The sequence below is a fragment of the Cryptomeria japonica genome, chromosome 9 (genome assembly GCF_030272615.1).
Source record: "Cryptomeria japonica chromosome 9, Sugi_1.0, whole genome shotgun sequence".
In the NCBI taxonomy this organism is placed as follows: domain Eukaryota; kingdom Viridiplantae; phylum Streptophyta; class Pinopsida; order Cupressales; family Cupressaceae; genus Cryptomeria; species Cryptomeria japonica.
In genome coordinates, this window is record NC_081413.1 from 598,931,934 (window position 1) to 599,004,022 (window position 72,089).

At 36.5% G+C, this 72,089-nt stretch overlaps 1 protein-coding gene across 5 annotated transcripts; it reads left to right on the forward strand.

The window, feature by feature from the left end:
* The first annotated feature begins 4,913 nt into the window (after positions 1-4,913).
* LOC131074501 (uncharacterized) lies at positions 4,914-50,746 on the forward strand. Of its 5 annotated transcripts, none has more exons than XM_058011132.2 (5): positions 4,914-5,160; positions 5,318-5,829; positions 6,848-8,045; positions 8,160-8,259; positions 50,643-50,746. In XM_058011132.2, exons 2-5 carry the CDS (start codon positions 5,354-5,356, stop codon positions 50,651-50,653), a joined length of 1,785 nt encoding a protein of 594 aa, XP_057867115.2. In that variant the 5' UTR covers positions 4,914-5,160; positions 5,318-5,353; the 3' UTR covers positions 50,654-50,746. The 5 variants fall into 5 exon arrangements, with proteins under 5 accessions (XP_057867115.2, XP_057867116.2, XP_057867113.2 ...); XM_058011133.2 differs by lacking the exon at positions 50,643-50,746 and adding an exon at positions 8,377-8,987; XM_058011130.2 differs by lacking the exon at positions 50,643-50,746 and adding an exon at positions 8,567-8,987.
* Positions 50,747-72,089: the final 21,343 nt, after the last annotated feature.

The window sequence follows — 72,089 nt, forward strand, 5'->3', positions numbered from 1 at the left end:
CTTGTTTTGGACCAACCTTCTGAACCAACACCCTGTCCTACTAGGATTAGGCCTAGTTAGGTCACTTTTACAAAGCAACCCTATCACAAACTACTCTCCTCAACCCCAAACCCAAAAAAATTCTTGAGTTATGATGAAAATCAACAGATTTTAAAGGTTTCAAGTGGTGCCATTCTCATTCACACATTCAAACACCAAACCCTCACTTTTAGGCCCTAAAACCTAGGACTTCCTAGATCTCACACCTCCAAACACTCCCTCAAACAACAAGGGGTCCTAAAACCATGTATTAAACATATCTACACACTTTCCATCATAAAAAGTGGCACTCCTTAAGGTATATCTCTTAGACCTTCACCATGGCACCATTCTTGCACCCTTTTTTCAAGCAAAACTCCACCCTAAGGTATCAACCACCCCCTTACTGATCTCTCCTGCACTCAAACCTATTAGTAGAAATTAATATACATCATTAATGGCCCATTACATAAGAAAAAATGACCACATAAAGTGGAATAGGTCACATTTTCTTTGTGACTCTCAAAACTTCCTTAAAACAATCACCTACAACAGATTTTAGGACAGTTAATAGAAGTGTATCAAATTTGAATGTAAAAACTTCAAAATGACTTTAAATTATTCTCAGAACATCCACAAAACACCTTCTAATAGGTGTAGATCAATATGAAGAAATAAAACCACAATAAGATTCAGATTTCACTCATGAAATGCAAGGAAACCGTTGAATTTTTATTGCAGTGGTTTGTTTTCACATAGATCAACCTTAAAATCAACATCAACAACCTCTCCACACATGAGAATGAGGTTTTTAAACACATTTTGACCCCAAAACCGAAAACAACTCCCATAACTACCTAAGAACCAACTAGCCATTGGAATCCACCATTTGAATGTGTGAAATTGACAATTATTGACATTTTGTCCTTATATCATCAAGAAACTCAATCTAATGATTTTAACACTCTTAAAACATCACATGGACCCCATTTTGACACTTACCATTCCTTCTTAACATTTATTACATAAATTTGCTTATTTGACAACATTGACACAATTTTGACACAACTAGACATCTTGACTCAAACTTGACCCAACCATGACAAATATTGGCTTTACATACCTTATTACATTGTTTTAGGTCTCAATTGACCATCATTACATCCATCCATGCCTTATAGACATGTTAGACCTTATAGGTCCGTTAAGTACTCGTGCACCATATATTATGGCATGTTTCCTCATATATATTTCACATGTTGTATTTGTATATCATCCATGCCATGTTTTCCCACTTGAAGATATTCTCTTCGTACATCTCTAAGATATTTCATTATCTTATCCTATGATGTTTATTTTCTTATATAATTATTCATATTGTATGTCTAATATCATGTTCACAAATTATGCTATCATACTTATAACTACATGTTTACATTTGACATGATTGCCCCATGTTTACATCTTATGATACACACACATGATTTTCTTATAGTTACGTCCTTACATCTTTCTTTTCATACTCATATCCTATTTTATCATGCTTACATGTTACATGCTTATCATTCTTACATATTATGGTGTCTTTTATATAATCTTATTTAGCACCCTAACTATTAGCCTCAAATTTGGGGGAAACATTGGGAAGCACCTTGTTTTCCCTTCTTACATGTGCTTTTAAGCTTATATTGCATCATATTATATTGTGACCATTGCATGAATGATACTTATGATCCTTTTTCCATGGTATTTTTTGTTTTACATGATCATAGATTTTTTGTGTATTGTCCATTTCCTTACATCCCATGTATACAACTATTTGGAGGAGACAAATTATATTACTAATGTTTCTTTGATGATCATCATTATAGTGACTATTTGTTAGCTTATAATGGATCCTAGAAACACGCCGCTATCACTTTTTTAAAAATCTCATTTGTAATCACACCACTCTTTGTTTTGAGCTCCTTCATACCTATAAATTTTTTTTTTTTGCTTTTCCTTTTTGTTTGTTAATTTTCTTAAATAGTTATTCACTTCTAATTTATTTTTTCAAATGCTACTCATAGAATTTTATTCTTGTAGGTATCAAAATGGAGAGTTCATTATAAGGAGCATGTATCAAAATCTTGATGCATATCTTTATCCTTTTAATGAGTGCTTGTTATTTACTTTCATTTTTATACAACCCATGTAAGATAGTCTAATTGCTTTTCTCTATTTCAACACTTTCAAATTACATTAAGGTACAACAATCTATCACACTAGCATATTCATATTTCTTATAACATGATTCCTTTTTAATAGAATGGAAACTTAGATCACAATTGAAAAATACATGCCAAGAAATCAAGTACTTTTAGACTTTAACATTTAATTTCAATTTTAAATCTTGATATTCAGAATTTCAATTGCTATTTTGAAAGCTTACACAATTATTACAAAATTATATTATTATAATGGTAGTGTTTCAAAACACTTTTACTATTAAAATAGTCAATTCATTGGGCTTGAGTAGGAGGGACATGACAATGTTATTTGATTGTTCTTTAACATGCACGATTCATAGTACTTCACATGCAAGTCAAAATGCAAGTAAAATCTAAGGGTAAAAAGCACGTACTTTGCACTTTTCTCCTTTATTTTGAAATTATTTTGACTCCGTTTATCTCATATTCAAGGACTACTACATACAAATTGGTATGTTTATGCATAAAAGTTGGCAATTAATTGGAGCCTTGACTGGACTTAACTCCATTCAACCCAAAGAACATAGATCCAATCTAAATGTCTTGTATTCCCTAACATATGTAAATTTCATAAGTACAAATTTGAACCTATAATAAATCTCTAATTGCATACTTGAACCTTAGACATTTAAAATTTAAATTTATTTATGAGCCCAAGACAACTAGCTTCCTACTAGTTTTTACTTTGCCAAATTGAGCATGAAAACTACGATTTGCTTGCTAGGGTGTTGTATAAAAGGACAAATGCTAATTCATTTTAATGATTACCTAAAATTTATTTACACATTCATTGCATCAATAGAACATCATCATCAAATCATCAACTTACATCAATATTTATGTAATTAGAATAGATTAGGTGTATTGCATAATTGCTTGACAAGTTTTTGCCCCTTGTCCAATACCATTAAATATTAGCATACCTATATTCATTAAATATTAACATACCTATATTTTATAAATAAAATTTATGTAGAGGATGCTGAAAGATATCAAATTTTAAAAATCTTTACTTTAGCATATATTAATTAATTTGATATGGTTAATATTTATTAGAATTTAGTCTTACCTTTTAGCATAGGTTAATTAATTTTATATGGTTAATATTTATTAGAATTTAGTCTTATTTTAGAATATGAAATGATTTGCATGCAAAAACAAAACAAAAATCTAGATTTTAAAACATAATTTTTTAAATTAGAAGTTTTTTAAAATGTAACTTTAATTTTTTTATTTTTTTTTGCATTTAATAAATAATAATAAGTTGTTTTTTAATTTAGATTTGTTTCTTTTAAATCTAGAATTTTTTTCTATATTTTTAAAAAATAATAATAATAGAAAGTTTCTTTTAATTCAAATTTTAGTCTTTAATTTTTTATTTTTAAAATTCTAATTATTAAAATTACATGGAAAAAAAAAAGGGTGGTTGCCACTGTAGTGTTACACCTCTGTATTTGTAGATACCACAATTATTAGGTAGCAAAGGCAAGAAGGTTGTTGTAAGTTACAAGTGCATGGGTTATTTTTATAGATTTGGATCAGAGCCAAACTTCCATGTGAACAAGAATACAACACATGTCAATTTATAATTTTTCAAAATAATATAACTCTAGGTCTAATTGTAGATCATTGATGTAGCGTGTGGACCTATACTGGGTCCCGGTTGATCTAGGTTATGGACCGACTTTAATGTAACGTGTGGATTGGACCTCTTGATGTGTTTCCGAGATGTCTTATGTGTTGGATATTGTTTGTTTGGTCTAAGACCGACATGTTTGTAATTATGTAATTGGTTTATTATCTGGTGGCCAACCTAATTGTTTATCGTCGAGGGTTTGTATATATAGATGTAAGATCTCATTGTAGATTATCATGGTTATGTTAGAGGTCATGGTCAATGAATGTAATGTGCGAATAATGTAATATCATTCAGGCAGAGGATTTGGTCGATCATTGAAGATCGAAATGGGTTTATGTAAGAGGATTCAGTCCTCCAATATTGAGCTTAATCAGAACTGTACTCAGGCATAGGAGATGCTAAATTTTGCAGTTCAACACTTCTCCGGATTGTAGTCTGGATTTCTATGTAGTCAGTGAGGCTCCTTTTGTGATGAGCAGTGCGCTCTAGGCTGTTGGCCTTCTTGCAAGTGCAAGTCCCTCAATTGTAATTCACATACTTACTGCAGAAGTATTATCTGACTGTGGGTAAGTTTCCCACCGTGGTTTTTCCCTTTACTGGGTTTTCCACGTATAAATCTTAGTGTCATGTGGATGGTTTTTATTCTGTGATTATTGTTTGTGCTTAATTGATTTAACTAATATTCCGATATTCTAATTAGATTTTTAAGCACAATCTTCAACAAAAAAGAATTTCATCATCACTCAAACTAAATCCTTCTTCCTTCCATTAACATTTAGAAAACATTATTTCTATTATTACCATCTCAACTCATATACCCAAATTATATTCATTTGTTTTAATGATTTTATTCTTGAATAAATATAATTAAAATTATTAGACCTATGGTACAATTTCCAATTTGTAGTGCAAGTCATCCCATGTACCACCCATTGAAACAATATTGTTGCTTCAATTTAAAAGAACTTAAAGTCTGTTAGTAAATCAAGTCACATTTTGTATATTAATCAGCATCATTTGTGCGATATTGAATATAAACCTTTGAGTTTCAGAGATTCTGTTTGAAAATTTGCCTGGATTCGAGTTTGGATCCTCCATTAATGATGAAGTGGATGTGCATGGTCTCCTCTTATTCGCCGCAGGCTTATTAATGCCCTTAGAATATTAGGGCCCTTACCCTTAAAATAGTAGGGATAGGGGGAACCCCTACTTAGAAGATTGAATGGTGCAAGGAGAGTTTTGATTGCATTCAAGGTGAATTCATGAATCATATTGTTCTGAATTTCAATATCAAAAGCCCATTGGAAACATTCCTTTGGGCCCTGTAAGTTTTTTTTTGTTTGCTTCCCTGTCTTGATTGCACTGTCAAATTCTATTATCTTCACTGAAAGTTTTTAGCTGAATAATCCAGGCCTGGAATGTAAATCAACCAATAAGGCATATACAAATGGAAGAACACGAGTATAACAGAGCAATGAACTGCAACTTTCTGAAAAGCATTGGGACATTGAATATAACAAAGTTCAGCGCAAATGTACCGGCCAAGCTTTCAGCAAGAGATTCATATACAAATTCTTCTGATTCCGCGGATGATTTCAGTAATGTGTTTGGAGGGCCTCCCAAATATATTGCACTGAAGCGATTCAAAGATCCTCGAAAAGCTTATTCACTGTTGCAGCCTTCGGTTGGGGTTTCAGGCCTAGTCCAGTCTGAGGTTTCTGTGTTCGGAGAAACCAGGAGAAGATATGTTAATGATGAATTCTACAATGATATATTTAGTGGAGATAAAGTTTATAGTGGTGGAGAAATTTCTGGTAAGAGTTCGAGATCAACATCCAGGAACCCCAGTCCTGCTCAGACTCCTCTTCCCGGGATTGAGTACAAGACCTTGGCTAATAGATGTCGGTCGGCACCAAAGCTCAGGTATTTCGATTGTCCAATCAATTTTCTGCATTTGATTTTCATTTCAAAGAATTTTCTTTATTGATTGAATTCGAGTTCATTTCGGGTCCTAAATTCTTCATACCCCATAGTCGAACAGATAAACGAAAATGCAGTCAATCCAGAACTTTCTCAAAATTTGGTAATTATGGTATAACATTATGGAGCACAGGATTTTGGAAAAGAACTCTTAAAATTTTGTTTTGCATTATGTGATAAAGGCCCGAACCAGAATTTTTTTTCTCTCAGTTTTTGCATATCGGCATATTTACTAGGAATTCTCAACAGATTTGCTTTGTTTCTGCATTTTTCAAACTCAATTATAATCAATCCAGAATTTTTTTTGGAAATATGTTAATAATGGTAAAACAATATAAAACACAGGTTTTCGGGGAAAAATCTCCGAAATTTCTGTTTTGGGTTGTATAATAAAGCCCCAAATGAGATAATTATATTTCTGTGTTTTTCCATGTCTGCATATATTCTTGGATTTCTCAGCAAAAAATTGATCTGTTTCTGCATTTGATAAACTCAAATGCAATCAATCCAGAAGCTTTTTTTTGGAAATAATTGAATCATGGTAAAACAATATGAGACACAGGTTTTTGGGAAAAAACTCCTAATATTTTGTTTTGCATTGTCTAAGCCCCGAATCGGAAAATTATTTTTCTCTGTTTTTGCATTTCTGTCTCAACATAAAATTGTTCTATTTCTACGTTTGATACAGTCAAATACAACCAATCCAGAAGCATGTTTGGATTTAAGTTAATTATAATAAAACAATATGAAATAGAGGATTTTGCGAAAAAACTCGTAAAATTTTGTTTTGGATTGTGTACTAAAGCCCCGAATCCGAAAATTATCTTTCTTTGTTTTTGCATGTCTGCGTGTTTTTTTTTGATTTCTCAACAACAAAATGTTCTGTTTCTGCATATCTATCTAAGTTTTTTAAGGATTTCTTGAACTGAAAATAGGCAAATGAATGCTTTTTTTTGTCCAGGCAGCCTGTAAACACACCAAAACAATCAGAGCATCCATCTTTTGGCATATCTTCACATCGTGGACCTTCCAAGTTTTACAATGATAGTTCCATTGTGTCTATTGTCCAGTCTTCTCCACCTGATCCTTCCTCAGATCTTCTGGAAATTCCTTCTGCACATTGGGGCAAACCCTCCAAAATATTATCTGAGGGAAAACAGGGGCTTAAAAAGAAGCAAGAAATTAGCGTGCTTCCTCCACGAAGCTCTAACTCTTTTCTGGAAGCGAGCGAGTCTATACCAGGAAGCTCAGCTAGGTTAAGTAATGTTAAGCTCTACTCTACTGCTCAAACTACACCATGCAGCAATACATCTGATGATGAATTTGGGGGAAATATTCAAGGATTGGATAAGCATAGAAGTGGGGGATTTTCTAAGCTGGCTGAAGAAAAACATGGCTCAGATTGTGCTGAAGGATCTAATTCACGAGAAAAGGATGACAATGGTTTTGAAAAATCCCCATTACCGGATCTTCAGCTACAACATAAGTTAAGAAGCTGTAGAGATTGGTTTTCTGAGTCCAAAGGGTTGGATTCAAATAAAAAGACTGGATCCCTTTCAGTAGACTCATTGGAGTTTTTCTCAACCAGAGAAATTCATTCAAAAATTGGGATCTCCAACACACAAGAAGTAAGCCAAGAGATTGGAACAAAACAGCTCAGCACAAATGACACTGACAGCGGTGAAGAATCAGATGAACTTGGATCATATGTCATTGAGATTGACAGCAAAAGAGGGGAGACCATTGTTTTTCTTCCTGAAAGACACACAGGAATAGATACTAGCAATGCTCATAATCTGTTGATTTCATCAATGAAAGAAACAATGGAAAGTGCAAAACAGGAATCTCTTCCAAACAGGCCAAGGAAACATTGGGATCGCAATATCAAAGGCAGTAAATTGAGACTACACAGTTTATTACAGGAGACATGTAATTTTGATCTTTCAAGAGAAGCAAGGATGCAAACATTTCAAACTAACAAAGGAAAGGGAAGGGGCAGGGAGTACAGCAAAATGCCACCTAAACCAAATATACCTGAAACATCTCCATGGCCAACTCCAACTCCAGCAGTGAAAGAACAAAATGCAAAAGAAGATTTGATAACAGAAATCAAGATGGCAGCTCCATGGGATCCATATTCTATTGATCCTTCAACTATGGTAAGTTTTGTAATGAATTATCCCATTAATTGCCTCCCCCCAAAATACATATATGATCTGGCTAATTTTTAATCAAGATGACTAATTTGTTGGACTATTCCACCAAATGTGAAGGTGAAGGAGGTTACTAATGGGATAAAGAAATGGCACCATGAACAACCAGTGGTTTTCCAAGAAATGCCACTAGCATCAGAAAGACAGAACTATAATGCAGGTGCATATTTGGCATCATCTTCTTCCTTTTCTTGTGAGCACCAGTTTGAAGTTTGAACTTGGACTACTTATTAAATTTAGTGACTTTGTAATGTTCTGTTAAAAATTCTTTTTGTAGCACCATAGAATCTGCTTTCCACTCACATTGCAGGAGAAAGAATTCTTTCAATCAGCTATCCATTCACATTGCAGGACAAAACACTTTTTCATGCTCCAAACCAGAGCATCAACTAATTTTTCCCTCCCTATAATAAAAAAGAAGATATAGAGTATTTTGAGTTGATTATCTCAAAGCGGATCCTTTTCAGATGTAATAGCTGAAGAGGAAACTGCAGAAATCTAGAGAAAAAGATTTGAGAATGAACATCATCTTCGGACTAAAGAGAGTGTGGTATGTTATGCAGCTACTAAAAGCTTTTGCCAATCGAATCAGACATATCCCACTGCTTATGGTTCAGAGAAGATATATATTCTTGACAATGTCATTGCAGTTTAGGAAGGTATGGAATGCGCATGTAAATCAAATCAACAAACTCTCTTCATCAAAAATTGACTTCAGAAAGCCTTATGATCAAATTGAATGGTCCTTCCTTCATACTTACCATGCTTAGGGCTCTTTCCATTGGTCCCATTTTTTATCTAGTTGGTCCAAATGCCTTTATGTATATGACCGGGCTTGCCCTACCATTAATGGTGTTCAATAGAAGCACTTTGGCCTCTTTCAATCTATATGGAATGGTTGCCTCTTGTGTCCTTGTTCTATGCGTTCGATATTGAAATGTTTAGTTATCTTCTTGTCAACACTATCTTGCAAATACTGGTCAATGTACTATCTTTGCTATGGATGGGCAATGGGCTGTTAGTGTAAAAGGTTGACACCCTTGTTTTTATTGTTTTTAATATAAAAAACAAATGTATAGAAAACTAATAATAAAATATAAAAGATTAAATATATAGTAAAAATAAATAATTGAAATATAAATTATAGAATAAATTAAGATGAATGTGCTACACAAAGATTTATATGGAAAAAAAATTTACAATAAAAAACCTCACGAACTATGGCTAGGGTTTTAGGATCATTTTTCACTATTCTATTTTGCAGATTGGCGACGTTTATAAGCAAGCTGGAATGGTAGGAAGCTTTTCCTTGCCAAGACTGGTCGAGGCATGAGATAAGTGGTGTGTACAAGGAGGGCTCGGGAAAAGCCCTACCCTCAAACCCTATCATTGTGTTGGTAAACAGATTTGTCTATCACACTTTATTTAATTTGGATACCCTTAAGACCAAGAAATGAAAGACAAATTTCACCAAACAGTTGGAAAATCATTATATTGATTAACCTTTGAATTAAGGTATAACTCCCTCTAGCAAATATTCAATCAACTTCAAATTATACACAACCAATATTATACTTTTCACCAGAAAGCATAGAAAAGGATATTGCATTCACAAATCAACACCAAATGAACGCAAGCATTGATTTATATATAACTCTTTGTATAAAGCTGACAAACTTCACATGTACACTTAAACAAAATGAAAAGCTTGTAAGGTGAATCCCGCTGGTAATTTTCTGTGCACATAGAAAGCTATAATAGATCTTTACTTGAAACAAATTCTCACATAAATCAAATTTCAGACATCAAACACACAGATTTGAAGTCAAAGATAACTGTTATTCGATTTTCATTCATAGATGATTATCAACCTTCCATACACAGAGTCTTTCAGCAAAATCCAAGAGATAGTTTTTCAAAAACTTAGTGAACCATTATAAAGTCATTACAAAACATATAAATAGGTCCCAAACCAATAGTTTGAACCAAAGATAAAATTAACTCGAAAGAGTTAATGAGAAACTACCCTAGCTGCATAACTGAAACTAAAAACAAACGACTAGACTTGCTGGCAGACAACTGCCAACAGTGCTAGTCATGCCGTCGATTCTGTCTCAGTTGGATTGCCCGGGTTATTAGTTTGGATAGACACTGTAGACGTATAAAAATGACCATATTCCTAAATGAATATTTTATGTTCATTTCTATGTTTAATTAAATCCAATTTAATTAAATTATCTTCATTCCTCTATTTAATTAAGTAAATTACTCAATTAAATTCACTATACCATTTAATAGGATAATTCATTTTATTCAATTAAAGCCCCTATCCACTTTTTAATTAAATTCAAATTTAATTAAAATAGTTATCCTAAATTAAATAAATCTAATTTATTTAATTACAACCAAATTAAAATAAAGCAATTTATTTTAATAAAACCTATTTTCCCTCACCCACTTGCAAAATCCTACACCTCCCACTTGCATCCTAAATCCTATTCCTAATTCTTCTAGAATTCTTCTAAAACCTAATCAATTAACCCAAAACCCATCCATTATCCCTTTCCCCTAAATTTGAGGAGGTCACTTCTCAAATTTGGAGTAAAGTCTTCAAATGCATTAATGCCCCCAAATTTGGAAGGACTCTTACAAAGTTGTCCACAAAGTCTTCATAACCATTAATGGTTAACTCAAACCCTCTTACATGGTTAAAGAATTCCATAAACTCAACCTCCATCTAACCCAAGGGTCTCATCAAGCATTTATTGCTTTGACCATGGTTATCCTTAAACCTTTGCACAAGAGTTTATCCTTTGGGTAAAAGCTTTATCCAATGGATAACCTTAGCCTAACCTTAACCCTTAACCCTTAGGATAACCATGAGGTCTTCTCAAGCATTTAATGCTTCCTACACCTCCTCTCAACCAACCTTATGTTGACAATTGTCACCATTTCATTGGTGCCAATTGCAAACATGGATTCCCAGCTTTCAAACTTGACCCTTGATTGCCTCTTTCAATCCTGGCCATCCATTGCCCTATTTTTGCTATAAATAGAGCCCTCATCCCTCCATTTTTCATAATCCAAATCTTTAGCATCACACTTTACTAAAATCCATTCAAGCTTTCACATTTCATATATGCTCATCATTTAGCCTCTCTCTTCAATAGGAATTAATCTAAATATGCATGTTTAGAGTATTTTCCTTATCATTTAGCTTAATCATAGACTAATATATCATGCTAGGATAGTCTTGTTTACTAACCTTGTTATCTTATAGCTAGTTTATTGCATTTGTAGCATCATGCATAACTTAGGATGCATTGCATCTTAAAATCAATAAAAGCATCCCTCGTTCTTGCATTTGTCATCCCTAAACCATTTTGCTTAGTGATCTGAGAGCAAAAACACTGGTTTAAGGGACCGTGCAAGATAGAGAACCATGGAACCAACCTTGGGAAGCTGAGTCATACTTCATGACTCCATAGCTTGCACCAAGAAGTCCTGTGGGTGTGTGAGCAAGGCTCCCTAGAGCTCCGTTTTTCACATATTGAGTTCTATCAACCGCTTTTCCCGCATACATTTCTGGCGCCCACCATGGGGCATTACCCCATATATCTAATCGGTTTTGAAATATATCCACTTTTGCAGGTCCGCGGAAAACGAGAATCAACATGTGGGAATCATTCCCTAGCGCATCTGGTTAACAGCCTAGTGCATCTAGTTCACTGTTCAGCATGTGGGGTCCATCACCTAGCACGTAAAGTCCGTTTATTTGCGCATAAGAATATTAAATTTTTCCTATAGGTCTCGGGGCGGGAGAAAAACAAAGCAGCGCTTTCGGCACGCAGAGTAGCGCATCCCGAAGATAGAGTAGCGCGTCACCACTTTCTTTTAGCGCATCACGGCTATTGTGTAGTGCGTGCAGTTTGTTCTGTAGCAAAGTTTCAAAATCTGTAATCGGGAATTAAAAAAAAATAGACTTGTTGAAGTCCACCAACCATCTAACATTTTCAACTTGTCTTCTTGCAGGATTCTAACAAATCTGTTGCAGATAGGAGCTTAAATTTTAAAAATTTAAGATAGTTAGGATTTTCACTAACTTAGTTAAGTTAGTTTAAATTTTTAAACTTCTTCTATTCTTAAAAAAATCGAACTCACTTATTTCCTTTGGGCTATAAAAAGAATCACTAAACCGAACATTTCTTGCTTTCATAGGAGAAAACCTACTTTTGGGCTCTAAAAAGAACAAGATAAACATTCCTTTTTTGCAAAAATAGCTATAAAAAGAACCTCACCATCCTTTGGTGTATAAAAGGATTCATTTTTCAATTTTTGTGCAAAGGAAAGAACCTCACCTAAAAAAAAAAAGAATTTTTTTTTGCAATCAAAGAGGGAAGTTATTCCCCTTTTGTTTACCGATTTTTCTTTTGTTGACCAAATCAAACTTTTTGCTTTGTTGACTCGGTTATTTCCTTAGATTAAAAAAATCACTGATTTGGGGAAGTAAAATTAACACCATGCTTTTTTTGGAGCAACATCTCCCAATAGAGGTTAGCAAATCATTTATCTTGAAAGGTTAAAAAGAAAAATTGTTTGCCTTGTCTCGAAAGTGGAAGGAATATGCTCTCCCCTTAACTAGGTGATAAAAAATCCAAACCACTCTTAAAAGCTTTCTTTACTTCAAGCAGTAAATCCTTTAGCAAGCCTGCCTTCCTGAGGAGTTGGAATCAACTCTTAAAGCCATTTATGGCCAGTGTGAAAGGAATGACTTAAGTGGGAAATGGCTTTGACGCCAAGTGTTCCAACCCACTATAATCAAAAGTGGAAAGTGACAAAAGTCCTTTTCAACGGTTGCGCACAGTGATTAGTCTTCCCCCAATATCCTTGAGATACGTAAAGCCTTTGTTCTAAAGGTTGGGAAGCCTCCTGAGGGAGTTTATCACTGATGACCGAACAAGAAGCTTGATTACAAGCCATAGAAATAGAAACTTTGAACCGAGTCAGTAACCAGACATTTATAACATCATAGTGCAAAGGTGGGGAAGAATCCGCCCCCAAGATTACTCACCATGTATCTCCCAAGATAACTACTCAATTGTGAAGCAATTCACTTTGAGTTAATTTCTGGCAAAAGGCAAAAAAATGGGTGCCATCTAGGGGGTGACACGGTTGTTTGAGTTGACGGAGTATCGAGACTAGTGGGCTATGATGTTATTTATGACCTTTGAATAAAAAGTCTTTCTGAAGTGTATTTTTCGTATCCAAACCTGTTAAAACATTGAGGATTTGAACACATCCTCACAAAACATACACTTTTTGTTAGATTAGGCAAAAATGGTTGTCTTCTTTGTGCTGTGCTTGCATTTACTACTTCAGAAAATCATCCATCAAGGCTGAAAAACTCACAATCAAATCCAAAAATTGCAAAAAAAAACCAACCGCAGATTAGTGTGTGGGAATAGCTCCTTAGCACGTAGGGTATTTCTGTTAGCGCATCCAAGCATCAAGTTAGCGCATCTGTTCAAAACAGTAGCATTTTATCCAAATTACAAAACAATGTTAAACAATTAGCGCATCGGGAAAATAGTCTAGCGCGTTGAAGCATCAGCTTAGCGCGTGAAAACCAAACTTTAGCCCGTAGGGTTTAACAGTTAGCGCGTCACAGACCCATACTAGTGCATAGCCTTTCAAAACATACAGAAAACAAAATTTTAAACAGTCAAAACTTTAGCACGTGGCTCGGGGCAGCCTAGCGTGTGTGGTCTATTTGGTAGCGCATCTTGTCTCTATTTTAGCGCATGACCAAAAGCAAAAAGACAGGGGGCAAAATAGTGAAGAATTTTGAAAATTTTGAAAACATCTTCAGAAGCCTTTTTCCATCAGCATCACTTTTCATCAAAGCAGAGTAGCGAAAACAAAACTTTAAAAGCTATTTCTTGAGCAAAGTTTGTGTCAAAACAAACGTTGTAAAAATCCGAAACTGATCGCATGGTAAAACATATCTATCCTATGATAATTCGGAAACCTCATCACAAGTATCAAAAGAATCCTTTACCATCTCACGGATTTCATCTCAAAAACACTTGTTTAAAAATTTCAGGTTGTCAAATCAAGTTTCCATATCGGGAGACTTTTATCCATATCATTTGACACGCTTTGTCGTGAAGGGGCATCTAAACCTTCACTTTGATAGAGTAAAACTTGAAATTTCAAAACAAGATCAACTGAATCCAAACAAATCAAAGGAAACCATTGATCACTTATGCATGACTAATCCCCATTTTCTGAGAAGAAAGATTTTTTATCGTAACATCACGTTGAAGAAACAACAACCTAGTTTTTCCAAATTCATCAAGAGAAACAAGTTTTTATACATCAATCGTCAACTCTTCAAATCTCATCGAGTATTCCTTCTTCACGTCAAACGTTATATCCAAAACAAATCCAATGAATTTGACAAAGAGCCTTTAAAGACTAGGGCATATTGTCAAAAATCCGCTTTTAATCAAATCATAAACTATGGAGGAAGGATCAATCTGGCATTCTTACCCGACGAGTGTATCACTTATAACACATCTCGACCTGAACCACCAACCACCGAGCAACATATCGAAGAGGATTTTGTCCCCTTCGTCACTGAAAGTTTCTACTAAAATGCCTGTTACTCACTCTCAACAAAACCAACAAAGCAAGACACACGCAGAGTCTAGTATGAATCGAAGGTTGTCAAATCCTTTTGAAGGTCCACACCTAGAGGATATTGAAATTTCTGAAGAACTTCTTCAAGAATGTCAGGAAAACGCTTCATTCCAAAAGCTTGTAGAAAGGCTCATGGAAAATGACAAAGAAAAATATTTGCTCATGCTCACAAGTAAAGGAGTAAAACTCCCTGAAAACCTTGACGCAGATGTGTTTAGAACACAACCTCAACATTACGAATATCAAGAACGACAACGGGAAAGGGAAGCACGCGATCCTGAACAAGATATTTCTGATCAAAATATACCAGAACAACATACGCCAAGACAAAACATCCCGGATCAAAACATACCAGAACAACATACACCAAGACAATATCTTCTCGAGCAAAACATACCGTTCCATACACCATTTCAACCCAGGATCAACACAAGGGAAGAACCTTTCCCTCGGCAAAACAATGTGCCTTTGGTTGCCCTTACTCAACAAATGCAAATGTTACAAAGACAAATGCAAGACATGCAATAAGGGACAATAGTACGCTACTCTTTAAACGAAATCTGTCCTTATCCTTTTGATAGAAGATTGCACATGATCCCTTTTCCTCCAAACTCGAACGTGCCTAAATTTGACAAGTACGATGGAAAAAGTGATCCCCGTGATCATGTCAAAGAATTCTGTACCACGAGTCTTGAATTTGCTCATGATGACACCTATCTGATGAGGTTATTCCCAATAAGCTTGGGAGGGCAAACAATGGAATGGTTATCCAAAATTACGCCACTTGTCAGATCGTTTGATGAATTGGTTAACAAGTTCATAACACAATACTCCTATAACATTCAACACGTTATAACCATGCTAGACGTCTGCAACACCAAACCAAAGAACAACGAAACATTCATGATATTCCTTCAACGCTGGCGATGTATGGTATCACGATATCCTTGAGATATTCTTGAAAAGGAGAAAATGGAAATCTTCATCGACAACTTGAATGGTGAAATGAGTTACAGGCTCAAACTCCAATGCATACCATCTTTCGCTAAATTGATTGAAAACGATATTCAAGTAGAGGAAGTGTGTGTCAAAAAGGGAACGCTCAAATTCTTCAAAGAAGGAACAAACTCATCAAACTACAATAACCAGAACAACAGCAACTTGGACAAGTCTCGATTCTGGACTCGAAACAAAAACGAAGGCAACAATGAATCGCATGATCCAAAACCTAAGCAACCAGTGTTCGCATTATCCGAAAATCCTCAGGCTACGAAAAATCCTAAAGGTGCTAATCTATATGCTAACACATATGCACCAAACACCAATCAAGGACAACTCAACACAAACAACACCAACGATACTCAAAACAAAACCACAATCCAAGACCTAACAACAATTCACATGACAACACGAACAATTTCCAAAAGCGTGTCTTCACACCACTGGGGCAATCACTAGAATCAACATTCAGAGAACTTCTAGCAAACAAGATTCTCTCTTTGCCTGCAATCAGCAACTATGAACCCCAAATTAAACCACCTTGGTGGAATGATTCACACTATTGTGATTTTCATCGTAACAAGGGTCATCAGATGAACGATTGCATGAGATTGAAAAACATTGTTCAAGACATGATTGATCGAGGTGACTTAACGATAGATGGTCTCAAAACAAATGGTGACCACGGAGCCTTTAAAAATCCTCTTCCAAATTACAACAAAGATGGAGCTTCAACCTCAAACGATACATGTGGAGCTCGTATCAACCATATCTACAATAACACCATCAATCACATATCAGCTGAAGATCATCAGGTAAACATCATCACCATCCGAAATCAGCATGATCATGAATCTGTCAATGTAACAACTCGAACTCAGAAATATGTCTTAAAAGGACATACTATGCCTACAACTACTACACCAAAGATCCAATATGATTTGGTCAGCCAACTACGCAAAACTCCAGCTTAGATATCTATACTAGAATTGCTGAAACTATCACCCAAACACAAAAACATATTGGGACAAGCGCTATTGGAAACCAATGTACCTCAAGATCTGGATGCAGACAGATTTCAAGCCATGGTCGCCCATATTACAGGACCTCATAATCTCACCTTCTCAGAGCATGATAATACTTCCTTGAGCCATCCGCATAACACCCCTCTCCATATTGAAGTCATCGTTTGTAAACACTGAGTAAAAAGAGTCTTAATAGATGGAGGAGTTGGACTTAATATATGTACTTTAAAGCTTATCCGTGCATTAGGCTTCTCAGAAGAGTCTATTGATCCCCGTAAAAAGATTACCATAAAGGCATATGATGATGAGGAAAGGTCATCTACAGGACCTGTGATGTTGCCCATTCAAGTTGGACCAGTGCACAAAGATACTATGTGTTAGGTATTAGATATAGATCTTGCCTACAATATTTTGTTAGGTCGACCCTAGATACATGAAATGCAAGCAGTACCTTCTACGTATCACCAGTGTGTCAAATTTCCTTATAACGGACAAGAGATCTCCATATCTACTGATCACAATCCATTTCAACATTGTAATGCAATGGGGGCAGCCCATGACAGTTTGGTTCCCCATAATAGGGAAAAGCAAAGATCCTCAACATCAGATCTACAGACGGCAAAGCCTGAATCATTATCTAGAAATTTCAAGCAGCAAATGCAAATCAAAGACCAAGGTATGGGAGAGTACTCTTTGGAACCCCTGTGTTTGGCCAAATTACCGACATCACCCAGATCTCATGGATTGCCTACTACATCAACGCATCTGGTAACTCAGCCCATCACCAAATTTGATGGTACCTTCATCCAACTGGGCACTCTAGCACATGAATCAGAAGATAAGGACATTCTTAGCTGGTTATACAAAGATGAGGAAGAAGATAACAGAGCAGCTGCTCTGAACATAGTTCTACCAACACACCTATATGGAAAGGGATACTTAATCATGCAGCAAATGGGATATGACGGTAAAGGACCTATTGGAAAACGCAAAGAAGGAGTCACGAAACCCATAGATCTTCCTTCACAGCCTAGTAGAGACAACCGGATTGGGTTGTAAACTCACTTTCCTATTAAGAAAGACGCCATGCATAACTGCAAAACCTCAATGGAAAGCAAAGAAGAAGTACAAAGAAGAATCTTGGCAAGAAGCACTATTTGAATCAGCAGAAACAATCCGCAAGGCACGTGAACGTCAAGAACATAAGTTACATCAAGAAAAGCTTCTAAGCCACAAGAAGGCCATATCTGCAGTAATAGCTCATATTCAAACACCAATATCTCAAGAACTGATAATATCATCTCCTGATACCATTGTTCCTCCCCGAGGAGGCACAGTCCATGAACAAATACAGAAAGTAGAAGTAGGATCTGACACCGAATCAACAAAAACTATCAAACTGGTATCCATCATCAAAGGTCTGTTTTCACCATACAACATACCTGTTCACAACACTGATAGAATCTAGGATGATGCCTCAGAAACTGATTCCAATGAATATGAATGGGGTAGCTACTCAAATGCTACTACAGATATCCCTAATAATACTAGCACCATACCCCTTTCTCAGGAAGAACATAACACAGAAGATAGACCTCTTGAATTTGGACCACAGCATATCTATGACGCCAAGGAAAGTGAATAGAAGCATTATGAACAAGTCTATACGAAAGATAATACCATCGAAGACCTTGAGAAAACCTTGACTTCTTTAAAACTGAGACCAATCACGATGAAACCTCTGTCTTGACACTTACAGTAGCTGAACTTGATCCACCAAACGATTCCTTACCGCTTGTCTTTCCTGACCTCATTGACTGGGACGAACCCAAAATACATGATATACCAATTTTCCCAGACGATGAATCTATTATCCATTACCTATGTACCGTTAATCCAGAAATAGGCTCTACCAGCGAACAAAGTAACGATATTTGCAAATCAGGGAGTGTCAAGTCTCTCAGTCGCAAAAATGAACCAAGTAAAGGATCTGATGCTGAAAATCAGTCAATGGCAGCTCTAGATCACAAAAAAGTAAAAATAAAGGATGCATCTGAGGGTGGAAACCTTTTCAAGGCACCTAAAGATGGGAGACTTGACACTCTTCCAGAGCACTTTCATGAGCGCTCACCCATATTGATTGAGCCCACTCAATCAATCAACATTGGTACCACAGAAGCAGTAAAATATATACACCTTGCAGAATCTCTGATAGAAGAGGAAAGATCGACATTTATCATTTTCTTTAAAGAAAAACAAATTAACTTTGCTTGGTCATATGCCGATATGCTCGGAGTAGATCCACACTTAATCATGCATCACTTGTCCATCTCTCCAGGAGTTAAGCCAATCAAACAAAAGCTACGAAAGATGAATCCGCAGGTGGCACTCATGGTCAAAGCTGAACTCAAGAAGTTATTAGATGTCGGATTCATCCGACCCATTGACTATCCAGAATGGATTTCCAATATAGTACCAGTATCAAAACCAGACGGCAGTATCAAAATCTGCACTGATTTCAGAGATGTCAACAAAGCTTGTCCAAAAGACGACTTTCCTCTGCCCAATATTGACATAATTGTAGACCTCACAGCGGGCCATGCAATGCTCTCACTGATGGACAGTTTCTCAGGCTATAATTAGATCAAAATAGCCTCGGAAGATCAAGATAAAACAATGTTCACCTGTCCTTGGGGAACGTACTGTTGGAATGTTATGCCTTTTGGCTTAAAGAATGCAGGGGCTACTTATCAAAGAGCAATGACAACAATCTTTCATGACATGATGCACACATTCATGGAAGACTATGTGGATGAATTACTAACTAAATCCTTCACTAGAGCAGAACATCTCGGCATCCTAACAAAGATCTTTGATCGATTGGAGAAATTCCAAGTCAGACTCAACCCTAAGAAGTGTGTCTTCAGGGTTACATCAAGAAAGTTACTAGGCTACATTGTCTCGGCTAAAGGTATTGAAGTGGATCTAGCAAAGGTACAAGCCATTATGGAAATGCCACCACCAAAGAATATCAGTCAACTCAGATCTCTACAAGGATGACTTCAATCAATCAGGCGATTCATCGCTCAATTAGCTGATAAAAGTCTACCATTCAATCATTTGCTCCATAAGAATGTACCTTTTAGATGGGAGACCAAGTGTGCAGAATCTTTTTATCAAATCAAACAGTATCTAATAAATCCACCAGTTCTAGTACCACCAATCGCAGGAAAGCCCGTTATTCTATATATCTCAACAACCGATATATCACTCGGGGCACTATTGGCACAAGAAGATCAACAAGGGAAGGAACGAGCCATATACTACATCAACAGGACATTGAATGGCTATGAACTCAACTACACATTCATTGAGAAGGCTTGTCTAACAGTGGTCTTCGCACCTCAGAAGTTCTGACATTATATGCTCGCACACACAATTAAGGTAGTAGCAAAAATTGATCCTCTCAAATACCTACTCAGCAAAGTAGCTCTTACTGGACAATTGGCTAAATGGGTCATAATTCTTATTGAATTCGACATCCAATACACAGAAAGAAGAGCCATCAAAGGACAAGCAATTGTAGATCAACTAGCTAAAGCACCGCTACCTAGAAAACAAACTATGGAGATTGAATTTCTGGACAGGCACGTTCTTGCTATTTCTACCACGCAATGGACTCTATACTTTGATGGATCCTACACTCAACACGGTTCAGGTGCTGGCATTCTTTTCATCACTCCTGAAGGACACACTATACCAAGGTCATATAGACTCATGTTCCCATGCACGAATAATGTGGTTGAATATGAGGCATTGGTTATAGGCATCAAAATGGCCGTAGAATGGAAAATCACAGAGTTAATGGTCTATGGAGATTCACAACTAGTCATCAATCAGATCAACAATGACTATCAAACAAAGGATGACAAACTACTACCCTACAAACGAATGGTGGATGACTTCAAACAGTATTTTGTACACATCACCTTCGAGCAGATACTAAGGTTGAACAACAAAGCAGCCGATGCGATGGCTACTATCACTTCATTACTACAAATTCCAGAGCAACAGAGTCGTTACGAGTTTCTGGTAGAGCAACTGTTCTCCCTAGCCTATGACCACTCTGAATCCCATGTCATCTATGCCTTAACTAGTTTGGATTCTCCTTTGTATGGACCGATATATGATTATCTAAAGAACAACATCTTACCCATTGACCAATCCCGTAACCAGAAACGTAATTTTATCCGACAAGTCGCCCGGTATACCCTTATTGCTGATACTTTGTATCATTGAGGTCTAGATGGTACTCTTCTTCGTTGCCTTGATCGTAATGATTCTGATTCTACTTTACATGAGCTTCATGAAGGTATTTGTGGAACACATTCAAGTGGGACTACTCTTGCTAAAAAGCTTCTAAGGATGGGATACTACTGGCCTACAATGGAAAAATATTCTTACCACTTCGCCAAGAAGTGTCCTAAATGCCAGATTCATGGCAATCTGATACATGCGCCAGCATAGGAACTGCAGCCATTTACAACATCCTGGCCCTTTTGTCATTGGGGGCTAGACTTAGTGGGCAAAATTCATCCTTCATCTTCAAACGGACACAAGTTCATTATAACTACAACAAAATACTTTACCAAGTGGATAGAAGCAGTCCCAATGACCACAATAACTGGAAAACTAATTACGTCTTTTATCCTAAACTATCTGATCTGCAGATATGGTATTCCAAGTTCCATCATCACCGATAATGGATGCCCATTCAAAAACCAAGATGTCTGAGAACTATGTGAACAATTCAAAATACAACATCGGTTCTCTACACCATACTACCCCCAGGGGAATGGTCAAGCAGAAGCATCCAACAAAACAATATTGAAGATTCTCAAGAAAACAGTAAATGATGTAGGCAAAGATTGGCATATCCAACTCAATCCAGCACTTTGGGCATACAGAACCAGCATCCGTACACCTACAGGAGCAACACCTTTCTCACTGGTCTATGGATCCGAAGCTATTTTACCACTGTAGGTAGAAATTCCATCTCTCAAAGTCTCTCTAAAAGGCTTAATCCCAGATGAAGAGTATCGGGTCAACCGACTGCAAGAACTAGAACTATTAGATGAAAAACGTCAGTATGCTTACACTCATCTCAAAGCATATCAGCAATGCATGTGTAGGAGCTACAATCACAAGGTCATCTCTCGCAACTTCAAAATTGGTGACTTAGTCCTCAAAGAAAATCCAAGAAATCAACAAGATCAAGAAAAGAAAGGGAAGTTTGAACCTAACTGGTTGGGTCCCTATGTCATCATATCAGTCTATGGATCAGGTACCTATCAGCTCACAACCTTAGAAGGAGATGTGCTCGAAGAACCAACTAACAACATTCATCTGAAGAAATACTACACTTGAGTAGTCTAATGCACGGAAAAAGCAAAAACAAACAAAAACATCAAAAAATCCAGAAAAAACAAATAAAAAGGTACAATAAAAGCAACTAGTGAAAACCTGGTAATAGACGCTATTGTGAGAGGATAGCTCCTCTATCTATATCCACATCCTTATCTTCGCAGTAAAGTACTATCGGCCATCGTCCGACACTTAGCTAATATCCATTCAGGACATACTTAGAGTAGTCACTATCCTGGTCTATCCGTATATATCCTCTTACCACATTCTACCATGGCTTGGAAATTGTTTTACATATTCACATCAAGAGGCACACTCAGCTAGAGGCAATAAATTGTGAAAACTTGCAACACATTCAAGACATCAAAACTATTTGCAAAACTCAGAAACACCGCATCTAACGACCAAAGCTAAACTTCATCGCAAAAACAAAACAAAGCATCACAAAAATACCAAAGATGGATGATTTTCTGAAGTACTAAATGTTGCATTATAGCATAAAATCTTGACTATTTTTGTATTTTAAACTTTTTAAATTGTTGGATTCTCTGCATTTTCTCACTAAAGGCTTCAAAGCTAGAGATCATGGGGCAACTCCAATATTTTCTTAGTCTTCTATTTGGGAGTCGATCATTTGTACTGTGTAAAAACTTGTCTCGAGACGTGATACATCGAATATCACTGAAGACATGATTCCACTTTACGCATACAAATGGTTTAATCTTGTTTGTTTATACGCAATACGCACTTTGGTCATCCTAGTTCAATTATACCTTGACGCTTGTGCTATCTTGCAAAATCAAACAACATGTAAATTTTTCTCAGGTCATTATGGTTCAATTATACCATTATGCTTGTATAAATTTTCAACATATCCCAAACAAATCAATGCTCAATGATGATACTTATCTCAAAAGCAAATAACATATGGTTATATCAAGATGGCAAATGCAGAATGAGGATGCTCCAAAAACATAGTTGCATATCATTTTAACATAGTTGCATTATCATTTTTCAAGATACATCTCACATCATTATCATTATCATTATCATTATCATTATCATTATCATTATCATTATCATACATCTCATTTTCAAGATACATCTCACAGCATATCAAAGTATACATATACATCATGCATCATATCATCTATCTAAGCATTGCATCATCATAAAGTAAAGAAAGAGCACATAGAGCATGCATCCATATAACACATCACATGATCAAAGAAAATGGTGCCATATATATATATATATATATATATATATATATATATCTCAAAAATAATCAAAATGTACAAAATATGTCATGTCTGTGCCCAGTACAAGCAAAATAATGATCTAAAAATACAATAGAGACATCATCTCTCAGGTATGACTATCTCCTGAGGGAGATGGTCTCGTAGCTGATGTCCCAGCTCCTAGATCTCCAGGAGGATCCTGTCTTGGTGGCCCCGTCACGCCTCTGCTCTCTAACTGTGTCCTAGTCTCTCGAGATCTACTTGGTCTTGCCTGCATAAAGCTCTGCGCTCGTTGGGCATGACATCCTCATAATGGTGTCTATAATAATCTGCCTCCCTCACTCTCGAGGACAGCTCCCTCATGATATCCCTCATCGGGCCCCCTACTGCCGCTCTCTAAATGCTCGATACCAGCTCCTCCGCTCGACCACATCGATGTATCTTTGTATCTCGCTCTAGCGTTAGCTGGCCAATCTAATGCTGCTGCGCCAATACCTGTGCTTGTAGCTGCTGGACTGTCAACTGCAGGGTCCTGATCTGTGCATCCTCCACATGCGTTGGGACTTGGACCCGTAGGGGCACCTATGAAGGGGTACCCCCTATCGCTCTGCTTGTCCTAGGTGCTGCGGGAGGTAACTCATCAGTCCTCCTCCTCTGTACCGGCTGCCTCCACTCCTCTGTCCCTCCCACCGCTGCTATCACCTCTCCCACTCTCCTCTCCTCCCCTGCTCCTATGGCCAGCCCTCCTCTCCCCCTGTTCGTCACAGCTCGCCGAACTGCTCTCTCCACTTGACCTCTCTCATCCCTACCCCTATCTCCTCTCCTCCCCAGATATCCTCTCCCCCGTCGTCCACCTCTGCCTCCATCATCCCCATCATCGCCATCTCCCCCAATCTCCTCCTCATCATCGTCAAAAGTTGGCTGCATCTCCTCAGGATCTGATATCCTGGCAATAGCACGCGCTACGAACAAACCCGCAAACTCATGGGTCATCCCTGCGTCCAGTACCTCGAGAGCATAGTCCCATATCTGAGCTGCTAGGCTCATAAACTCCTCTACAGCGGCCCCGCTGTCAATAGTGGGACCCCAATCAGATACATCTTGTCTGCGCCATGCATACAAACAGGTCCCCTACGATATACCCTGCTGCCGACCATACTGCCTCATCACCCTGCCCACCTGGAATCTCTCTATCACAAAGGGCGTCTGCCTTATCAGGAACCGACTCATAAATACGAATGGCATCTCCAGCCCATCCTCTGCCCAGACCTCACAGCCTGTATACAGTCGCCAAACGACCGTATCTATGTCATCCAAGACCCTCCTCCAATGCTCTAGTTTGCTCAGCTTATGCTGGACAATTAGACCCCTGTAACCATAAGCATATGCCTGCCCAGCAGGCCTATCTCTATCTACCAATGGTCTCACTGCTGGAATATGCTCCCAGCACCATACCTGTAAGAGTGTCACACCAGCCGACAAACTGTCGTAACCCAGATACACCACCTCATGTAGGTCCCTGTACAGGTGGGCTAACATGGTTGATCCCCAAGCGAACCTGCAACTATGGGTCACCATCTCCTCCAGAACTAATCCCCAACCCACAAAGAATCCCTTTGACCTGCGATTAGGACAAAGGAATCCACCGATGAACCCTGCTAGTACTGACGGGAGGGGGGCATAATCTAAATCTAGGAACTCCTACCATGGGATCTCATACCCACATACCGTCTCATCATGGAAAATGCACCGCAATGCCTCAGTACCACCCTCCTCTATCTGCTCATAAGGCAATAAATCACCTACTACTGGAATCCGTAAGATCCTATAACAGTCCTTTGGAGTGACTGTCATCTTGCCTGTAGCAAAGTGAAAGGTGTTCGTGTCACTATGCCACCTCTCAGCAAGCGCTGTCAGTAGACCCCGGTTCACAGTGAACCGCAACATGTCTAGCAAGAATGATAGGCCACATCTGTCGATCACATCTAGGTCAGCCTGTGCCAACCGTGGTATCAGTGCCCAAGGTCTGGGAAACCGCTCCCGCGATTGCAACACTCCCAATCGCTCCTATCAAAATGCAAAACGGGTTCAATATCAGTTTCCGCATCAAACCAAAGATATCAGAATTAAAAATCACATCAAAAAAATGAAACAATTTGCTCATCTACATCAAGTTCAACATTATATCATTCCATATCAACTTGTAAAACAACTCAAGTTATCAAAAACTATATCAAAACTTGTAAAACAACTCAAGTCTCCACATCCCATAAACTTGTAAAACAAATCAAGTTTCCCACCCATATCAGCTTGTAAAACAACTCAAGTTTCCAACCCATATCAGCTTGAAAAAAAAATCAAGTTTCCAACCCATATCAACTTGTAACACAAATCAGGCTCCACACAATGAACTTGAAACACAGTGCAAAAACAAATCATGCTTCAATCAAAACAACACATTCATATCTATATCAATAACTTGAAACAAATCACAACTTAAATCAAGTTATATCAACGCTCATATTGGACACATTTTCAAGAAAAACATGATAAAAAAACCAAGCAAATAACAAAAATCCATCCCCCAGGCGAAATGACCTCATTCTATGTAATTTTTCACCTTAAAAAAAAATAAAAAAATTACTAACTCTTGCAAATCCCCCTCCATGTGCTACAAAAACTTGGCTATGCGCTAAAATACACCTATACGCTACGCTGTTTTCTCCACGTGCTATTGTGTCTCCCCTATGCGCTAGACTTGATTTATGCGCTATTATTTTTCCTCTATGCGCCACCCAACCTACCCTAGGCGCTAAAACTGACCTATGCGCTAACCTATCCCATGCTAGCGCTACCCTTTTGACCCTATGCTCTAGGTCTAACCTACGCGCTAAATCCCCCTGCCCATGCAGCCTCCTGCGTATCCTATGCGCTACCTTTTTAGCCTGATGCGCTAACCTATATTCACGATGCGCTTACTTGAGATCATGTGCTACCCTACAACTTTCATGCGCTACCCTATTAAATTTCAGATGCTACCCTAAATTTATACCCTATGTGCTACCTAATTTATCGCATGCGCTAAACTACGCTCTCTATGCGCTAAACCGTTAAACCGAATTTTAAAAATGAAAAACGGACCAAAAACAATCAAATGAAAAATAAAAAATGGGTCAAAAGCATTGACTTACTGGTGGTTCGTATGCGGCAGGTCTCCGATACCTCCAAACGTGTTCAAAATGATGCCTGGAATAAGGAATGGGCATTTTGACTTCTCTCCAAAATCTCTCTCTCAAAAGTCAACAATGCACAAATGAATCAAATCAAAGCACTTTTTCCCTTTTATAGGAGAAAAATGAAATTAGGGTTAGGGAAATGGGCATGTAATTTGCTCGTGGTCTCCCTCATACCCTAAAGCGCATCAATTATCGGGAGATGAATCAAATTAAATGTTTCACCTAACCAAAATCATACATACCAAACGCAAATAATCAAATCAAATAATTTTTTAAAAATATTGATTCATCTCTCGAGGGGGCATCACCATCAATTATCGAATTTGGGGCATCACGCATCAAATTTGGGGCACGACTTAAAAATCATAAAAATCATAAAAACAACATCGATCATAAAATCACGACACACCATTTTCTTTGAAATAACATGTGCACACACATCACTTCAAAGAGGGGCAAAATGTAGACGTATAAAAATGACCATATTCCTAAATGAATATTTTATGTTCATTTCTATGTTTAATTAAATCCAATTTAATTAAATTATCCGCATTCCTCTATTTAATTAAGTAAATTACTCAATTAAATTCACTATACCATTTAATAGGATAATTCATTTTATTCAATTAAAGCCCCTATCCACTTTTTAATTAAATTCAAATTTAATTAAAATAGTTATCCTAAATTAAATAAATCTAATTTATTTAATTACAACCAAATTAAAATAAAACAATTTATTTTAATAAAACCTATTTTCCCTCACCCACTTGCAAAATCCTACACCTCCCACTTGCATACTAAATCCTATTCCTAATTCTTCTAAAACCTAATCAATTAACCCAAAACCCATCCATTATCCCTTTCCCCTAAATTTGAGGAGGTCACTTCTCAAATTTGGAGTAAAGTCTTCAAATGCATTAAAGCTTTTATCCATTCAACAAGCTAATTTGTTGAATGCCCCCAAATTTGGAAGGACTCTTACAAAGTTGTCCACAAAGTCTTCATAACCATTAATGGTTAACTCAAACCTTCTTACATGGTTAAAGAATTTCCATAAACTCAACCTCCATCTAACCCAAGGGTCTTATCAAGCATTTATTGCTTTGACCATGGTTATCCTTAAACCTTTGCACAAGAGTTTATCCTTTGGGTAAAAGCTTTATCCAATGGATAACCTTAGCCTAACCTTAACCCTTAACCCTTAGGGTAACCATGAGGTCTTCTCAAGCATTTAATGCTTCTTACACCTCCTCTCAACCAACCTTATGTTGACAATTGTCACCGTTTCATTGGTGCCAATTGCAAACATGGATTCCTAGCTTTCAAACTTGACCCTTGATTGCCTCTTTCAATCCTGGCCATCCATTGCCCTATTTTTGCTATAAATAGAGCCCTCATCCCTCCATTTTTCATAATCCAAGTCTTTAGCATCACACTTATACTAAAATCCATTCAAGCTTTCACATTTCATATATGCTCATCATTTAGCCTCTCTTTTCAATAGGAATTAATCCAAATATGCATGTTTAGAGTATTTTCCTTATCATTTAGCTTAATCATAGACTAATATATCATGTTAGGATAGTCTTGTTTACTAACCTTGTTATCTTATAGCTAGTTTATTGCATTTGTAGCATCATGCGTAACTTAGGATGCATTTCATCTTAAAATCAACAAAAGCATCCCTTGTTCTTGCATTTGTCATCTTTAAACTATTTTGCTCAGTGATCTGAGAGCAAAAACATTGGTTTGAGGGACCGTGCAAGATAGAGAACCATGGAACCAACCTTGGGAAGCTGAGCCATACTTCATGACTCCATAGCTTGCACCAAGAAGTCCTGTGGGTGTGTGAGCAAGACTCCCTAGAGCTCCATTTTTCACATATTGAGTTCTATCGACCCGCTTTTCTCGCATACAGACAGCATAACCGCTTTCACCGCACTCCACTCTCGATGCACCTTCGAGAACTCTTGAATTATTGTTACGTGTGGTAGGCTGATGTGTATTACTCTTTGCTTCCAAAGTTCTTTCTTCCTCTTTACCATCTGTACTTTGTCCCTGTGTGAATCCAAGTGATCTAGACAAACCGTGAGCATCGATTCCACTTTGGAAATCCTCGTAAAATCTTCCACAGCCAAGGATTTCTCCACTTTAATTTGTTTAATGTGGCTGCTGAATTGATTGATCATCTTTGTAGTATCTTCCAAAGTCTGGGCATCTTCCTTAAGCAATTGAACATCTACGCAATGCAAATCCTTTTGCATGGTTGTTCTTAATGCTATTAGTTCACCTCGCAGATTGGCGGATTCGCTATGACCTTGTTCAATGATTTGGTTACGCCACTCTATGCTTTCCCTGCATATAAACATTATGTCCTCACTCAGCCCTGACACTTGTCTTTCGGCAAGAAAATTCATCAAGCCATAGCGCTGGATATCACGTATTTGCTTTGAGATCATCGCCCATTTAGTCTTTTCTTTTTCCAATGAGATTAAATTGGCATCTAGTTCCTTGGTAACTTCATTAGCATCTTTGAAAATTTGAACTAAATCTGATATGTAATTAGTTCCTTGATGCACGATCAAGGTGCGCCATTCAGAGAAAATCTCTGCGATCATCTTGTTTCATTGAACCTCATCAAAGAACCTCTGATTCCCTGGGGATTTTGAACTAAAGGGGACCAAGCTCTGAGACAACGACAATGGACTGTTCTGTAGAGCATGAATATATTGGGCCATTTGCATTAAATTCTGCTTCAACTCAGCCTTGTCCTTCTCATCCTTTCAAGTGCGGAAAATAATCCATTTGGTCAAAGTCTCCAAATATTTCACATCAATTGCTCTAGTTCTAACCCCCAAATAATACCGCTCAATAGTATAATTTGCCTCTGAAGCATTGGCATCATCCATATTAGATGTAGGTTTGGCAATGTCTGCAATCCAGTGCTTTGTGTCTTCATCAAAACCAATCATTGTCTCCATTTTTAACCGCTTTGGCTTCGTGGATCTTCCCAAGCATTTACTTACAACATCTTCCATCGACACCGAAATAGGAACCACATTTCTTTTCCTGGTAATTGAGTCATTTAACCATTTAGAAGCCAGAGTCAGTTACTTAGATTACATAGCTCCTGAAGGTGGTTGTGTCGCATTGTCTGCATTGGATCGGATATCAAGCACATGTGAATCTTGAGTAGTAGTATCTGAGTCAGCTAAGACCTTATCAACATCTGAAATAGGGGTTGCCATATCGCACTGTACTTCCTCGACATCCAAATCAAGAATGAGATGAGCGGTAGGTGGCTGAAAGTTCTTCTTGTACCTTGACCTGGTAACCCGACCACCAATGGAAGGTGCAACTTCAATGTCAAGTTTCTCTTCTTTAATCTTAGCCTGCCTTTTTTCTGCAACAGAAACAAGGATGTTAGTTAAAATAGTAGCTTTATTTGCAATCTTCCTTTTTCCATTTTTGTTTCTTGAACTGATTGCCCTCGTCGGATGGAATTGACAACTTCTAAGCCAATTTTCTGTTCTGCGAACTACACTGAAAGTGCGTGCCTGTATGCTATCTTCCATCTTTTTACTCCAATCAACTTCTGGGAGAGGTTGATTATGTACCCGTTTCATAAAATCTTGATCCAGTACATCTTCATTATCAGTAGTGACACTTGAGGTATCCATTAGCAATTTCATGTCATGAATCTGTTTCAGAGTTAACCTAGACCAACTCCTCTTTCTCACTTCAAACTCATCTGGGCAATCTTCCCAATAATCCTCCAACTGGGGCACATGTTGATTAGGCACTATCTTTTTCACATATTGGGCGATAAAACCTTTACTATCAAAGTTATTCGTTTTCACAAAGGTTTTCAAATGAAATCTCTTAAACTCTAACTCAAGATTTAGTGCATCAGAAACAGACCTACAACTGTAATGGCCTAAATCGATAGGAAAGATTCCACTTGTGCCAGAGTCTTCACCATAATCCTTTGCAACATAGGCTAGCTACCTGGAAACTTCAATCAAAATACAAGAGTCTGAAGCATATCTAGGTAACCTAAAGGGTTCACCTTTAAAACCTCCAACCCTTATGTACGTGAAGTGATTAAACTGTGTAAAGAAACTACCATAGATTTTTACTAGTTCAACCGCTTCTGCAGACATTCTCCTATGCAAGTTATCTTGTAATTCAAAGGTCAGCAAAAATGTCATTCCAACTAAGGTAATTATCAACATGTCCTTTTAAAGTCAAATGGGGGTGATACTCATAAATTTTAATACCTTGAACCCATTTAGCATGGAATAATCCAGGCCATTCCCTTATACAAGCTAGCATATATAATAGGTATGAAGACATGTAGTAATTCAACATTCCAAGATAATTGCTCAAACCCTCATGCAATCTTTCTACAATAACGGTTCCCCAGTCAATGAATTGATTTTTGTCTAGAGTTACTTGAATGAAGAAATACATCCAGTCTTCCCAATGGAAGGAGTGTGAATTCCCCTTGACTCTGCTCAACAATATTACCAAATCTCTGATTCCAGGAATCAAATGCTCTCGGGTTAAGGGTCTTGGCAACCTTGAGCCCCCTTTTTGAAACCTCAAAAGCCAATTTCGAGCAATAATAGTTCTGTAATACCGCTTTTTCTCAAAATAAATTCCATAAGATTTTCAAATAGTCCAATCTTCATAGGGTTCCTAATGTGGGATACCCATGGCAGCCATTACCGTCTGTCTATCAATGGACAACAAAACCTCACCATTATTTTTCCTTATGCATCTGCTAGCTTTATCATAGTGGTTCATACATTTTAAAACCAATTCAGGACAAGGGGCACCTGTGAGAAATGCATCTGCTTCCAATAAACCGCTTTGGGCAATATCTCTCATCATAGAATCTGCGGCTAGGTTTCGTATTCTTTCTAGGAAATCATCTAAATCTAATTGAACTAAAGCTGTATCACCCAGCTCTGGTAAGGAACTTACAAGGGAAGAAGGGTTCATTAATTTAGGCAGAGTAGGCCTCATGCTTAACTCGCGATTTTCTCAAATCAACCCAGACAAAGAAGAAAAGGTAAAACGGAAACAAACAACTAAACAAAATACCCAGATCTTTTCTAAAAATTACAGCAATTGAGAAAGTTGTTAAACATACCTCTAATAAGTTTGCTCAACTAGGTAGGGTTATTTGGTGTAAGAACAACTCTAATAAGTTTGCCAGTTTAAAGGGTCCATCCAAGAGCTTGTCTCAACATGGACTTAAACAGTTTGTTAACATAAAGTATTAAACTCATAGGACTAGGGTTTGATTTTTCTCAACCATTAGTATAACTAAATAAGCCTAATGTCTATTGCCAACAAGAAGGCCATTTAATTAGGGATTGCCCAATAAGAAAGAACAAAATTATTCAAACTCAAGCTTTAACACAACCCAACCAGTCGCAAGTTATGAACCAATCATTAGTTCCTTCTGGTCCTAAAGATTCAACCTAGGCTACAAGATAGTCCTTTGTTCCTATGGATACTAAAATTTAATCATGAGTCTAATCACATTGCTTCTACTTATAAGGATGTTGTTATGGAGGACGGATGGAAGATAATTAGAAAGAGAAAGAAGCCTTCTGGAAAAAAAGAGGGTTCTCATTCTTCTATTGGAGCTCATTGATCTTCTTCTACTCATAATTCCAAATCAATTGCTTATCTTTCTCCTTCTCCATCCCATTCTTTGAGACAACATTCTCGGTCTCCTATGCCCAGGGATGTGGACACTTCTATCCAAACCCATTCTGTTAGGCAGAGATCACGGTCTCCATTTCCTACTAATTCTAATTTGGGTCCCATAGATCCTTCAATTGCTTTAGCCAACTGTTTTGATGCTTTGCCACAAGAAGATGCCCCTTCCATCTGTCTTTGCCATGAACTTTAAAATTATGTCATGGAATGTTAGAGGGATATCTGTCCCTCACCGCAAGTATGGAGTTAGAGAGACATTAGTTACTTGGAAACCTGATATTGTCTTTCTACAAGAGGTCTAGCTAAGCATTTTTTCGTCTTTCTTCTTCTCTATCCAATGTATGGAGAGAAGCTTCTTTCTTTCATACATCTCATATAGAAGGTAGAGGGGAGGTTGTCCTTGGTTTGATTCCTTGGGTGAAGAGATTTGTCGTTAATCAAGGCAAGGATCCTTCACATAGTTGTGTTTGGGTCCTCACTTTTGTTAATGGACAACCAACTGACTTTTGCTCTGTTTATGTTCCTAATCTTTCAAAAGATAGAAGAGAGTTATGGGAGTGGATGCCCAAACATCTGCCTAATGCTGATTGGGTAATCAGTGGAGACTTCAACATGGTAGAATATCATAATGATCGCAGTTGGCTTAGCCCCACAAAATTAAATAAAGAAGAGTTCGATAAATGACTACTTTGTCATAATTCCATTAAGGTGATAGATCCTATTCATAATAAGGACCTTACCCATGATAATAATTGGTTTACTTGGTGAAACTATAGGTTTGGGGAGGAGAGAAAGCTCAATAAATTGGACAAATTCTACATCTCCACTAATCTTCATGTTGTTCAGGACCCAATTGGTATTTGTGTTAGAGTAGATTGCACTTCTACTCTCTTAGATCACTATCCTATTATTTGTTCGGTCTCAGGGATTGATAAGAATAATGAGGACTCATGGTTACTATACAAGCTGAATACTTCTCACCTTAAAAATCGATCCTACATGGCTTCTCTAGTGGGGATTTGGAATTCTTTCCCTAAGCCTAATGAAGGAGATTCTTAAAGGGATTGATGAAACAATGCCATTTCAAGATGTTGTTGAATTCCTTCGTGCCTTTGGGAGGAGAATGTCTTGGCAACGAAAATGTAAGGAAAAATCCCTTAAGGGTAAACTTGAACATGATAGAAAATTATTGAATAATAGGCCTAATGATATTTATTTACAAACTTTAATAGGTTCATTAGATGCCCAAATTCATAAATTGGATAACTATAGGGTCCAAGGAGCTAAAATTAGGGCTTGATTAGATTGGGCGAAAGAAGGCAATAAGGGATCTAAGTACTTCTTTAACTTTCTTGATTACAAGCATAGAAAGGATTTCATTGGAGCTATCCAAGAGGAAATGAGTGATCTTCATACAAATCCCGAAGAGATAAAAGACTTATTTTAGACATATTATGAAACATTATTTAGAGAGGATGTCCATTGGCTTGATGTCCAACCAAATTTTGGAAGACATTGTTAAAGGACATATTTCTAGGAAACTGGATAAGGATTACAGTCTGTTATTAGACCACAATCTCTCTATTAAAGAGCTAGAACATGTTGTTTTTCCAATGGCAGCAAACAAAAATCCCGAAGTTGATGGTCTTTCAGTGGAAATTTATCAAACCATGTGGTATTATATCAAGGAGGATTTTTATTTTCTCTATTTAGACGCATCAGAGGCTGGGTCTTTAGGGTCTGCTATTAATAAAGATATTATTAAACTCATCCCTAAAGGGAAGAATGAAGACACCATTTCTGGGTGGCATCCCTTTACCTTGCTTAATACTTTTTACAAATTTTTTGCTAAAGCTTTAGCTGCAAGGATCAAGTTGTTGGCATGAGACACTGCATTGATGATCGGTTGTTGTCATTGATAGCAACTGACATCTGGTGAGTTAGATATCCAATCTGTAGTTTGTGATTCCTTCATTCCGGAAGATTGATTGAGTTTTAGTGAGGTCTGGTAAGAAGAATGGTGTAACCGACAGAGTGTGCAATTTGGTGGTCAACATATTATTTTGGTTAAGTATTTTTCTTTGCGGATATGAGAGATGTGTTGTGGATATGTAATTCACCTTATTCCATGATTGTGACCTCCGGTGTTAAGTCTGGTGTTGGTTAGAAGATCTGGTAGACCATTTTTCGGTATAATAGTATTTTGGTGTAGTAATGTGTAAAGATCTGTTGTGCGGATCGTGTAGAGTAATTTTGATGATTGTTTGTGTGTTTGAGGTTGATGAGATGACTTATGGGAAGTGTGTGGACATCTTGTTTTGGTCCGAATAGTTGTTTCTAGATCGGATTGAGCCGACTTAGATTACATGTTTCATGTTGTGTGTTATGTGGTTTTTGGAAGCCAACATGGAAATTGATCTATTTTGATGATGTGGATATATTAGTCCGATCGATATGATCATTTGGTATGTTGTTCGTGTTAGAGGAAGCATGCATGAGTGATTGGGCACAGTTTCACTTTCACAGTAGAGAGATCTGTGCTTCGGTATGTAACAAAACAATAGAATAGAGCAGAGAGACAAAACAGAGGCAAAAGACCATTTGTGCTTAACCAGAACTGCTTTCTAGCATTTGTAGATGCTACTATTTAGTTCATACATTCTTTTTCTTATTTGTAATCACTTGTAAGGCAATGAGCCTTCCTCCAGGTTGTTGCCCTCTTGTACTTGAGCAGTGAGCTCTAGGCAGTGTGTCTGAATGCATGTGCATTCCCCTCTTGTGATATTATTATACTCTTGATCACAGTATTATAATATTGTGGGTCTCAATCGCACCGTGGTTTTTCCCTTAACCGGGTTTCCACGTAAAAATCTTGGTGTTATGGTGTTGATGATCTTGGCTTTGAGTTTCTGTATTTACTTTACTTCATTTGCATAATGTGGTTGCATGATTAGGTTAATAAAGTCAATTTTGTTGAACACTGATTCACCCCCCCACCCCCCCTCGCAGTGTTCCCTTGATTCCAACAATTGCTATCAGAGCTAAGTTCCTTGGAAGGAGCCTAACAACTTGAGGGAGATCCAGAAGGTGTCTTAATTGATTCAAGTAGTTTGAGACAATAGTTGCTTGTTGCACTTGATGATCTTGATTAGTCCAAAGACAAAGTCCGGGAATTGAAGACATATCTCAAAGATGTTGAAAATTTCATTGAGTCATTGAAAGATCAAGTGAACACATCCAGAGAGAAGAGAAAGGAACTAATGGACAAAATTAAGGAGAAAGAAGAGCAAAGCATTGATGATCAAGTTCTGAAAGTCAAGACAGATGAATGTGAAAAACTTGCCAGAGATAATGCAGTCTCGAAGAATGAGATGGAAGCCATTGTGATGAAATTGACAAAGAAAATTGAAAACTGAAAAAGAATGAGGAAATCTTTACTCAGTCACTAAAGGATAGATCTTATGAGTGTTGCAGACTAAATCATGAAAATGACATCCTGAAGCTTGAATTGATGCAATCTAAAAATAATGAGGAGGAGCTTGAAAGATATCACAATTCTGAGAGATGAACTTACCACTGCTAATGAGTATAAAGCTAAATTCAATGCTAGCTCAACCAGGCTAGATGAAATGCTACAAAGTTAGAAAAATAAAGGGGATATGGGAGGACTTGGATTTGAGAAAGGGGAAAGCTCCGGATCTGGTCAAAGCAATCAGTAGAAGAATAAGAGGCCTTCAATAAGACAACCTAATGCTTATAAATTCAATGGTAAATTCTTTGTTTGCAATAAACTTGGTCATATGTCAAGTCAATGTAGAAATAGAACAAATCAGAATAATTCATCATTCATTGGTCAATGTTTCAATTGCAATAAATATGGTCATAAGTCGGTTGAATGCAGAAGTATGTTAAATAGGAGAAATGTAAGATGTTATGCTTGTGGAAGATTTGGACATATTGCTAACCAATGCAGATCAAAGGGAAATCAAAATAATTTTAGACCTTATCAGAGAAACAATGTTACTTGCTACATTTGCAACAAAGTTGGTCACATTGCAAAATACTGTAGAAGCAAGAATGTGAAGAATGCTCTGACAGACCAGAACAAATCTAATGATAAGGGGAAAGTGAAGGTTGAAATTAGAGAGCAATACAAGAAGAAATGGGTCAAGAAGAGTGACTCTGAGGCAGAAGATGGGTCCACACCTGATTTTGGTGTTGAAACCTCATTCGGTAACTAAGCTAAGGTGTCCACCCTTGAGGGAAGCCTTCATAAAAATATTTCAAACCCCCTGTTTGAGATCTGTGCCTGATTCCGGTAGGTTACAGAGGTATGTATGATGATTGCAGGTGTCTATGATAGATTTTCAGAAGAATCTGTAGGTTCGCAAAAGATCTTTGTTAAATGAAGGGTATTTAGAAGTATTAGGGTTAAGAGCATTTATTGCAGTAAAAATTTAGGTTTGCTAAGGATAAAAGGTGAGTTAATCATTCATTTCCCATCTTGCATTCGAGCAGAAGAGCGTAGTAAAGGAGAACTTGCATAAATTCTGAAGCGATATCCAGATTTGGTGTGTGATCTTGAGTCTAGTTGAAAGGTATTTAACTCTGAAACCCCTTTTCCGTTTCAAGTTTGAAGTTTGAATTCATGGCTGCGTCTAGCACTCTAACTCTCTTGGTTGTGGAAATCATTGAGCGTGAGTGTCAGAATTTAAAGAGTCTGATGAATACTAAGAGGGGGGGGGGGGGGTGAATTAGTATACCAAAAAATACTGAACTCAAACTCTTAAACAATTTAGTAGTCAACCGGTGTAACATTTTTACTAACAAACCGGTTAAAACAAATGCAAACCAAACATCAAAAAGCATTCACCCACAAGAGCAATAACACCATAACACAAGATATTTGACATGGAAACCCAAATGGGAAAAACCATAGTGAGCTGAAACTCACAAGTAACTATCTGCAGAATAGAAACCAGACCGGTTAAGGTCAGACCAATTAAGGTCATACAATGTTCTTCACCAGAACAGATCCTGTTCGGAATCTCGATCTCTGTTAGGAGATAAGTCCGGTTAATGACTACCTTGTGAGAGGATTTTAGATCCATAGTTGTGAACCACCTTGTTAGAGGATTTACAAAGGCTTTGCCAGGCCTACCCGGTTAAGGGTTTTAGACTTGTCGAAGATGTGAGTAATCAACAAGTGAGTGATCTAAATACTAGCACAATATGCTTGGTTAGATCCTTGATAGCTCATTGTTAATGCATTTCAGCATTACTTCAGTCTTCAATATCACCACACTCTGCTTCTTCATGCAGACCTTATCTTCTCTTCTATGACTGCACATACATACCTCATCAACCACCTAAAACCCTAACAACAACTAAAACCCTAGACATAACATCCTTATAAAGGAATCTGATTTCATGTCGATCCAATAGGATTACATTGCAAGTTCTTAGGTTCAGTGCATCTAGACACATTTGGCAACACGACATAGAATCACCGCCAAAGTGTTAGTGGATGATAACTCATCACAAAAATACCAGTTGGTAACTCATCACAGAGTAATATTGGTTCATACATTTACCGATTACCGGTTTGTCAAAATGAAGACTGGGAAATATGTTATCTACTGCTTTGTTCCTTTGTACCGCTTGAGATCCTTGAAAAAAACTTTCTGCAAAACACCGATAGTCTAAAAGACTATAATACATAATAGCATTCAATACCGGTTGTAACAATTACCAGTTGAGCTTAACTTATACATAAATAAAGTGATCTCAAAGCAAGTGTGTGTCCATCAATGACAATCACAACATCATCATCAAAAATGCCAACAATCTCCCCCTTCGGCATTGATGGCAACACTTAGGAAAATTTTGACATCTAAGTGTTTTACAACAAAAAATATGCCATAACTAAAATTACTCCCCCTAAGCATATACACTATCCCTTTTGTAGAAAACACAACATATACTACTCCCTTAAAGAGATAACATGTAAGTATACATAACATTCATCAAACTTTTAAATACCAAATACTACTCCCCCTTTGCCAACAATGACAAAGTACTGCAGAATATCCCATGTTTCTCATTATCATTAATATAATAAATGTTTATGACAATAATGAGTGAAACTTATCAAAAACTGATTTAAAATATTGCATAAAGGTCTTCATGGATAAAGACCATGACTCAAGTAATGAGGTAGCCACCTCTCTTTCTGTTTGCATCTGGGATACCTATTATTCCATGACATCAATTGTGCTCATCTCTTGAGTGACTGTTAATGCTTCCATATTGAGAAAGCACTTCTGAAGTATTTGCAGTCTGGGTAGTAGAACCAGTTGAAGTTCCTGCAAATCTCTGGTCTGGTTGGTAATCTCCAACTCTATTCTGGTAGACTGGAGCTGAAACCGGTGAACGGTTTGCCCATATGTGGTGAAAGAATCATAGGGCGTCTTAAAGGTGCTTATATATGCCTGCAAATCAGATTGCAATTTTTCCTTCTGTGCAAGCACATCATCACAAAATAGATGGGGTTGGCTTATCTTACTGAGCAACAATTTTCCCTCATCCATAGCATCTCTTATGTCCTTCTGTTCTTTCTGAAGTTCAGACCAGAGCTCGTTCAGTTTCTTCACTAAGGCAATGTTTAGTGCCTTTTGATGCTTCTTATGTGCATGGGCTTCAACAACCTCTTCCAGGCATTGTACTTGGTCCTCCACAATTGTACATAGAAGTTTTAGTTTGGCCAAAGAGGAATCGGTACTGGGGAGGTTAGTACCGGGAATCAAACTGGTAAGAGTGTCCACCGCAGTTTGAATAACATCTTGCTCCTTTTTCCTCCTTAATGCTTCCAGTTGCTCTTGTGCAAGCTTAATGCTTTGGAGCAGCTTCGATTCATTTGCAGATTGGAGGTCAATAGGATTGGCTATGTCAACTGGTTTGACTTGACTACCGGTTGCCTTTGGGGTCTCCACTTGTGTGCTCTTTGCCGCTTCCTTCTCCTCTTCCGCTTTCTTCTTAGCTTCTTCTTTCTTCCTTTGCTCCTCTTCTTGCTTCTCCATTTCTTTCCTTTTCTCCTCTTCTCTCTTCTTCTCCTCTGTTTCTTGTTTCCTCTTCTCTTCTTCCTCTTGCTTTCTCTTTACCTCTTCTTCTTGTTTTCTCTTCTCCTCTTTCGCTTGCTTTTTTTTCTCCGCTTCTTTTCTCTTCTCCTCTTTCTCTGCTTGCTCTTTGTCAGCCTTTTCCTTTTCCCATTTCTCCTTCTCTGTGTCCGGAGTGACATCCTCTACATCTAATACATCTACATCTATAGGGTCAACCTGGTTTGTAACTCTTGCTCCTTCACCATCAAATACCTCATCTGGTTTTCCAGTTTCCGGTTCTTGTTCAACCTTCTTGTTGTCTTCAGACAATTGGTGAGTATGGACATCAGTTTGCATATGTAGATGCGTGTCTTTTTCTACTTCATCAATTCTTCCTTCTAATATCCAGAGTCTTCTCCTTCTTATGAAGAAGAGCCCTTTGTTTTTGTCCATGATTTCATATAGCTCAGAATTGGACACATCAGGAAAGTATTGGGCAAACACTTTCTCCCTTATTTCCTATTCCTTTTCTATGGCAATGTGCCATTTGTTATCTAAAGAATTGCATAAAGAATCCGGTGTCACAGATCTAATTTCTGATGGCGACCGGTCATTAATACATAGATATTGAATAACTTTCTGTTCGACTTCCTCCTTTTCATTATCATTAAATCATCAAAATAATCTATTAAATCACTTATCACTTTTTTCCTAACATTCTTTATAGTCCTTTGACAATGTGTCAATGGTTTGTAAGAGGAAATGTCTATATTTATCGGTGCTGACGATGTCGGTTCATTGCTGGTTGTCTTTGCCTTCTTCCTTGTTTGCCTAGTCTTCTTAGGCCGCACTTTAGGTTCTGTCTCCTCAGAATCCGGTGGACTAGATTTTGTTTTCCACTTCCGCTCAAATACTTTAGCGGCTGCAGCTTTCGGTTTCTTCTTGGCAGGTGACCGCTTGGTCACTTTGGGACTTGCTGAGGTAATCGGTGCCGATACCGATGGCACTGCCTTTCCCTTTTTCACTGAAGGATCTTCAACCAGTGTTACCCTTTCCAAGTAGGTGTCGGTTCGCTTCTTCTTCGCATCAAGAGGCGAGGCAATTAGGGTAGAAGCATACCCATCTAACATGTCATACATTACTGCTTTGTGTTCTTCACTTGACTGATTGATACTATCTTTGGATTCTACTTCAAAGTTTTGAAATCTCTCTAAATCGCAAAACGAATCGCCTATAGTCGCTTTGCACTTGAAAATTTCTTCGCTCACAAATTGATAAGTGAAAATGACGTTAAGAATCCCTTATAAACAAATTCTTCACCTACCATAATAAATGCACCACCATTAGGGCATAAACCCTAATTTTGCCTTTTACTATTTCCGGTCTTTTGCCGATTGACAGGTAACACATATCGGTTAAGATCTTTTACTGATATAGACCAGGGGTTCAAAATATTTCACTGATTCACTCCCCCTAAGCTTTTATGTAGCTTAGTTTGTTGGTTCAGAGATTTCCACACTAGGTGCAGAAACCGGTTCATCTTGTGACACTTCTTTTGGTTTCTTTTTCCATGTTTTGTTCATATCCGCTTGGATAGTTTCAACATCAATCTTTCCTTCCGGAGTGACCGGTATATCATCCAATATATTCTTTCTCATCCTGTAGATTCTGGCTGTGTGACCCGGTTTGTTTGCAATGATAGCAAACCATTCCATGTGCTCTCCATGGTCCATTATTCATGTTTCCATTCTTCCTTCTGCATGTTGCAGCAGCGTGACCACTACCATGACAGATCAAATAGGTTGCTCTCCAGCCATTTGCCGCTTGATAGCCTCCACTACCTGACTGATGATTATAGGCACTATATCAATTTGGATTCCGGTTCATAGATGATTCAGGAAAAACTCCTTGACTCCTTTGAGGATACCTTCCAGTGTTGTGCATGACAGACCTGCATTCAAATGCTCTATGCCCAAACTTGTTGCATGCATAACAGTTTCCATTGAATCTATTGGATCTAGGCTTATTGTTTAGAAAGTAAGGAAAATTATTGTAAGCCTTATTTCTACATACATTAGCAGTATGTCCTTCCTTGAGACAATTAAAGCAAACAGGTTTAAATTTTTCCTTACCTTTATCCTTGGATGTCGGTTGCTTCTTAGATGCTTCAGCTTTTGTACCAGAGGTCTCACCTTCCTCATGTCTAGATAAACCAAGTCCATTGGTATTCTTTACCGGTTTAGTTGATTCTAGCTTTTGCTCTAGCTTAACAGTACTCTTGTTGAATTTGGCAAGTATTTCCTTTGACTCAGTGAGTCCCTTGGAAATAGCAGCATTGGATTCCATCAAGGTTGCATTCTCAGAAATAGCCATGTTCAGTTCACCTTGCATGTCTTCTTTTTCCACTTTACTCTCATGGAGTTGAGCGGTTAGGACACTAATTTCTTGCTTTAGCTTGGAGATCTCATGATCTCTGTCTTTTACCAGATCTTCAGCTTTCCTTCTGTTCTCAAGCTCCTGACTCATTCTTATAGTCAATCCTTCCAATTCCCTTCTCAGGTTGGCTTTAGATTCATTCAGTTTTTCAACTTCTTCAACTAGGGCTTCCATATATGCTTCATCAGAAGAACTATTTTCAGTAAGTTCCATCAGTTTTTCAGCATGCTCTCTTCTCTTGGCCAAAGAGGCTTTATACTTGACCTTTAGCTCATCATAGGCTTTCTCAGTCTGAGTGAGTCATTGAGTAAGTTCCCTCACAGTGTATTCCCCCATATCTCCTTCCAAGTGGTTAGACTTATAGAAAGGTTGGCTCTGATACCAATTGGTGAATACTAAGAGGGGGGGTGAATTAGTATACCAAAAAATACTGAACTTAAACTCTTAAACAATTTAGTAGTCAACTGGTGTAACAAATTTACTAACAAACCGGTTAAAACAAATGCAAACCAAACAACAAATAAAGCATTCACCCACAAGAGCAATAACACCATAACACAAGATATTTGACGTGGAAACCCAAATGAGAAAAACCACGGTGAGCTGAAACTCACAAGTAATTATCTGTAGAATAGAAACCAGACCGGTTAAGGTCATACAATGTTCTTCATCAGAACAGATCCTGTTAGGAATCTCGATCTCTGTTAGGTGATAAGTCCGGTTAAAGACTATCTTGTGAGAGGATTTTAGATCCACAATTGTGAACCACCTTGTTAGAGGATTTACAAAGGCTTTGCCAGGCCTACCCGGTTAAGGGTTTCAAACTTGTCGAAGATGTGAGTAATCAACAAGTGAGTGATTTAAATACTAGCATAGTATGCTTGGTTAGATCCTTGATAGCTCATTGTTAATGCATTTCAACATTACTTCAGTCTTCAATATCACCACACTTTGCTTCTTCACACAAACCTTATCTTCTCTTCTATGATTGCACATACATACACCTCATCAACCACCTAAAACCCTAGACATGATGTCCTTATAAAGGAATCTGATTTCATGTCGGTCCAATAGGATTACATTGCAAGTTCCTAGGTTTAGTGCATCTAGACACATTTGGTAACACGACACAGAATCACCACCAAAGTGTCGGTGGATGATAACTCATCACAAAAATACTGGTTGGTAACTCATCACAAAGTAATACCGGTTCATGCATTTACTGATTACCGGTTTGTCAAAATGAAGACTGGGAAATATGTTATCTACTACTTTGTTCCTTCGTACCACTTGAGATCCTCAAACCGCTTGAGGTCTTCATACTGCTTGAGATCGGTAAACACTTTCTGCAAAACATCGATAGTATAAAAGACCATAATACATAATAACATTCAATACCAGTTGGAACAATTATAGGTTGAGCTTAACTTATACATAAAGAAAGTGATCTCAAAGCAAGTGTGTGTTGATCAATGACAATCACAACATCATCATCAAAAATGCCAACAGAGTCATCCATGCATTTCGATGGAAGATGATCCTAAGAGCGCATTTTCATCTGTACCCTACAAAGTGTTGCATATTGAGGACATTAGGGTATATACACATTGTCTCATTGAGGAATTAGGTAGTCAGTTGGCAAACAAAAGCTCAATACTGAAACTTGAATTTCAAGATTTGGAGAGCAAGGGTTTTGCATAGTTCATCGGATTTCTGATGTTCTATGAACATGAATGGATTTGGTACATCTTGAGTAGAGTTCATGATGAATTTATCTAGTTGGATAAACCCTACAACATCACTATGTTAGTCATTCAAGTTGTAATTGGATTATGTGCAACCAAAGAACTACCATCCCTAAAAGCTATGAAGAATGAAATTGTGACAAATGCAACTGGATCTAAATTTGACAAACGGGCGATGACAATCAATGACATTCTGGAACACAATATCAGGTTTGCATCAATGGTCATTGAGTACAAAATTTATTTTTCTAGTATAGAAAATTATGTTTCTGGTACTGCTATTTATAAGTTGCATAAGAGATGAGAGAAAACAAGAAATATGATCTTTGTGAATTGCTCTAGAGTGAGCTTATACAAAATATTAAGAAAATCAAAGAAAATAAGAAGAATCCTTTCAAATTCAGAACACTGCTTCTATGCCTATTTTCTACTTTATGAAGGAGGTTCTAGGTGTTGGTCCAGTAGAATGGGCATTTGTCAGACCTGTAGGAGTTCAAATCTGGGAACATATGTACAATTCCGGTGATTCTAAGGTCTGAAGCAAAAATTTATGAGGTTATTTCCAAAACTTTCAGAAGGAAATACATGATAGGGAAAGGATACCTGAGTCTGTTGTAGAAAAATATCAAGATACCATCTCCTTCATGGTAGATACTGATCAATGTTTGTTGGAAGTTGTAGAGCCTCAAATCGTATGGATCATGCCTATGGGCTATGAGGTTGAAGAATAAATTTTGGAACTGTATGCACAACATATGCTGAGCAAACTGGTGGATCCTAATGAGGAAAGATTTAGAACATACGAGGAGAAAAGTTTAAAACTTCATCAACAGTTTAAGAAACCGATAATTTAGAAGAAGGTTCAAAAAGAGGTAGAGGCTTTTGCAAATAGTATGGGAATAAATAAGGAAGTTGTCCAGAAAGCTAGAGAAGAAAATATTCTCTTTGAGGAATAGTCTATGAAGAAGGAAAAAAACCATAAGTATCTAGGCCTAAGCCAAGGCAAGCAAGAAGCACTATTCCCTCCTTTAGTCCCACAAAATCAGCTAGCCAATGTAAATCTTCAATTAAGTCATCCGGTCATGAGAAGAAGAGGAAGACAGTCAAATTTGTGACTTTGGATGAAGAAGAAACTGAAATTGATGAAACCATGAAGGAAGTGAAGGCTCAAACTTCTAAAGTTACCAAGACCTCAAAGAAGAAGCCTACCAGTAAAACATGATCTGGTAAGAAATCTAAAACATCTGAGTTTGATGAAGCTTTGAAGCAAGAAAAATTTACTATGACATTAGAGCAGATTGTTAATGAAGTTGTTAAGAACGGCAATTTGAAACCACTATTTGAGTGGTATAACAATTTTGATGACTTCAGTAAGAGGACTTTAGAAGAAGCTACTGTAGAATATCTTAATGTGTATAGTAAAGCATTGATTGAACTAATGTCTGACATACCCAAAAACTTGTATGCCATTTTGGATGCCAGAAGACAAAATGCTAGCAAGGAAGATGAGAAACTGAAGGAATATGTGCTGGTTAACTTATGCTCAGTCATCACTATTGAGGAGATAGATAGACCGCTGGAACTAACAAATAACTAATTCAGAAGGAAACACATGGCAAACAAAATCATGTTAAGGAAGATTAATGAAGTTGCCAAGGAGACTAAAAATATTTTGAAAAAAGTTTTGTTAGACAATCGGTATGAGGTAAATAAGGCTAGGGCAGGAAGAACGTCATCTGGAAGAACAAAACATGACATCTCTCATCAACCCGGAAGTCGAGATGATAGTAGATGACACTTCTAAGCATGCAAAAGTTAGTTTGCAAGAAGAAGTTGAAGTAGAGGATACATGGAAAGCTGAGAAAGGAGAGGACAAAGTTTAGAAACCTTCGACTGTTGAGTTGACCCTCTGGTCACAGAGAAGAATGCAGAAAAAGAAAAAGTGGATGTCAAGGTTGAAATCAAGACTGAAGTAATTGACATTGCAGAGGTAGTAAAGGGAAAGATAGTCACTGATAACCCAAAATTCATTCAAGGTCCTATCAACCTAGACTCTCTGTCCCCAATTCAAAAACTACAACTTGCATCTTTTGCACAAGCCAAAGCCAGCGAAGATATTTTGAAGTACCATGCTGAGGATAATATGTTGCTAAACTTGGCAACTGGTGTTCTTGAGAAGTTGGTGCCCTCGTTTCAAAATAATAATTCAGATACTTCATCTGGGCGATTAAAGAATTTGATTGATTTTGTTGATAAACATTTTGAGTCTTTTGAAAGGTCAGTTGAACAAAAAGTCCGAAATGAATTTAATGCAAAAAGGCTTCAAAATCTGAAAAGAATGATTATGAAAGATAAAGCCACTTTAGAAGAATGTGTGAAGAGCATGCAAGATGCACTATTCACAGGTGTAAATTTGTACAAGTCATGTCTATCTTTGAATAAGTTCACTACAGATATTGAGCAGAAGTCTAAGGTGCATGAGAATGAGCTTGAATGAATATCTTGGTTAGTTGACTCCCTGACAACACCATTGAGTAGTAATGAGAATCAGGTAACATCTCTACTTGAGAAAATCAAGAGCCTGAACCATGACCAGGAAAAAATAATTGGGAGAGTTAGTGAAGTTAGGAGTCTTATTACTCCTAAGCTAGATATAATGCAGAGTGCATTCAAAGATGCCCAAGATGCTCTGGCAAGTGGTGATCCAAGTGATGTAAAGACAAGAGAGGCACATGCTTACTTGCTTAGTGGGTTCATAAGTGTATTGGAGAATCTGTAGAAAGGTTGGGATAATCACTTGAACTCATTGAAGAACTCTTATGTTGATATCTTGAATTTTTTATGAATATATAAGGATTGTGTGTGCACATGTGTAAATAACATTTTTTATTTCTGAGACTCTACCTTTGTCATTGATGTCAAAGGGGGAGAATGGATGAGTAAAAATGTTGATCTTAGGGGGAGATTCTTGATTCTTTGATTTTTTTGACTCTGGAAGTTTGATTTTGGTTTTGACACCGACACTTAGTCTTTTTTCACTAAGTGTTACCATTAATGCCGAAGGGGGAGATTGTTCGCATGAGATGTTGCATTGATGATCAGTTGTTGTCATTGATGGAAACTGGCATTTGGTGAGTCAAATATCCAATCCAGAGTTCGTGATTCCTTCATTCCAAAAGTTTGATTGAGTTTTAGTGAGCTCTAGTAAGAAGAACAGTGTAACTGGTAGAGTGTGTAGTTTGGATTTTAGCGGATTATTTTGGCTATGTATTTTTCTTTGCAGATCTGAGAGATGTGTTGTAGATATGTAATTCACCTTATTCCATGATTGTGACCTCCGGTGTTAAGTTTGGTCTTGGTTAGAAGATCTGGTAGACCGATTTACGGTATAACAGTGTTTTGCTATTGTAATGTGTAAAGATTTGTTGTGCGGATCGTGCAGAGTAATATTGATGATTGTTTGCATGTTCAAGGTTGATGGGTTGACTTATGAGAAGCGTGTGGACATCTTGTTTTGGTTTAGATAGTTGTTTTTGGATCGGATTGAACCAACTTGGATTACACGTTTCATGTTGCGTGTAATGCGGTGGAAGCCGACATGGAAATTGATCTATTTTGATGATGCTGATGTATTAGTCTGATTGATATGATCATTTGGTATGTTGTTCATGTTAGAGGAAGCATGTATGAGTGATTGGGAACAATTTCACTTGCGCAGTTGAGAGATCTATGCTTTGGTATGTGACAGAGCAACAAAACAAAGCAAAGAGACATAATAGTGGCAGAAGACCTTTTGTGCTTAATTGAAACTAATTTTTGGCATTTGTAGATGCTACTATTTAGTTCAGACATTCTTGTTCTCATTTGTAATCACTTATAAGGCAGTGAGCCTTCCTCTGGGTTGTAGCCCTCTTGTAATTGAGCAGTGAGCTCTATGCAGTGTGCCTGAATGCATGTGCATTCCCCTCTTGTAATAGTATGATATTCCTGATTAGAGTATTATAATATTGTGGGTCTCAATCCCACCGTGTTTTTTTCCTTAACCGGGTTTCCATGTAAAAATCTTGGTGTTATTGTGTTGATGATCTTGTCTTTGAGTTTCTGTATTTACTTTACTTCACTTGCATAATGTGGTTGCATGATCAGGTTAACAAAGTCAATTTTGTTGAACACTGATTCACCCCTCCCTCTCAGTGTTCCCTTGATTCCAACACAAGCTAGTTGCAAAAAATATTGTTAGACATGAGCAATCTGGTTTTCTTGGTGGGAGATTTATCCTTGATAATCTTATCCTTGCTTGGGAATCTATGGAATGGGCCCAACAATCAGGCCAAAATGTTACACTTGTGAAGTTGGATTTTGATAAATTCTATGATAGAATGTGTTGGAGCTTTATTTTTAAAATGTTGCAATGACTGGGATTTGGTCCTAAGTTCTAAGATGTCGATGCTCAACTAATTATAAATAAAGAGATGCTCAAGCCCTTTCATCTATAATGCTAAATTAGGCAAGGTTACCCCTTGTCTCCTTTTCTTTATGTTCTAGTTGCTGATGCTTTGGGCTATTTGTTACAAAATTATAATCAATTGAATAAGATCAAGGGTATTTCCACCCCCAACAACCCAATTGTGACAAATTCTCATTTTGTTGATGATAGTATGTTGTTCCTCCAAAATTTTGAAGAGGAGATTAATAGCACCATGGATTCTCTCAACCTTTATTATTCCATTTCGAGGTCCAAGCTTTCTCATCATAAAACTGAATTTCTCATGCTACAAATTGACCCCGTTCCTCCTTGGATTCCTAAGGAATGGAAGCAAATCAAACATGGTCAGGTTACATGCTACTTGGGCATACTCTTTGGTTTGGGAATATCCCTTTCTGATGTATGAAAATGGTTTCTTAAGGAATTCAAAATGAAATTATGCATTTGGGAAAACAAATTTTTATCTCTAGTTGGTAAGATCCAAGTGGTGAATTGTATTTTTCTAGCTTCACATGTTTACTACTCTTGTTGTTGGCTGCCCTAAAAAAAGAGTTATAATGATCTCATCAAACTTGTTTGACATTTTCTATGGTCAAATTGGAGTGGTGCTGCTGGGTTCAAATATTCTTACTAGCTCCATTGTACCCAACCTAAATCTAAAGGTGGATTAGGCCTTTGGATCCTCTAACTCAAGGGGTGCATCGGGCAACCAAATGGATAACTAGAGTGATCAAGAGAGATGAGCCTTGGAAAGATTTTGTTTGGTTCATCATCATCCAGGCCCCAACAAAAGAATAAGTGGAAAAATGTTAAGTGTGTGGATAAAATTTTAATGGCTCCTTCCTTTCATATTAAAGCTTCCTTTCCCTTATAGTCTATTTAGAGGGCATGGCAACAAGTCTGCAAATACTTGAGCTAGAGGAATTTTTCCTTTCAACATGGTTTTAGCTTTGATGATTCCTCAATTTGGTGGAACAAATTGATCCAGTATCGGGGCTAGTCTCTTGTTGTTTCTTTCCAAAGACAAGCTTATTATCTCTTTAAGAGAGGAGTTTGTTGGTTTAAAGATTTGTGGAACTTCAACTCACTAAAGTGGGCTTCTTGGTCAACTATTAAGAATACCTTTGGTCTAACTAATAGGTTCAAAGGTTTTTTAATCTTTGTTAAATCTCTAGTTCCTAGTGATCTTACTATGAAGATTTGCACACCATTGGAATGCAATTCCTCAAAAGATTGATGGTGGTGATCTACTCATCAGTTTTTCCAGTTTCCTTTAAAAAAGTCTACCTAAGCCTGTTGTCTACTTTGCTGCCAAATCTAAGATTGAATCTGAAATGGAACTGTAAGGGAAGGTCCCCATGCGGCTACTTAGCTTATTTTGGCTACCAATTGCTGCTCAACTTTTTGTGCAACAATTTGTGGAGCTGGTGACCCCATGGACAATCAATTTTGCTGCTTGTTTTTAAGAAATCCTCTTAAATAATATTTTAAAATAATTTTTTAATAATATTTCTTGCAAATAAAATCTAGAGGAAAAATTGAAGGCAAAGACATAGGAGAGAAAAAAATGGAAAGAAGCCATGTGTCATTTCCCCTCCCCCCCCCAATAAGCAGTTGTTTCTTATTTCCAACCCCTCCATTGCTCTCCAGCTTATTTTCAATTGTTAAGTAGCGAATGCTCCACAAAAGTAGGAAAAGACTCCAAATTTTCCCTTTCCCATAATTTAAAAATACATGGGGACACCTTCATTGCTTAAAAATAAGCATAAAATAGACTTAAGCAACCGCATGGGGACATGGGGTAAGTTCAAAGAAAAAATGTGGAAAAAGTTGAGTGCTTAGCTTTGGTTGTCTAAAACAGAGGCTAATGCATAGATTTTGTCTTGGAAAATTTTACATTTTAAATTGCTAGTTGGTGACCGATTGAGATGTATGGTGATTCAACCAGATAAATGCCCCTTTTGCCTTCAAGATGAAAGTCTGAAACATATCTTTTGGGATTGCACTTGGACTATGAAAAAATGGAATGTTGTTTTCAATTATATTCTAGATATTTTTGGTCATGTCTTATGTTGGAAAGAAGTTGTTTTGGGACTAAATCTAAAAAAAAATATAGTTGTTGATTCTATGAGACATATTCTTTTGCTTAACATATGGAAAAGTAGGTGTATGTCTATTTTATCTAACCATGAGGTTCACCAAGAAGGAGAAATTCTCAAGTTTTATTTTGAAATAATCTTTCAGACTATTTTGTTGTGCTCACAATTGCAGGGAGGTCCTAAAGAATGAATGAAGACTAGCAATCAATTAGATAGAATCAAGTTCTAGCTTTTACAACTTCACAAAAATGATGTTTTTTGTTCCAAACAACTTTAGCAAATGTTAAAATTTAGTCATTGATGTGTTTTTGTTGCAGTGATGATGTAGATCAGTTTCAACAAGTTATGGTGCAAATTGTAATATTTCAACATGATAACCATCTTGTCATTGTGTTATATTCTCCCTCTGGAAGAGGTTGCAACATTATCTATAATAGGTTAACTCTCTTGTAATGATTTTGTACTCCTCGTTGATGAGGTATCCTTTATGAACAACTTTGTATTCATCATCTTAGAGGATTTGGTGATTGTTCTATGTGGTTGAAGTTATTTGGCTGTTGTTGTCTTTTCTTTTCATTTTTTTAGCAATGTTTTGATTGCTGTTATCTATGCAATTTCTTGCATTATTTCAATAAAAAAAAAAGACATAATTCTTATATTTGGAAAAACTTTACAATGTTTATCAATTATACTCATGCACTTTCACAACCTCTTTTTTCCTTCTTTAATGCCTCATTACCTTTTTGTAGTTATGCCAAATTTGTGAGATACATCCAATGATATGTTCAATTCATTCAAATACATTTTGAAATTATTCTTTCCTTAAGATAAATTCTGATAGGCTAGTTGATATGTTTCTCAACCTATTGGGTAAGAATTGACGACTTTTCACCATATGATCATTCATCATTATTTAAGTTGATTAATACATGAATTAACATTTATGACACAACACTTCATAAATAATCACTTACTTGATATTATCAATGTTATAATTCATATAATAAAGCTAAACATTATAATTATAATTGCCTTATTAATATTAATATACATATCTTTAGAGGAATATAGGTAAAGTACGCAGGAAATTATCATATTTGTTCATTATTTCACTTAAAAATTATTATATTATATTGTAATTAATACTAAATCATTATTATATTATGATATTAATTAATATTAAATTATTATTAATATATGATTTTATTATTATGATTTAATATATTCTTGTTATTATATTTTTATATTTCTATTAATTTAATTCTCCGAAATTAATAATATCATTTCTAATCTATTATTATGTTGTTATTTTATAATATTATATATTAAAAAATACAGAAATGTGATTTTATTTTTATGTATATTCTTAATAAATGTATTAATCTTGTAATAAAAATAATATAAAATATAAAATAATAATAAAAAGATTTTTTTTTACTTCATGCATTTAAGTGTCTCAAACACATCAAATTAAATGCTTCTAGTTTTTATTGATGGAGGTTTGCATCCATATGTGAGTGTAATAGGCCTTCAACATAATTATTATGACTAATAAAAAAGTGTGGTCTTCTAATAAACATTATGCTTTCATACACCCCTTTAATGTTTATAAGGAGATCGAGCTATTAATTTATTTTAAAAAGAAAAGTCAAATTCCTCATTAATGTAAGACTTCTTTGATAAGCATACCACATGAAATATATGCCAAGATGAAGATAATGTATTACAAACCACATGATAAACTTCTTACAATTAGAGATCCCGATTCTCTTAGAATGGTGCTACAAGAGGTCCTATTTTTTTTTGTTAAAAGCCCATACCTCCTTAAAATAACTCCTAGATTCTTTGTACAATACATCATGCCTATAGGTCTTACATATAATAAAATGGGCATAGGTCTTCCAAGTGGCAAGTTAGGTCTTACATGCAATACATTTTTTTTTTCGAATTGAAAAAAAAATCTAGAGGAAGTGATACATGATACCCCTAGTTCTTACATATTGTACAATTCACTAATGCTTGTAGGTCTTACAAGTTCCAAGTTAGGTCTTATATGTGTGCATAGTTCTTATGTACAATGCAATGCTCTTAGGTCTTATCCAATGTACAAGTCTTATAAACATTTGCCAAGTTAGGTCCTACATGTCAAAGGCACTAGGAGGTGTCATTGTCATGCAAAATCCTCCTCAATGACATTGAGTTTTGAGACCCAACATTGTTGTGAAATTATAAATTTGACATTGCATAAAGGCATTGTAAACATATATGTCACTTGCTTATTCATTTGGCATAATTGGAGTGTAACGTTAGTATTGAGAAATTTTCTTGAATGAACTACACATAAATATCTATATGCTTTATTTTTTTAATGCTAAACATGATTCTTGACAAGAGCGATATAATTTTAGTTATCACACAACAAAGTAGTACTCTTCTTGGTACCTATATATAGTCTTTTGCTCTAATCTTGAAAGTTACATTGATTCAACTTATATAATAAATTGCTTTTTACTACTTTATGTGACAACACTTGCACCATTTTTAAAGACATTGCCACATCTAAATTTCAGAGTAGTTTTTTATCTTTATGTCTCCATGGAAAGTTATAGGATAAATCCACTTGCCATATTCCATGGAGATTGTAAGCATTGAAAATGTTCGAGTTGGTTTTCTATAATCCCCACCCAACCTAGGGAGGTTGGGCTAGCCCTATAATACATTATACACCCAAGTCTACAATTTGTAAATTAAAGCTTCTTCCCATCACCATTGATCTATTAGAGATACATATTAGTGATCAAGTTATAGTGTAGTAAATTGTATCCCTTTACAAATTCACACTCTATTTGGGCCCCTACTTTAGTGCTCTTTCCCATATCATTTTAAGCCTATTTGTATCCTATCCTATAATCTAATTATTAATCTTATAATTTAACAATAGTCAAATAGTCAAATTAGGATTTGATTTAACATCAAAAACCTCAAAACTCTTGAATCCCTCTTGGAGGTCTATTTTGGTGGGACCATGTAGCCCTCCAATCTTGTCTCACCAAAATTCCTTAAAATTGTAGCCATTGCTAGTGTTATCCTTCACAATTTGAATTCTGGTCTCAATATTTGTACTTGACCATTTTATGTCGGCCTAGACTAAAAGTAGCATGTGAATCCTATATAAAGCAATATTCTACCATTCAAAAGCTAGAACAAGAAGTTTTAGGAGGGAATATATCTACATTCTACATCATCAAGGAGCATATTTGAGTACAAGGAGTAGTAATCTACAACAACCTACATTCAAGAATGATTTCATGATTAATCATGTTATTGCATTAACACTTGGAGGATTTGTCTAAATAGAATTGCATCATGACAATCATCATTCTTAAGGTATAGTATTGTTAATTCAGTCTTTCAATTATGATTTAACCTTTGTTCTACTTGGGGTAAGCTCTATTTTACATCATCATAGTTGTTGTGGATGTGGGAACACCAACATGGGGTTTGACTTAGGCAAGCCCCTATGCAACATAGCCATTTTTCCACATCTTCATTTGTGAAAATTTAGACCCAACATCAAAGAGTGTTACTTGAGTGTAGAGTAGACAATGACAGTTACTTCCGAATTTGAATAGGCAAAAATAGTAGGACTAGGGCATCTAATGTCCTGTTAGAAAATAAGATGTGAACACCAATACATGTAGCTTCAAATTAACTATAAATCATATTTAACAATGTTTATCATATAGAATAAATTAGTTATAACATAAAAAAATAACACCACAAAATATTAAACACATAACATTATAATTATGTGGAGAAACTCTTTCGAAAAAAGAAACTCTACCAAGAAGAGATGCACAATACTTGTATTATTGGTAGTATGAAATTACAATAGAACTCTCAAACTCCACTCTTGTCTTCAATCTGATAGCATAACCCTTGCAAAACAAAACTTGAACAAACTAATATTTTCTCCAACTCAACCCTTCAATATATAGACTCATGGGGGCTCAAAATACCACCATAAAACATTACCATGGGTCAAAACAAGGTTCCAAAATACCATGGTAAAAATCCATGCGACCCTCTACATGTCAAACATAGTCTATTACATGACATCATACCTTTTTATTGGTTGTCATAAGAATCCCCCAAAATAGGATATACTCTTACAAGCTTCATATACTATCAATAACAAATGTAAGAATCTTACACATGTCATAATAACTGATTTTGACATCCAAAATGATCCACCCCAATTTTTAGCGCTTTCAGTTGTCATAGAATTCATCATAACATCCCTAAATTAAGCTTTTCATGTTATACCACTTGATGGGCATCTTTTGACAACTAATAACTTAGTTTTAAAGGCATTGACATGTGGTAAAAGCTCCAAATCATAAAACTTGCGCCCTTATGATGGAGCATAATTATTCAATAGTCTAAATAGCAAATAACCATGGGAAAATATAAAATAATAATAAATAAACTCCAAAATTGCTAAGATTGAGACAACATAATTCCCAAAATGTCTAACACTTTTTGGCTAGATTGCTTGGGAGATGGGCTTATAAGACCTCTTGATTGCATTTTTTCTCCTTTCTATTAGTTTGGACACCCTTAGATTTAGGGTGAATAACACTCATATCCGATACTTTTGGCTCTAGATTATAGCTACAAGTTCCTCTTTGCATCTCATTTGTAAATATGGTTTACAAAGTTGGTTTGTAGTTATTTATTTCAATGTTATAAATTCCATTGCATTGCAACAAGGGAATCATAAATCACAAGTGCTCAAGGGAATCATAAATCACAAGTGTTCAACTTTCCCATTAGGACTATATTTGAACCCATTTGTGATTCCAATGATATGCCATGGAGATATGAGATCTTAGTTTTCATCCATAGGCCCATGATCTCATTTTGGTAAACCTAACATGTCTTACATTTTGCATAAATTTTGTTTGGGATTTTGAAATCTAAGTGATTTTCATAAAAAAATCATATTTAGATGCAATCGTATTTGAAATTCACTACTTATGTACTTGTATTGGTAAATTAATCATAACATTGTTGTTTTATATTGCTTAATTGATCACATCATTGTTATCTCACATCACTTAATTGTTTAATTAATGGCATATGATATAGACTAGAAAGAAAACTTGTTCCATTGAATATCTTGTTGTATCTTTAATTTCTTAATCATATTACATTTAATAAATGGAGTTGTTATCTTCTTTTGTTAGTTCAATTTCATGTTTTGTTCAAAATGTTCATGATTATTTCATTTGTTTAGACATGCCAACAATTTCTAGTTTTTAATCACAATTAGAAGAGTTATACTGTAGTACCCTTCCCATTTGCATCCAAGAGATATGTAGTTGATCTTGGCCTTGGTTTGATAGTGTATCGGGAGATGCACATATTATGATTTTATTCTACTTTTGAATTATTATTCTATGCTATGTTTTAGTATGTTTTTGATGTCTTGATGATTTATTGTGTCTATGGACCACCTGGATATTCTAGATGGTTTTCCCCAATATGTCATCCTTGGGTGTTATTTGCACTGACATGCATGCATGATATTGTGCCAAGTTACTTGTAAGGATTCAATGTATTCTTTCATGATGATAATTCATGTGATGTATGTGGAATGACGTTATACTTGAATTTATTATGCTTCAATTTAATGATGTTTAGTATATTGCCTCAATATGAATTAAATGTGATTGTGGCATTAAAAGGCATGTGGAGATGAAATGTTAATATGATGTTGATTTACTATATGAGATATTCATGTTGATGTTAAAGTTAAATAACAATGTGTTTTAAATCAGTTAAATGCAATAAATTAATATATGTGATATTAGATCCCATTTGGGGAACTTTTATGTGCTTCGTGTGTGTGTAGAGAGAGAGAGAGGACCTTTGATGCATGTTGAGTGGTTGTATGTACTAGGTATTGAATTCACCCGACTACACAGGTCTGAGCATACCTTGATTATGATTATATGGGAGATGTCACATTGGTCGTAACTGTAGCCCAAACCCATTATACTTAGTTTTAGTATAATCTCTTGTAGGTGTTAAATATTTACCACGAACACCATGGTAGCTAACATTTCAAAAACCCAAACCCCTATGGATGCCCAGTAAAGAGTGCTTGTGTGTTTTGGTGATAATTTATATTCTTGTGAATTAAAGTGCAAAACTAAGTTTTATAGTTTTGTAACATCATAAATTTCACCTCATGCAATTCCACTTAACATAGTGGCTTCATTTTAGCTGAATCAAAGGCAATCTTTAGACTTCCACTTCACTTGCTTGCTCATCCCTCTTCACCATTTTTCTTGCCTAATCTCTCAACCATTTGGACTAATTTATTCATGGACGCTTGCATACCACATAGATGTTCACGTGTTGTGCATTCCTCCCATGAATATGTATAGACTAAAGGTGGCCATTGAGACATTACACCTTCTAATTCTGGAGATGTAACTCCTCCATTTAGACCCACTGACATCGAGACATTTCCTAATCTTGTTTATCTTTCTATTTTGCTTCATTTTTCCTCCGTTTGGTATTCTAAGGACTCTCTTTAACTCTCACACTCTTTACTTCTCATAACTTCTTCCATTTTCTAGTTATATCGTTGTAGTTCTTTTTTGTAGTAAAGCTTCATCAACTTGAGAGACTCATGCTTTCCCTCACACCAACAAGCTCCAAGTTTTTGGTGTTGAAGGGGAGTCCCTTATGTCTTGCTTTATTTATTATATTTTCATTATTTTTTCTCCAATGTATCTATCTTGGTTGTCCATGGAGGTGGAAACTCCAAAGTGAGGTTTGACTGTAGCACATCTCTAAAACATAGCCACCCAACATTTTTATCTTTTGTCATTTGTGTGCAAGTCTAATGAGGGAAGACATAACATTCATTGGAATCTTGATTAGCTAGACCCTCTGTAAGTATTTTTACCTCATTCCTTATTATTTTTCACGTGTATAACATAGAGCTTCATGTTTGGTGGAAAACTATGTTTAGTTCAACTAAAAAATAAATTCATAATAAAACCAAAATATATTAGAACTATACTTGTTGGAAAGCTCATTTTGAGGACTATGATCCTACAATTGGTTTGTCAATTTAATTCCATTTAGATCTTGAACTTGAGCCTCAAAAGCCAAAAATCTACAAAAAATTACAAATAGAGGGGGAAAGTAGAAAATTAGGGTGTTTAAGCGAAGGGGTGTTTGCTCAAACCGAGTTAGACTCCTCCATGTAAAGGGGGCTTCAAAAGAAGGGTATTTCATTTGAACACCCTTGAGAGACCAATAAAAAATATTAAATTATTGGTATGATTGCCTTCAAATAAAGGGGCCTGAATTAAAAATGGTTGGATTTTTTTTAATTACTGACCTTCGTTTGAAGGGCTAACTCACAATTTTTAAATTTTTTTTTAAGAGATTTCATAATGCGTAGAAACATGTAGTTGTTTTTTATTTTTTATTAAATCATTATTGCAAGATTAATTCACATTTTTGTTCATCAAGGTAGATTTGGAGGAGAAATCTTCTGGTAGAGGAAAATTGTCAAGTCATCTCTTACAAAGAAAGAAATACCAAACAAAAGAAAAAGATGAAATAAGAGCACACAAAAGTACTAAAAAAAAAAGGTACAAAAGTTGTGTGAAGAAAATGTGAAAATATATTATAGAAAAAAACAAGGTATGCATATTTTATTTCCTATTTAATATTATTCCAAAAATATAAGGTTTTAGGGTAAACAAAATTGTCATTTAATCTTTGGTTAAGATTTATGCTTGTTCAACTATATGTAATACACATGTTCTCAATTGCATGTAGTAGGATGTCATTTCTAGTTTCATTAGTTTAAGTCATTCCTCATAGTTTACTATAATCCTTAGTGCTTGCTAGATACCTATCTAGAGCACTACCTTTCTCTCCTTCTCTCTCCTCCTAATTCTCTCCCTTACCCACTCTCCTCCCTCCCTTCATACTAACTAATCTCTCCCCCTCTTTAACTCTCTCTATCCCTCGATCCATCTCTATGACCTTATCTCCATCTATCTTTCTATGAAGTTCCTTTTCTACTCTTTTCGAGCACCTCTATATCTTTATCTCTCTTTCCACCTAATGCTAGGTCTCTCTGTCTATCTATTATGAAACCCTCTCTATCCCTCTTTACCTCTTTAGATCCCTCCTTCCCCCTCTCTAAGTATCCTCTCTATGTAGACATGTATAGGACCTCTCTTATTAAATACATGCATATCTCTCTCTAGAGGGTCTAGCTCTTACTCGCCTAGGTCTCTCTTCCCCATCTATCCTTTTGAGCTCCATCCCTCTCCCTACCTCTATGTTATACTCTCTTAACCTATCTATGTCTCGATTTCAATATGGCTCTCTCTATCCCTTAATCCCTAGATATCTACCTATCAAGCTCTATAGGTCTTACTATAAAAGTACCTACCTCTCCATTTCACTATCCCTAGATGTCTCTCCTTGTATCTTGAAATATTTCCCCTAGGTACCTTTCACTCTCTCAGGATCCTTGGACTAAGCTCCACTCTTTTTCTCACCTATTTAGCTCCCTCTCTACCTCTTTAAGTATCTTCTCTACCTAGACATAGTTTGAGCTCTTAATACATTGAGCTCTCCTCTATCTCTCTCTAGATGGTTTAACTCAAGTACTAGCCTAGTTTTCTCCCTCCCCATCTAGTCTCACAAGCTCCCTCCCTCTCCCTAGCACTAAATTATACTACCTAACTCTCACTACTCATAACTCTCCATCCCACTATCCATAGATAGATCTCTCCTTATCCCTTAGTTATCCCTCCCCCTACCTTTCACTCCCTCCGTCCTTGGACATATCTACTCTTTTCCTCACCTATTTAGGTCCCTCCCTTTTCCTCTCTAACTATATTCTCCACTGTTCAATTTTTGAACTTGAAAGGTTGTTCCCTCGACCCTCGATCCTTGATGCAAATCTGTTGGACATTAGAGGTCCTAGGTTCGTTAAACGTCAGACATTGGGCCTTCACAATTCCTTTTTTGGTCTTCGGTATGTTGAACCCCAATCCAAAAACCCTCAAATTTTATTTAAACATTGGACTTTAGGATTCCTTGGGTTTAGTTTCCTTCTTGTGGTGAATGGGGTAAGGTATATCCCCAACCTTTGAACCTAGATAGGGTTGGCAGGAAGTGAGATCTTCTAGTCAAACAATCTCTTGTGTAGGTTGGCCTTCTTTGCTTAAAGTTGTTTTAGTCTTATTTAGTGGATTGGAGGTGTCAGTATCCTCGTCCTACTCCTTGTTTAAGAAATTGGTTGTGCTTTATCTAGTTGATTTGTGTTGGCTCCTATACAAATTTTGTTGGCACATCGATTTTTGAGTATGTCATAAGTGTTTCATAGTATATCTTGGTGTAAATTAGAGGGTGAGGATTCCCTCATCTTGTCTTGGTGTTGTTTCATGGGAGAACACAATCATGGGTTTGTACCTGATTGCCTTTTTGGTGTAGTTTCCATCTCCCTCATAGATTTGTCATGCTGGTTTTCTCTGTGACTATTTAGTATATGCCGCTAGTATCATCGTTCATATGCATGGTGAGATTATTCTAGATATATTTTCCCTTGTGTCTTTATGTTCCACATAAAAATTGTGAGAACATTGTGGTGCAAGTGCAACTTGTTATTGTCATAACCTTGTTGTTGTTTATATTGTTTCAAAATAATAGTTGTTTTGTCAAGTTTTGCCTTGGTCCTTTTGATGAGGCATTACATATACTATGACTCTATCTTTGCAGTTTCCTATTTTATATTCTTAAGATGAAATAATTCTCTTTCTACCTTTAAGGAATGAGATGTAAAACATGTTTAAAGTAGGTTGTTATAAGACCAATTTGTTAAGGAATATTTGGATAAGTTAGTTAAAGAAAAAAGTCTATATATTACAGGATCAAAAGTAGAAGTGCAAGAGTGATTTTCTAGCAAATTTTGCATTGTGTTTTTTGAAAAATAATCAAGAATATTTTTTTTTATCATATAGTGTTCATTTGAATGTGAATAAAGAACAAAATGAATTTGAATATTTTTGTGAATAAGAGTATATAAACCCATGCAAGGGTCCACTTGAGGTAACACGACAATTTTCTTATTAGTATTAGTGGTGTCGGAGCACCTAGTCATTGTCATGCCTCATCAAGGATTTTGTGATGGATTTTATTTTTGTGTTGTGTCAAGGTGTAATAAGGTAATAAAGACTATTTTTGATCTATTACAATAATTTTTAATCACTTCAAATCAATTTGTAAGGCCATTGGTGCCATTGGAGTCATGTAAGCCTATAAGGCTCTAGTTGGGCCAAAGTTGGTCAAACTTACTCAAAAGCATCCACATGAGTGGAAATGGTGTAATAAGTGTTCTAGGGTCTATTTTAATGTGTTTTGAAGGAATTTGTGAATTTTTAGGTTCATATGTTGAGTAGATAAAAAATTGTCAAAAAAATGGAAAAGTTGCTTAAGCAACTTTTACATCTTTTAATGAAAGTTATCTTTTCCAACGGTTACCCCTTTTCAAAAATTAGTTGGGGGATATTGGCTTGGGTTTTGAGGAGTTTAAATACTCCCATTTTGGTCTAGGCAGGGTTGTTGATATTGTATGTGGTGATTGGAGGAAGAAATCAATAAAATTTGAAGGTTTTCTTTGCAATTTTCCTGAAAATTTGCTGCTATTTTTGTCATAACTTCTCTGTCCGAATAGATTAGAATGTAAGGATGGAATTTTTGGAAATGTATGTGAACTATATTTCATTCAAGACTAATTTAGTAAGATTTGGTTGAGTTTTGTGCATTTGGTGGGTGTTTTTCCAAAAACTATCCTCAAACCCTACTTCCCAGGGTTTTATCAAAGAAATGTAAAAATCTCTCCATTCCACTAAGGTATATTCATAAAACTTAGTGGAATGGTAGGGATACGTCTTTTACAGATGGGTTTTTCTTCATTTTTGTAGGGACCAAGGTTGGATGCACCTTTGGAGCAATGAATGCCTAACATCTTCATGTGTTAGGCCAAGTAAGCATGAAAGTGAGGGTTGAAGTAGGTATGAGACAAATCTGAATGTTTGGGCACTTAAAATTGGTGGAATTGACGGTTTGGAGATATTGTTTTTTAGGTGTCTCCTTTGTAAAAGTGACCTAATTAACCCTATTTGGGACTAGGACCAGTCCATTCTTGAGACATACCTTCCAAAGAAACCCTACCCCCTTTTGACATATGTTTAATAAAGAAAAAATGGGTATCTAAATCAAGTTTCCTTTCTATGGGATTGATTCTTATTTTAAATTTATGGCCAAAATACATGTGTTGCTGCTCTAATCAGGCCTTAGGATAGGATTACCTGTCAATAATTGAGCCCTACGTTCCAAAACAACTTATAGGGGTTTTGACATATGTTGTGTAACTCTGAAAAGGGTATCTGAAAAGGTTTATGTTTTTTTATGTGATCAGTGGTTTGTGAGTTATTGCAAAAAAAACTCTCTAAGTAGGGCTAGTAGGGTGTATGAGCCAATACAATGCAACCCTCATAAGGAAGTGTTTTGGGGTCACACCTTTACATTTGGAAATTTTTACTGACATATCTAAGCATTATATATTCCTGCCCCTTGGTTCCATGGTCATTTGGTGAAATTGTGTCAAGTTTGGTGTTAACCGGCTAAGGGTTGAGATGCCTAGTGAGTGGGGAAATGAGTTGAGTCAAGAGACATGTCTTGGTAACTTGCAACCTATTCTTATTTGTTGAGTTAGGACATCCTAAATGTCCTTTGGTTCTCTGCATCAATTAGTGATCCATTATTTTAGCATCTTAAGTTTAGATCATTGGTTACTTGTTCAGAAATTCATAATTGTGTCCTATAGAAATTATTGATCAATATTAACTACATGTAATCCATAGAACTAGTAATAGCTTGTAGAAATAGTCGTAAGATAATTGTTGCAAAATTTTTGTAGTCTTTAATATGCATTTCTTTTTAGTTCAGGAAGTTCATATTCTATACTCAACAATCTAGAAAACTCCCCAAAACCTTAAAGTCATACATATACAGTACTATCATCATCCAAGGAGATATATATCTTTGTACTAAAATTTTAAGTGTAATCCATCATAGTTGATAGTCACTTGATAGTTGAAATTTCAGTTCGTTGAGTTGAGTGCATGTCCTAGCTAAACCAAATTATTATTCAATGAGGGAGCTACACATTTTTGGCACTATTATTGGGGATGGTGTCAAACTATAAGATATTATAGGTCTTTAAATACTATTTCCTATTTCCTTAGCATACAACTTCCATTTCTAACAATTAGGATTGTTTTTTATTAAAGGAAAAACAGGTTTTGAAGGGAGCTAAAACCCTTCACAATCAGATTTGAAAGGATTTGGAACCCTCTACAAGAAAGTTGTCTAAACAAAATGAACATGAAGTCATAGACAACCTAGGACAAAAGCCTACAAAAAGAACAACATGTAGTCAACCACACAACTGCAAAAAGGACAGCTTGCAGCCAGCCTGCAACCAGCCCCTGACCAAGAGTCATCAAGATTTACTTTTAGAACTACTCTCGTGGGAGTGAACAATCATGTCAAAAGGAGGCTTAGAGCACTTTTCTTTCTTGCCCTTAGCAGAAATCCAACCCTCTTCAACTTGTTCTGCCATGTCATGCCAATCCAACCCACGATTATTCTGTGAACGAAAGCCAATAGCCTCAGTCCCAGAATAATCAACTGTATTCTTCCCTATCAGCGTGGCCATATCAGAAAGGCCACCAGAATTAAGAGTCAAAACATTAACGCCAAAATTAACCTCCTGAGGCCCATTCAATTTAGGGATTTCAGCAGGAGACTCAATCACAACAATCGGAGAGGAGGCTCGATGAACCTGTGGTTCCCTAGAAACCACCTTAGAGAAGCTCCTAGGTTGATTAGATTTCTTCTCAATTATAGAATATTGATGAGAAGCGCCTTTCCACCAAGTGGCTGTCATAACCTTTTTCTCAAAGCCACATTGTGTAGCCACATGACCAGTTTTGAAACACCTTCTGCATCGAAAGGGAATCCCTTCATAGTGTAAAGATTGGACCTAAGAGCCCTTAGAAGATTTAAGAAAAATATCAGCAAACAACCCTTTTGAAACATCCATATCAACCAATATGCAAGCAAAGGTGGAGTGGAAAACATCATAGGATTCATCGTCTACCATCAAAAAATCTCCAAGGGCTTTGCCCACTTCCTCTAAAACAAAATCATTCCATAAATGAAGGGGGGGATTAGGCAACCTAACCCAAGTCGGAATCTTATTAAATGTTTCATTTGAATGGTTGAAATCAGAGTGCCATGGCTTAATCATTAGCAAAAAATTGTCCAACCAGCTTAAAAAATTATCACATAGGATTTTGGTTCTATCCCGAGCATTATCAAACTTAGCAACAAAAAACCCCTTAGCCATGGGGAAGATATGAACTTTACCAGTAATAAGGGGCTCCCATTGATCCGAGATCCATATGTGCAGCTGAGGAGGGAGGGCAAAAAACCTCAAAATCGATAGGTCACACCATGCAGGGAGAGAATGGAAGCATTATAAGCAATTTCCTCTATCATATCATCTTTTAGATTAACAGTGATGGCATTAGCAACAGGGATGAATCCTTCAAATTGTTGTTTGCCAAGCTGAAACCTCCGGAGACCCTGTGAAAGACCATTAGCCTCGGGACAGGATGAAACACCCTTCCCTGTGCCCCCTATGGAAGATCCGTCCGCTATAGAAGGAGCAAAAGTTGACCCATTGCGGTTCGATGCAGTAGCAGTAGGGGAAAACTTGTTCATTCAGGCGGGAGAGCCGTTGGACTTGTTATTCAAATTCGTAGACATCTCAGAAGTGTGTGTAATTACTAACAAATGATTTGTTAAGGGTCAAGTCGTGAAATGATTGTTCAACAACAACTAGGATTGTTAGATATCACTTCAAGTATTGAATTATTTACTAACATTGTGCCATGTTGAATAAATTGCTTGGCTATGCGTCTTAGTGGCTAGTCTTGAGCAAGACGTTCCCCCTTTCTATTGTAAGTAGAGCCTTTGCCTTTGCCTTAAATCATGCATAGGAAAATAATTTGGAATCTCATTTAGAATGAACTCATAATTGAGTTTCCTTAGTAAACATTGTAAAACTTCATTATTGTTGCGTAAGGAATGGCAAAAATCATCCACCACCTATCCTAAAAATTATACCTTATTCTATGGTGTTGGAAAAAATGAATAGGGAATTTGTTGCAACTTTTATGCTTGGTTGCATTGGTTATTAGATCAACAAATAATGTGCACAAATTAGATTTATTTTTAATCTTCATTTATTTATATGATAATTTGTAGAATAAAATTGTTATTCAACTCTCCCTATAATTTGACCACGTATTTATTTGGCCACTAATATAACACATGAGAGAAATAGTACATTCCAAGAATATGACAAGTGCTCTTAGATATTTTCTCATTGCATTAAATATTTTTAATGTTTCAACCACTATTTTCTCATTACCCTAATATATTTTCTTATGTCTCCTAAGGATGGAAAGGAATGGATAGAGGGGTTTGAAGAGGGTTAGGTTTTTCCTACTCTTTAACAAGATTTATCTCATGGACTTGGTCTAGTTAATTACAATTTAAAGGATTTGAAAGATTTTCATTTGCTAAAAATAAAAATTGTTTGATCAAAACTACTAAAAAATAAATTATTGAAAAATATATGATTCTTACCTTGTTGACTTCATGAACACCATGACTTAATCAGCTTTAGTTCCAAGTGCAAATTCACTTGCATTAATTCCTCTATTGTGCTTGGGATTTGGGTAGAAATGCCTAGGCTAAGATGAACTTGACTAACTTTTTTTATGGGATACAAAATACAAGTGCATTATGGCTCAATGATGGTTGGCCTGGACTTGGTCACTACTGAGTCATAACATGGGCACATCCTAATGGAAAAATATTTAATGCAAAATGAATCAAGAAGAGGTTTTGGTCACATTTTGGTCTCCCATCTTTTTGCACTTATTAGAGTATCCATTTTTATTTACTGTAGTTAATTAAGTAAAATAATATGTTATTTAGTTAATTAGACCAATACTCATTCATTTATTTTAAAATACATAAATAAATAAATTTTCTCATATTTCTCTACAAATAATAAAAAATTAAATATCCACTCATATTCCATCATAACTCCATATTCCCTTCTATTTTTAACCCATGCACAACTAATTAACCAACGTAAGTAAATAAAAAAGACTAATTATCTACACCAATTTTGGAGCCACTAAGGAACCTTCATAACTCTTATTGATTATTCTTAGTCAATGCGGATTTTCCATTCATCTCAATAAATTTCAACTATTCATTCAAAGATCAAATCCTCAATGTTGTTAGTTTTCTATTGTCTATTACCTCTTTCAAAGACTTCCAAAGAGGTATTCACAATTTTAATGATATTTGTGACTACTACACTATTTCATAATATTCATATGTCCCAGTTTGATATGTTCTGTATGATAAACATTTAATTAACCATAAACCTAATTGCTCCCAAGTTGACCATCAAGGTATCCACCCCTTGCAACTTTCTCGAAATCTATAATCTCCTCTAGTGGTGCAAGCAACTCTTGATATCAATAATCCTAAGAGTAGTTCCAATGAAGAATCTATTGAGTGTATCCCCAACCCTCTTGAGAACTCACATAGCCTTACCATTTCATCCACTCATTCCATTTCCAGTCCGCTTCCAGACTTGGATCGACAAGAATTACAAAAGCCTTTACTCATTGGGGATCAAAAATCAAGCTTTGAAAAGAAAAATCTAAAAGTCAAAAATAAAGAAAAGTCCTTTAGTCCAAATCAAAATCAAAAGCTATTGGACTCTGCAAAAATGAAAGTCAAAGATAAAAATCCTATGAAAGAAAAAGAACAAGAGTTGATCTCCCCTAATATAAAAATAACTGGGGGCAAAAATTCTAAAATTTCAAGTCATAAAGCATACTTGTTGATTCTAAGTCTCCATCATGCCATCTTACTTTCACTTCTTTTCACAATCATAAACCTTCATAACTCATCCACTTGTTCCACACATCCTTTCCCTTCTCGCGATACATCATGGACCTTTAATGGAGCTTCCTCGAGGGACTTTGTTGGCAGGGATGCCCAAACTTCTTCAGGTGACACACATATGGGCCTGTGTAGTCCACACACTAGTAATTCTATTTTAGTTCCTTCATCAAAGAAGACAGTCACTCAAGCTACACATCATTCAGTCAAGGAACAATGCATCTACAATCATAAGGTAAAGCCTTGCACATTTGAGGTAGGTGACTTAGTTCTTAGAGAAAATCCTAAAAATCAGCAAGACAAAGAGAAGAAGGGCAAGTTCGAACCAAACTGGCTTGGTCCTTACATCATCACAACAACATATGGATTTGGTGCATATTAGCTTTCAACCCCAGAGGGCGAACCTTTGGAGGATCCTATCAACAGCATGCACCTTCGCAAGTTTTACACATAGCTCTTCAAAGTATCCTAATTCAAAATACAAAAAAAAAAAATTAAAAAAAAAAAAATCATAAAATATCAAAAATACAAAAAAATCATAAAAATTAAAAATTGTTACTTGGTGAAAACCTGGCAAACAGGCGCCTTGTGACACGCAAAAAAAAAAGTAAAGAAAAAATATTTCGTCCAATGGTGAAAACCACTTTGGTGGCGCCCTGGGCAAGTACCATGGTGAAAACCAAGTCACCGACGCCATGTATAGAGACATTGCTCCTCCCTCCTTCAAGATTCCATTTTATCCTTTCACTTTGCACACACTCACAACCTATTCATCCATAATAAACTTACCCATTCCCATCATGGCTTGTTATTGATCTACCTAAGATTGGTTAGCCATTCATAATAAACATTCCTTTTCACCCCTTTCCATCCATAATAAATCAGCTTCTATCTGTGGCTAAGGCAAATCCTACGTCTAGTGATGGGTGTGGAACTGAGAGCATCACATGTTCTAAGGAGTATAGTTTCTTCCAGTTTTCTTCAGTCTATCTGCGCACAATCCGCAATAAAGAAACACTTGCATCGCCAATTCACAATAAAGTTTCATCTTCTCCGCAATAAAGTATCAATTTCATGTCTTCAGTCAGTTTCAGATGAGACACAACAACAACAATGGCCTTCAACAAATCAAATCTTTCAACAGACTTAGACAACATTATGGTTCAGTGCTATTTATCCTTTTGTGAAAGTAAACATTGTGACCACAATCAAATAAGACTTATACAAGTGACAAGAGACACTAAACTTGAGGACTACAATGAATGTTGGTGTCGACATTTGGTTTTCTTTTGATTTTGATTTTTTTGGTGACATGTCTTTTAGCTTTTCCGGGATGTCTCTGACTAGAGATTTTATCTCCAGGATGTCATTGACTAGAAAGGCGAGGATCAGGTATCGTCACCTATTTTTCTTTTGCTATCTATGGATTGTCTCTTAGTAATGCTATGACTTGTCCAAGGATATGAGGACACTGAGAGTCTAGTATGAATTGGGGCATTCCTTGTTTGCAACTGTCTTATCTCCATGCAAATGGGCACAATGACTTTCTGGGTCGAACATATGCCTCGATTGTCATAACCTATTTGCCATAATAAAGCTAAATGATGATAACGCACAAGAAGCTCTTTCACTTCCATATCTTCTATCTTCCACCCCCCTTTCTTGATTGACCTCCATCATCCTTCTTGAGTCCGGGTAGCCTGCTATTACATGACTGAGTATAATGACACGCCAAAAATATATGCATTTCATGTAGTTGCACCTGCATTACCACATATAAGCATTTCATACATACATATATCACAATTGCATCACATCCTGCATACAACACATGTTATCACATTCTAAATTCTCATCATATTCATTTGCATTTCATACATTCACATTTGCATCATGCATAACATATTAAAAACATAAAAGAACAAAAATATTGCATTTCATCATGTACATATTTGCATTCATATCATAAGCATTATATAGAAACATACATCACATAGGTACACATGCATATAGCTACCGCAATGATGAATCATCTCATATATATATCTCAAAAAATCATAAGTGTCATGATACAATGATGGCAAAATCATATGGCTACAATCACCCGAAAGTGTCTACATCATCATACAAAATGGTACAAAACTGATACATAGGGAGCCCTCTAAGGCTATGATGAACTCCCTCCCTCGGAGTTGTTTGGCCTCGATGGAGTCTAAGCCCTGGAAGGACCCACCCTAGGATCATCTCTCCTTCCCCTTCTATCTGGTGGTGGTGGAGGACACATAACCCCACTGCTAGACGCATGTCTCCTATCTCTCCCTCCAGTGGTCGTCGTAGTCCGTGATGGTCTCCAGAAGCTCCTAGCTTGTTGATCTGGTGGCACCACTCCATATTACAGGTCTCTCTAGTAGGCTATCTCCTCCCTTGCCTGCATAACATAGGCGTATCTGTCTCCTGTGTCCTTTGCTGATTGTTTCCTTGCCCTCAATGTTGTCTCAGCCTCTGTATAGCGCTGAATAGCCCGATCCCTCTCCCACTTAGTGTCCCACAACTGGCTCCTGAGTCTATCTGTATCCCTCTCTAGATCCTGGATCTCATCTGCCTGTCCCTGACAGATCTCCCTCAAGGAGAGTAGCTCATCCTCCTCCCCCATCTCACAGCCAACCCTCGCATCACCCTATCCGGATAGAGGAACCCACTGATCACTCCTGCCAGCACCGCCGGTAGCACCAATCGTGTATGTGTCATGGTATCCCAAGCCACATGTCTCGCCATCATCTCCAATCCCGGATCCTGGAACACTCGTCTTAGTGCATCCCTGTCTCCGTCTTGATCATAAGGAACTAACTCCCCATCGATCAGTATCCACAGTATCCTGTATACATCCTCCAATGTGACCATCATCTCACCCATCGACAAATAGAAACTGCAAGTCTCTGAGTGCCATCTCTCAGCCAGCGCAATCAACAATCCCATGTTCGCCCAAAACTCAGGCACTTACATAATATGTCGCAAGCCCATAGCCTGAACTGTTGCTCTCTCGTCAACTATCAGCTCTGCTCGTAGACTCTGAGTCGATGGGAATCTTTCCCATGACTCCAACATAGGTAGATACTCCTGTAGTCAAGCAAATCAATCATGTCAGTCATAGTGGTATTCCCTGTTCATCACAAAATGATGCTCTTTATCTTAGTGCTTATATTTATCATATGACACTCTATCCTAGTGGCACTCATTGTTCATCACAAAGTGTTGCTTTTTATCCTAGTGGTACTTCTTGTTCATCACAAAGTACTAAGTGTTTTTGCACTCCCTGTTCATCACAAAGTGTTGCTCATTTTAGTACTCCCTGTTCATCACAAAGTTCTTCAATCTATCTTATCCTAGGGCCCCTTCTTGAGTAGTTTCCTGATTGGCAATGTATGTTCTATCACAAAATTGTCAATCCTAGCCCTATCTTCTATCCTAGTCTTCCCTAGAGGACCTGCTTGAGTGTATCCTCTTAGCAGCTTATCCAATCGACAACGTATGTTTATCACAGAATTGCCAATTTGACCTTGAAGACATAAGTGCGCCTGACACCAACACAGACGTGCCTTAGTGTTATTCCTCCCGCTTGACATTTTTCTAGACATACCTAAAGTGCATTTATTACCTACCTAGCATGCATTAATGACAACATTTATTACAACAAAGTACAAGGAGGTTTTGCAGTACTTACCGGCTCTCTGCATCTACTGGCCTCTGAAATCGACGAACGTGATCGAATCTATGCACCAATGCCATCGCTGCTGACTGCTGACTGCTCTCCGCTCTCTCTGCACTCTGATCTCTTGGATGTGTGGATGACAATGAGGATGTTTTCCCCTTGTATTTTATTTTATAGACTACCCTAGCCCTCGTTTCCCGAGTCAGTCTTCATTGTCCCGTGACTCTGTCACTCTATCGGGTCAGTCCATTCTAGCCTTTCTTTCGTATCGAGAGATTGTCTATGATATTTTTCAGACATTTTCTTCCAATCTCTCGAGGGGGCATACCATTCCCATGAATAATGCAAAAATATTTAATGCAAAGTGAATCAAGAAGAGGTTTTGGTCACATTTTGGTCTCCCATCTTTTTCCACTTATTAGAGTATCCATTTTTATTTACTGTAGCTAATTACGTAAAAAAATATGTTATTTAGCTAATTAGACCAATACTCATTCATTTATTTTAAAATAAATAAATAAATAAATTTTCCCATATTTCTATACAAATAATAAAAATTTAAATATCCACTCATATTCCATCATAACTCCATATTCCCTTCTATTTTTAACCCATGCACAACTAATTAACCAAAGTAAGTAAATAAAAAAAGACTAATTATCTACACCAATTTTGGAGCCACTAAGGAACCCTCATAACTCTTATTGACTATTCTTAGTCAATGAGGATTTTCCATTCATCTCAATAAATTTCAACTATCCATTCAAGGATCAAATCCTGAATGTTGTTAGTTTCCTATTGCCTATTACCTCTTTCAAAGACTTCCAAAGAGATATTCACCATTTTAGTGATATTTGTGACTACTACATCATTTCATAAAATTCATATGTCCCAATTTGATATGTCTCGTATGATAAACACTTAATTAACCATAAACCTAATTGCTCCCAAGTTGACCATCAAGGTATCCACCCCTTGCAACTTTCTATGGTTATCCTCTTACGTTTCATGTTCTGACGTTTCATGTTCATACCTCTCAAACAAATCTATCCATGACTTCTCCCCAAGCTTCTCCTTGTCCCTCAAGTTAATATCAAATATAATAGAGTAACTTCAACATTGCTTTTTGGTCCAAACTCAACCCTTGTCTTTAAAATTCTATACGTGGCCTTAACATACAATTCTGTACATGGAAACTTCTTCACTTTTAACTTCAAGTGGGTGAGAGACTTGAATTCATTTAGCTGCAATCCTTACATTATAATTTTTCTACCTTTATTAGAATTAGCACTTATTTTCATAATGCATTTTTTTTCCCTTTATTAGAATTACAAATACTTTATTCATGAAAGTCATTAACTTTATTTGAGTTAGTCAAAACAAAATCAGTTACAACAATTGCTTTATATAATATTAAAATTGTACAATAAATTATATAAAAATATTATTAAAACTAAAAATTAATTATTTTTTATTTTTTTGAAAATATACAATAATCTATTATATTTATCTCAAACTCTATCACATAATTAATCTTAACCCATATATTTTTTCTTCATATTTATAACTCAAACTTTGATAATCCCCCTTGTGCTCCACCAACCCCCTCACCAATCCACGTCAATGAATAAATTTGTGATAAAATAATCTTAACATATTCTACTTAGACTATTCCCATGTCCTTTAATAAAATACGTGGAGGGTAATGCAAATGATATTTTATATTTTTGCCATTGTATTATTATTGTTATCTTATTGTGTTTTAGGTCATCATATGACTTTCTTGAGCACTCAAATAGGAAAAGATATTTAATCGACCCATTTAAATATAATATAATAAAAATGATAGATGTGATAACACACAACATAGATCACAAAGCTT

What these genes read in the sequence shown, in the direction of transcription:
- LOC131074501 (XM_058011131.2), top strand. Translation starts at nt 5,354, where the DNA reads ATGGAAGAACACGAGTATAACAGAGCAATGAACTGCAACTTTCTGAAA. An exon ending in CGGTCGGCACCAAAGCTCAG is followed by an intron (nt 5,830 to 6,847) that starts GTATTTCGATTG and finishes TTTTTTGTCCAG; the next exon opens with GCAGCCTGTAAACACACCAA. An exon ending in AAGACAGAACTATAATGCAG is followed by an intron (nt 8,260 to 8,662) that starts GTGCATATTTGG and finishes TATGTTATGCAG; the next exon opens with CTACTAAAAGCTTTTGCCAA.